This window comes from Podarcis filfolensis, assembly GCF_964270895.1.
Source record: "Podarcis filfolensis genome assembly, chromosome: 5".
NCBI classification, from domain to species: domain Eukaryota; kingdom Metazoa; phylum Chordata; class Lepidosauria; order Squamata; family Lacertidae; genus Podarcis; species Podarcis filfolensis.
The window spans coordinates 48,532,039-48,592,986 of record NC_139608.1 but is presented as its reverse complement, the minus strand read 5'-3'; the positions used below and the strand labels follow the sequence as shown (position 1 = coordinate 48,592,986).

General features: G+C 42.1%; 1 protein-coding gene and 1 long non-coding RNA gene across 5 annotated transcripts in view; both read right to left on the bottom strand.

The window, feature by feature from the left end:
• Positions 1–483: 483 nt before the first annotated feature.
• On the bottom strand, positions 484–48,577 carry LOC310763847. The gene is made up of 4 exons (XR_014548843.1): positions 48,557–48,577; positions 38,447–38,502; positions 33,347–33,481; positions 484–698 (listed from the first exon to the last, which is right to left on the bottom strand). It is a non-coding gene; the product is annotated as an uncharacterized lncRNA (long non-coding RNA).
• A 6,354-nt stretch (positions 48,578–54,931) lies between these two features.
• VTI1A (vesicle transport through interaction with t-SNAREs 1A) overlaps positions 54,932–60,948 on the bottom strand; it is a 239,628-nt gene continuing 233,611 nt past the window's right edge. For 3 of the 4 annotated variants that reach the window (XR_014548536.1, XR_014548537.1, XR_014548538.1), the window contains 2 exons: positions 56,891–58,429; positions 54,932–56,579 (listed from right to left, as the gene is read on the bottom strand). Coding sequence is in view for 1 of the 4 variants with exons in the window: in XM_083615033.1 (XP_083471159.1) it covers positions 58,336–58,429 (94 nt within the window). In the remaining 3 variants the exon portion in view is untranslated. Of the gene's footprint in view, positions 56,580–56,890; positions 58,430–60,948 lie in introns of those variants that run through there. The other variant, XM_083615033.1, reaches the window with a different exon arrangement.

Here is a 60,948-nt window from a genome sequence, read left to right as displayed (position 1 = left end):
TGGAAAAGTATGGTATTTATTTCCTAGTGTCACATGTACATGTGGTTGCATGCGAGTTGATTGCTTAAAGGGGGAGGGGTGCCTGTACATAAAATTGCCACAGTCCATAGGTATCTTGAAGTTTCTTGATAAAGATGGCTGTTTGATGCATTTCTGCTCAAAGCATCTTCTATCCAGATTGCAAATGTAAACCATGGTTAAACTGAGGCATGTACACTTGAGACTGCCGTTGCGCATGCACAGGTTGACAGCTTCACTGAATAGGAAGAGCGCCGTCTGAGTATTGGCGTTTCATTAACTTGACTCGCAAAGCTCTCATAAGAGCTTTGTGCTCTGTTGCCACTAGCCATGCCTGCTTTTAATGTCTTGTTCAACTACGCAGGGGCTAGACCAGTGCCTGGAGGCAATCGTAGGCTGGGTGCAGTGGCAATGCATGTAACAGGCTGGTGCTGGCAGCGCTACAGCTTACCTGGACAGGGCTAGGGCAGCGGCAAGGTCAGCATTCTATGGTCTTCCAGTAGTGGTGCTGGGCTGGTAGCTGGGTGGCACAGCAAGTCAGGCCCACCGCAGTAACTGTTATTGGCTGAATAAACTGGATAAACTGAAGTTGAATCCTGAAAAGATGGAGGCTTTGTGGGTTGCTGGTTCTCGAGTCAAGTTGCTGGGTTGACAACCTATCCTGGATGGTTGCTATTCTCCTAAAAAAGAAGGTATGTAATCTAAACCAGTGGTGATGGTGCATACAATTAGAGTTTTTCAATCACTGGACTACAGTCTTTTTGAATAAAACACAGAGTTGTGAAATACTGGGAAGTATAAAAATGAGGACGACCTCACAGACCCAAATTATATCTCAAGTTAGGTCTCTATTATTTTACTTGAATCAGTATGCCATATGATAACATTTCCCCTCCTAATCTAGCAATGGTAATTGAATTGTGAACTGCATATTTAAACGGGCGCTGCACATGTGATGTTGATTCACAAGTAGATGTGCAGACTCACTTCATGCTATCAGCTCTTAATAGCTGGTAGGGCTAATGAAGAATAAATATTCCCCAGTGCAGTGCTCATTGCTAACCTAAATTGATTTAAATTAAATAAGCATGTCTAAGCTTGATGACATTGAGTTGTTTAATATATATTTTAATATATTTTACAAAAACTCAGGATCATGAACGTGGTCACGGAGATAAATCCTGCCAACATTAGCAAATTGTCTTGATTTGATGTTTGAAAACAGTCCTTTGCAGATTTTGATTTTAATTCCCACTATTCCATGCTTGACTCTGCTTAGCTGTCATTGAATGTCCCAGTTCATTCATACGCTTTCAACCCTTTGCAATGAATTCTGGTAGCCACGGAACAGACCTCATCTGCCTCCTCCCACCTATAGAATGGGGTTCTGTTTGCCTTGCCCTACATTTCAGCAATGTCTGATCAAGCTGTTATATAAAGGACAAAATTGATTCTATGGGGTATATGATACATGGACCATATCTTGGGTCTGATGTGCAACAGCAAAGGAAATCTGAGGCATCTTACTCTTTGGTGAAACTTCACATCCTTGAAGTGTTATTAACACATTGGGTCATATCCCTTAGGTAAATTATTAATAGTAATAATGTTATTTTTGTTAAAATTGACATTTCCTTTCATCTCAGCCCATTTACCTTAGTAGCAACCACCACACACACTCACACAAAGGGAAGTTGCATTTCCCCATTTCCCCTCTCATCACTCCACATGTGCGCTTTGGGGAATGTACAGTAATCTGCAAAAAAGCTTTCATGCTCTCAGACTTACCAAAGCATGCAATATTAATTGGGATTATTAATTGTATTTACTGCGCTGGCAAAGTCTAACCTCGTTAAAGGCCAGTGGAAAGACATGGGATGAGATCTGTCATTTGGAACATCCCGCCTGCTGCCTCCTCTCTTAAATCAAAGAGGGAGAGGGAGAGAAATCCCCTCAATTTCATTAATCAGCCGTTTTCTTACAAGGTTTTGCCTTTTGTTTTGCTGCACTTCACAAGGAGAAGGTGTGTTTTCCGGGCTGCTTTGAGATCTTGGCAGTTAATGGAGCTCTTTTGATTTTTAAATAAGACTTATTCCTCCGAGTGTACAGTATAAACCTAGCAGGCAAGGGATTGCGCCTTTAAGTTCATCACTTTCCCCCCAGTGCTCTAAGTGGAAGGATTGGACTGAAACTTTAAACATTTCTAGCCATACCTAGGATATGTATAATTTATAAGCCACACACCGTTTGCTGTCAAATAGGCGATTGATCTGACTCGGATCTCGTTAATTATCCTCCACATACATTATACGTTAACAGATCTTCAGTATACTGTGTATCAATATTAATAAGATTATAAAACACTATTGATAATTAGGAAGAGAAATAGACCAGGCCTTTGATTCACTCTGTTACTAACGCCCCTGCATCTCTAGATTAAAAAGGGACCACTTTTCATTTAATAATACCAGATCAGTACATCCATCTTCTAAAATGCTTTATTAAGAGAAAGCCAAGATTTGCATCCTTGTGCAAAGGGCTATTTGAAATTGATTACGGAGGTATCATTGATGTGTGAGAAATTTGTTTCTGAGCCTCATCTAAAGGGGGGTCTTAATAGGGTGGGAGGGATTTAAGGTGGAGCACTATACACTTTGATCTTTGATCTGCAAATTTCTACCCCCCCTCCCCCGCTCTCTCTGTCAAGCTGTATTTGGAGAGCCATATTGTCTTGTTTGGGAGGAAATTAAATAGGACATCATCTTCCACACTTTAAAAATAAGGCAACATCTGTTTTATTGCATCTCAAAGGAGGAGAATGGCAAATGAAAAAGCAGAAAGAAATAAAAATATTAATATATGGTATCTACATATTCGGTAGCATTTAATAAGATTTTTTTTCTTACTCCCTGGCCTTTTCTGCATGTCGCCTGGAATCCGTAGTTAATATGACCTGGCATCCCTATTTTCAAAAGACATCAATTTATTAACTTCAAACAGAAATCTTGCCACTAACTAGAACCCTTGGAAATGTTTCGCATATAAATTAAAACATGTGCATGTTGCTATTCCTAAAATTTCATTACGAAGGGGAAAACATACTCTAACAGACTCGGGGGAACTTAAAATTTGGGATTTTAATTTCAGGTTTGTGCAGTCTATATGCAAACAAAATCAGGTATGCAGATAATAAAATCAATACTGATAGACTAATTGTTTAGGAAACAGATGCCACATTTTGAGAGCTAACAGTACTGTGGCTTGGATCATCTTCCTGGCAGTATATTCTAAGGCTCTGAAGAGGTTCTGCCCATCCAGACTACCTATTGGGACCTCCTAGATCAAAACAGCTATGATTGGTTTCCTGTTTGGGCTGGGCCTTTAGTCCTAGCTTGGTCTGTGGCACTGACTCTGTGTCTCCTCACATCCCTGATTCCTGGCACATCTCTGGCACTGCTGTTGATGGGCACCAGACTGCTATGCAGGATTTAAAAACAGCATAGACAGGCACAGCCTTTGCCAATCTCATGCCATCCAGATTCTATGGACAATTACTAGACCATTGGTCCTACTACCTGGAGCTGATGAGAGTTGCTGTGCAAAGCGTATGGAGGGCATCAAACTTGCAAATTCTGGACTAACTGAACCAGTATGAGGAGCAGGCTTGATTCTTGATAGTTGGGGTTACCAGAGGCAGAGGGTCCCCACCCAAATAGGATGTCTGGCTGTCAGTCAGTCCTAAGCAGAAAAGGAAAGTATGGAACTTGGAGATGATTAAGAGATACCAGTGAAGCTTGCTGGACTTGAACCTAGATATGAACAACCTAGATGGCTCTTAATGCTCACCTTAAAGAAAAAGCAAGCATTGGTGATTCCAAACTGCTCCAGAAGAGATTAAAATGTTGCATTTGAAGCGTAAATGAAATAAACACATCCCGATTATTTTTCATGAAGAGAAAACAAAAAGACACTTAAAAAAACGTTATTCCCCAAAGGTTTTCCAGGTTATGGTTGACACGCAAACTCGATCTCACCCTTGATATATGCTGTCCAACGTTGCTCTCTGTAGAATGGCAACTGGCAGAAATTGTAATGGTTAAAAGAGAGACAGTTTGTATCACAACCAGGGCTGTAGCCCTCATTTCCCCAGAGCTTCACTTGCTTTGATCCTCTGGAGAGCATTGTGAAAGAAATTGTGAACCTCCTGTTTCTGCCTGTCTTCTTTTTACACCACACTGGTTTCGCAAGGAAATAGAGGGTTTTAAGATTTTGCCAAGCCTTCACCAGGAATTAAACCTTCTTCATTAATCCAGTCTCCGATAACTGCTGGTTAAAAGCTGCAATAAATATTTCATACTTGATTGTGTTGCGTTCCTTGCTGTGTTTATTAAATGGAGGTTTCTCATAATTCCAGTTATTCATTTTAATAGGTCAGGACTTGGCTGTGATTTAAACAGACCACTGAGGAAATAGCCGTGGTTAAACATTGTAACAATATGGATTATTAATTTAATTGGCCAGCTATTACTTGTTTTGACTCTGTGCTAACATATTTAGCTCAGTCTCTGGTGGCCTATAAACCACAAAGGTCATGACTCCAACATTCACAAGAACGGGAAAAAGAGAATCAGGACTGAGATTATGAGGGAAAATAGAGGAACTGTGTGGGGAAGCAAGAGTGGGAAAGGCTAAGGGCTTGCTGGAGGCAGTGCAGGGCAAAAGGGGATTTATTTAGTAGCTTAGCAATAGAATATCCCTCTAAACCATCGTCCGAACTGGCAGCTGCTTTCAGTCAGTATCTCTCAAAGGTGATTTCAGGCAGGGTTTTTTAAATCTTTAGATATAATGATGTTAACCCCACACATTTAATAACACCTTTTCTTTATTTCTTGCTTTTCTCTCTGATGATGCTAAAAGATACTATACCATGCAAAATATCCCTTAATCAAGTGCATTATTTGTAGGTGAACAAAGAAGTCGGTCCTCATCATTCTATTCCCCACCTCCTTGCAGCACCTTTGTTGAAGCCACTTCGGGATGCTAGTTAGATACAGTGGGGTGAAAAGGGTACCTTCCAAAGGGCATGCTGGTGGAAGCAATCAAAATAAGAGGTACAACATGGAAAATTGTAAGGTTTTTTAAAAATCTCCTGAGCACAACAGAAGCAAGCCAGACGGCTTTGCATGAAAGAAGCCAGGGTTTTGTTGTCAATGCTGCTGCTGTTGCTTTTCTTTAATGCAAAACCCACCCACTGCCACTAGGTGAAATTGCCTCACCAAACAGAAGCAAAATATGACCTTGGCTGTTATGCAGCCACATTTAGATGATGGGAAGAAGAGCCCTGCTGGATCATACCAGGGGCTCATGTAGTTCTGTTTCTCACAACGCCCCACCAGACACTTGTGGGAAGCCCACAACCAGGGCAAGAGCGCTCACTGGTTCACAATCTCCAGCAAACGGTTCTCAGAAGTATGCCATCAAGACTGTGCAATTCAAGTGGGTTTGGTACTCCTGAGCAACAAACCTGCTTCCAGCAAACAAACAAACATACAGGACTTTTTGCAGTTAGTAAAGTAATGGGGAAAGGCAGTGGAAATTGTGGAATAACACTTGCTTGACACAAATCGGGTCAAATACTCAATAACACCACAAACATTTGTGCAAACAAATCAGGTTGTGTCCCCCCCAAAATGGGTCATGTGGAAAAGGCCTCTGTGGAACTTTGCCATCTGAAATGGGGCATGAACACTGGAATCCTTAGACCTGGAGATGAAAACCTCAAACAGTCCCAGTCATAAGCAGTCAACAGCAAAATGAGAATTCCTTGCCTCTTTCTACCTACCAGATTCTCTTCTATAGCCCTGAACTGCTGTCCCTCATAACTGTGCCTTGTGCTAGCACAGAACTCATTCCCCAGACATTAGCTTCTGCTTACCTTTAACTGACCACAGTACTTACATCATCCTTGAATGTCAGAGTTAGGACCAAAACAGATGCTATGTTTGTTGCTGAAAACAAGCCTTCCCTTTGAGGGACAACTATACCAATTTGAGGGACGTGGGTGGCGCTGTGGGTAAAACCTCAGTGCCTAGGGCTTGCTGATTGCATGGTCGGCAGTTCGAATCCCCGCGGCGGGGTGAGCTCCCGTTGTTCGGTCCCAGCTCCTGCCCACCTAGCAGTTCGAAAGCACCCCTAAGTGCAAGTAGATAAATAGGTACCGCTTTATAGCGGGAAGGTAAACGCCGTTTCCGTGTGCTGCACTGGTGCTGGCTCGCCAGAGCAGCTTCGTCACGCTGGCCACGTGACCCGGAAGTGTCTCCGGACAGCACTGGCCCCCGGCCTCTTAAGTGAGATGGGCGCACAACCCTAGAGTCGGACACGACTGGCCCGCACGGGCAGGGGTACCTTTACCTTTACCTTTACCTTTATACTAATTTTATTTAATGAGGTATTTGATAATGTGACCTCAACACTCTCCAACGGTGATCCTACAGCCATGCTTGAAGATGCAAACCTGGAATCTCCTCACTTTCTGAACCAAGCAGTGGTAAATCAGATACGTAATGGATCATAAAAATTCCACACAATCTTCCCTGTTTACAACATTGGAAAGTATAACAGCCGTTATATTACGAGTGTTCAAATTCTCAGTTCACATTCCAGGTAGCTGCAGATGGGTTTGTGAAGACTCTCAATGGGATCCTGATCCACACAATAAGCATTTTCATACAGTATGACATTAAGCAGTAACCAGAAAGCCTGTACCTATGCTCTTCAGTTTGCTGCCTAGAAAATAGGATGGCACATCAGAAGATAACACCACACAATCATTTCCACTAATTAGATTCTCCATTTCGGTATATTCTGCTTATAAGGATTTTGCCTGGTTTGATGCTGCTTCTGGGTGAAACACATTACAGCAAGGTTGAGATTCTACACCCCTTACAATATGCTGCTCGATAGTTGAATGCATCATATTAGGCCTAACCTATATCTATTCAATAATAAAAAACATTACTCTACGGATGTGTTGCAAATCCTGGAAACCCTAACCTAAATCAACATCTGTCTGCACTCAGCCATTTTTTATATATGTAAACAAGCATTTATCCACTTTCCACAATATGAAAAAATATATACAAGCAAATCTTATTCCAAACTCTCCAGTCTCATGAGATGCTTGTTTTAACAATTTAACCAATCCTATTTATAGGCCTCCTATTTTTCCTCTTCTCTGAAGATACAAAATACCAGGGAAAGGACCATGAAATTTCAGTACGTGGAAGAAGATGATAAAAGAAGATAAAAATACAGAATACATGAAGAATGAGTGGGAGAAAATTGAGATCTAGGCATAGATGACCAAGTTTAATTGAACACAGAGAAGTATCTTGCAACTTGGAGGCTGGCAATGATGATCTTAAATCTGGATAAGAACACCTAACAGATGTGCATGGAGGCACTCACTGCTCATTAGTGTGTTGTGAAATCCCATCATAGATCTTATGTAAGTGCTGCTGGGACAGAATCCAGCAGAAGATGACATGATTTACATCATCCACTCCCAGGAAGATTGGCTGTGTTATATGGCTGTGGTGGCCTATTTTGAAAGCCAAGCAGTAAAACAAACACACACACACACACACACACACACACACACACACACACCACTGGGGACAATGTGGGTGATAGGCACTTGTGGAAAGATGTTTCAGTGTACATAAATGTAAGCAGTTCAGTTTAGAAAAGGAGTGGAGAACCTGTGGCCCACTAGAGATGCTGCTGGACTCCTGTTCCCAGCAGACCCTGCCAGCATGGTCAGCAGTCAGGCTGGATGGGAGCTATAGTCCAACAACATGGAGGACCACAAGTCTTCCACCTGCTGATTTAGTACTTCCTTCATTCCTGATAATGTAAACAGTGGGACCTGCTAAAAAACGTTGCAGTGTGGTGTGTTTGTGTTTAGGGTACCCGCAAACCAGCCATACTCTCTTCTAGGACATTCAATTCCATGCTCTTCCCCTATTTTTCCACACACACAACGATCAACTTGTGGCTCTGAGCATGCCCAGTCTTTATTGTGATATTTATTCTTCTAAAGTTTGTTCTTATGCAAACCTTGGGGCTTCCTCAAGCCTCACAAAATTTCCCTCTTGTGCATATTGGCTACACTTGGAGAACTGAGTTTGCTATTAGTATATGATGATATTGATGAATTCTGTAGCAACAATAGGTACTACAGCTATACAAGTTTGAATACTGGAAATTTAAAAAACAACAACCTGGCATTCCCGTAATTATTTCTGGTAAAATGGTTGACTAGCATGAAAAATATGTATTGGTGCTGGTATGCTGAAAATCAGTTATACTTCAGAGTTATTACCTCGTTTAAATCTCAGTAATCTTTCCTGTTCTACATTTTCTACAAATCTGTTAATAAAATACTAGTTTCTTTGTTGCTCTCAAGTTTTTAAAATTGATTTCTGGAAATTCTTCTTGGACTGCATATAGTCAATAATTAAACACACACACAATATATACTCCAGTGCAAAAGATGTTATCCATATTCACACTCATAAGTCACTCTTACCTGCCTTTCATTTCTGAGGCTACATTTAACATTCACAGTCTTTTATATTACTAAGTGAAATCAGAACAAAATATGGTAATTAATCCATTGTGCATTCAAGGATTCAGGTTTGAGCAGCAGATGGGAAAAGTTGTGGATCATAACCCCATGCAATATTTGACAGAATATCAGTCAAATATAGTTCACACATCTTCATGTTTCTGTCAGTCCCTCTTATCTAAAGTTAATTTAAAGTGACAAGAACTACATTAGCACTTTTCAAAGGGTAATGCAAAACTTTAGAATATTCACTTAGAATCAATACCTATTCAGGCTCACACAGTGGTCAGACTAGTACTATTCTGAGAGTAATTTATCCCCAACCCGCTTCATGCTAAATTCCTTGTATACTCAAATAATTCAAAGCTCAGATTAAAACAACATCATCATCAAATCAGGTGTAGTCTAAATGAGAATGTGCAAATTTACTTTTCAGATTATTTACACAAACACAAATAAAGAGGAAAGGCGAAACTTTTCAAAGGCATAGTCAGCATTATGATGGAAGTAAAAATAGCACCATTAGAGTGTCCTGAGGTTCCTTGGCAACTTCAGAATATATTATTTGATGACAGAAGCTAAGGGCCAGTTGGAGGCAACCAGAGCCTGCTTTCCAGGTTTAGATCGGTGTTGGCTGCCTGAGTAATTGGACTGCATGTATTTCTTTGGTCTGTTGTTCTTTTTAAAGCTTGAAACTGATCATTATCATAAAAAAAGCCTGCTGGGTCAGACCAAAGGCCTATCTAGTCCAGGATATTGTTCTCATTGTGGCCCACTGGAAGCCCCTGAGAAGCTCATGTTCCCCAACTACTGGTATTCAGAAACATACTGTCTGCAATGCTGGAAGCATAACCTAGTATGTACCCTGCCACAGTTGTGGTGACAATCCTTGTCAGGATGAGAGAAATCACTATGTTCAGCCATTTGGATGTATGTGCTTGGGTGAGGAACCAATGAGATGAAATTACCACCTGGATAATCATTGGCATTGCCACCCACAGTGATTCTGTAAAGGGGATTTCAAAATCCCCATGTGTGGGTGTCTATTTGCAAATTGTCCATCCTCTTTTTATATATAATTTTTTATTAGTTTTTCAACATATCATTTTCAACAATAATTAAACGTACTTTTACATCTTATACAATTTTTTTTACTTCCATCAACGACATCTGAAAATTTTCCAATCTATTCACTTAATTTACATTTCTCATTTTCGCTATTACTTTTAAGTCTCATAACTAATATCTCTTTTCTTTCTCTTCTTTGCAATATTTCATATATTTCTCCTTGCAAAACTTCTTGTAGTCCTACTAGCGTAATTTGTTGATTACAATTGCTCTTCAAATAACAAACTATACATCCTAAGCATTCACGGACAATATATGAACAGATACCCTCCAACATTTCTGTGATAAAAATAGGGATGTCCCATTACATAATGATAATTTTACTATTTATACCCCACACATCTTATTGGGTTGCCCCAGCACTCTGGGCGGCTTCCAACATATATACAAACATAATAAAATATTTAAAAAAAATTTAAAAAAACTTCGTTATACACTGGTTTTCAACCAGTATGCCCTGGCATCCTGAGATGCCTAGAATGATGGTCAGGGGTGCTGCAGGCAACACTGGCCTCTGTCCCTCTTTCCTTCCCTCCCTCCTCTGATGCCCTCTCAAGTCTCTGCTTTCCAAAGGCTTGCACAGCTGTTTGTTGCAGCAGCCTTGCCTACAAGCTCCCCAGGCAAATGGTGCCTCTGGGGCTGGCCAGGGGGTGCTGGTTGCCAGGAACTGAGGTGGCTCAGAGACCAGGTGGGGGGGCTGTGGTGGCTTCCTGGAGGACTCCTAAGGAGAGTTGAAAGGAGAGGAGGCTGAGGAAACACTCTACCAGGGAGGGTGTTTGAAAAAGGGTGAGAGGCTGCCAGCTCAGCAGGCAAGGGGCAACAGAACTGGGCTCCTGAGTCCTACAGGGGTGCCACAGAAAGAATGTACAGTGGTACCTCGGGTTAAGAACTTAATTCGTTCTGGAGGTCTGTTCTTAACCTGAGGTACCACTTTAGCTAATGGGGCACCCCGCTGCCACACGATTTCTGTTTTCATCCTGAAGCAAAGTTCTTAACCCGAGGTACTATTTCTGGGTTAGCGGAGTCTGGAACCTGAAGCGTCTGTAACCCGAGGTACCACTGTAGTTGGTCAAGGGAGCCGTGGACTCAAAAAGGTTGAAAACCTCTGCTATACAGGATTACCTTTATATGGCTCGGAAGTTGGATAACTCCATACCTGCCAACATTTCTCCAATGAAAATAGGGGCATTCTAAGGAAAAAGGGGACATTCCAGGTTCAAATCAGAAATGGGGATGGCTTCTCTAAATCAGGGACGTCCCTGCAAAATAGGGACACTTGGAGGGTCTGGACTCAGCATCATCAGAGACCAAGAATGTTTCTTGGTCAGCAAGAGAGTTCCTTTCTACTACTTGCTACAAGTGGTCTCAAAGAGTGACTATGGCCATGAAACTTTGGTCTGAGGCAAGCTTAAAATAACATATTTTGATATTTCATGGGTGAGGGTATAAAACTTGTTTATTATCATTATCATTATTTGTTTTATCATCATCACCACTGCCATAATCATAATCATGTATTACATTTATATGCCACCCTATACCCCTAGATCTCAGAGTGGTGCACAACATAAGATTACAATTAAAAACACAAAATAAGAAATAAAAATAAGAACAAAAGCAAACCAACGACCACCACAACGTATTTAAAAGAGCATCGGATACCAATCAGCCAAAGGCCTTGTTAAAGAGGAACATCTTTACCTGGCGCCTAAAGGTGTATAATGAAAGCGCCAGCTGAACCTCCCTGATCAAGCCTATCTAACTTGGAAAACCCAGTTCTCCCTTTTCCATTTAACAGCTTGATCCAATGCATCCTCTGGTCCATTTGTTCAGTGGGACTAGCTTCCAACTAAGCGTGCATAAAAATGCAGCCTAAAAAATATTACTAACCTTTACTGATTGAGGATCAAGCTTGTTAAACCACCATTAAAGCTTTCCTAAAATTTCAGCTCTAGTTACCTTTCAGAACTGTCCATAAATTATGCTGCACTTTTAAAGGCCTTTCATTCCCTCCCCTCTCTCCCTGTCACACTCTGTCCCTATTTTTTTTTCAACTTACCACCCCTCCTTTGTCCTAATTTTGTGTAAAAGAACAATTCTCCATACCCTTGATGTGTGACATATTTTATGGAGTACCCCCTGAGAGGAAAGTGAAAAAACGGGGAAGGGGACAAGATCTCTTCATTCTCCCAAGTTTTATCTAGGAATACTGGGGTTCTGCAGAAGTGTTGCAACCACTCTAGACATCGGTATATTCCTGGATCCCAAAACCTGATGGTTTAAGTCACAGGCAAGGCCAAACGTAGCCCGCCAGCTGTTTTGGGACTACAATTCCCATCATCCCTGACCACTGGTTCTGTCAGCTAGGGATGATGGGAACTGTATCCCAAAACAGCTGGAGGATCAAGTTTGGCCATGCCAGGTTTAAGACAAACATACACACAATACTGGCAAACGGGAATCAAGTAGTCCTGTACTGCAGCTGCTGTTGATTTGCATCACAGAAGCCTGTCAATATGCTTGGTACTGGCTGATGCTGGAGTGGGGCCTGAGCCCCTCATTCCCAAGTTTTTGCCTATGACTAAAGCCTCTCCTTGTGCAGGACATGAACTAAATACAGTGGTACCTCAGGTTACAGACGCTTCAGGTTCCAGACTCCGCTAACCCAGAAATAGTACCTCGGGTTAAGAACTTTGCTTCAGGATGAGAACAGAAATCGTGCTCCGGTGGCACGGCAGCAGCGGGAGGCTCCAATAGCTAAAGTGGTGCTTCAGGTTAAGAACAGTTTCAGGTTAAGAACGGACCTCCAGAACGAATTAAGTTCTCAACCCAAGGTACCACTGTAAGGACTAATCAAAGATGTTCTGTAATGCTGTGTCAAATGGGAAGATGAGAGGCATGAGGAAGGGGTAGGCCATCTGCTTGCAGAAGTCCTAGGTTCAATCTCCAGCATCTCCAGCTGCTTGCCTGAAACCCTAGAGAGCCACTGCCAGTCAGCGTAGACAACACTGAGATACATGGACCAATAGGTCTGCCTCCATATAAGGCAGCTCCCTATGTTTCTATAAGCCACATAGAGAAAACTTCTAATTAAAGACACAGGAGCCTTGAAAAGCCTCAACAGTACTTTGCCAGACCACACTTGGCAGGCTGTCACTGTCACTGTGTTTTAAGACATGGAGCACATATAGGCACAAAAAGAAGGGACAACATAGTAAACACTAGCAGAGTATAAAAAAGGTAATTCCAAACTGTGGTTCTAGATTTGACTTGTGTTGTATCTTTTCTGGTTGCTCAACGCAACTTGCATTTTATTCATTGATTCTGTTACTAATTAATTTTATGAAACAGTGCATATGGTAGCAACATTTCAGCAGAAAAAAGAAACCACCCATGTATCAGGATGCAGATTGCCAAAACTACTTAGAGATTCTTTACGTCACTTCTAGACCTTCCTACCGGTGATGCCTTGAAGACTCATCACATGATAGTTCATTATAGCAAGCTACTTTACAGTGTTTCAGGTAATGTTCCATGGAAAGACATAATGTGCAGACTGGCCTTGAGTCTAAAATGAGTTATTTAAAATACTGCATTAGAATGAAATCCTATTTTTCATAATTATGTCATATATTTATATAACTGAAGTACAAAGCCCTTTAAGAAATTACTGCTGCATTACAGTGGAGAGGGGGTAGAGAAGGAAGGAGTCACATTAATTATCAGAAAGAAGGATGAATAGGAACACGCAGGGTTTGTGCTATCTGTGGAGACAAGTTGTGGTATATGAGTAAACTGTAACTGCCCAGTGGAACTTAGTAACCTTATTTCAGAAAAAGTTGCGGAATGAAAGGTAATTTCTGAGAGCCAACAACAAAGCTGCAACAATGTCATAGGTGAAGGAGGCTTCTGAGAGGTCCAAAGAATGGCTGACTGACTGACAGAAGAGAGATGATACATTCCAGGATCTAAGATGGGCATTTCTACGACGTCACTTAATGCTAAACCAAAAATCTTACAGTGTACCTTGTTCAGAGACGTTGCACTGCTGGTGTTTCTGACTAGGCCACATCTGGGCTGTGGGTCCTGGAAGACCTGCTCCCTGCCTTGTGGGCCTTTTCCCACCTGGCCTGGGAGTTTGTGGCCGTCACTGACTCCAACTGCAAAAGCTGAAGCTGATGAACAGACTCTTTGGCTGGGGGGTGTTTTTGTTGTTGGTTTTTTGTATCTTTATTTTAGGGGGGGAAATTGCGATTTATGTGGAAATTGTTCAGTTTGGTTTCATGCTTTTTATGTTTTATTCATTGTTTTCGGCTACTTTTTAATGCTGTAGTTTTGTATTTTTCCCCCCATGTTACAAGCCTCCTTGAGCATGGCTTGAACTGCAGCAGATCCTGTAAGACTCATCCTTTTTAAATATATTCAAGATTCTGACATTGTAGTCATCTTTTATCATTATCCCCCTCCCAGTGTGTGTTAATTTGAATTTCTGAAGGGGCAGAGGAATACACTAATCATGGTCCCTGTGGAACCATCAAGTGACGCTTGATCCACAACCTCTTTTGTAAATTTAAAACCAAAATTATCTACTGTAAAAAAAAAAATTGGGGGTGGGGTGTTAAGAGCTAGGGAAAAAAGTGGTCATTCTGTTTTAAAAAGGTAAGCTTTGTATTATTCCATGTCCAAGGGACAGAGCTCCAAATATAATTCAGGGACTTCCAGCTCTAGCTTCATGTAGTGTATAAGGAAGGATTAATTTTGAACATGTGTTTTCAAAAACATTTACTTGTAATATTTAAAGTTATACTTATATTCTCTTAATTATTTGTTATCATATGCCACTTTAAATGGTTTTTAGATGATGACATAAAAACTTCTCATTTCACCTTTGTATTTGTTTATTAAAAACAACTTTAAAGAAGTAAAAGATCAGAGGATTAAGTAAATTAATGAGCAGGAGATGGAGACATAAAAGGCTTTCAAAGTGTTTTCATCGCAACACTAACATGCAGATCTTTTAGCAACATCTATTCAGAACTCAAATTAGTCCTATCATGTATGTGGAGGCACACACCTCAAAGCTTCATATAAGCAGCCATTTCTACAATATCCATGCCACCACTAGAATACTACCAGCTTTACAGTGCAACTATCATTAGCCATAACAACTATTCTTAAGGTGGACGGAAGGGCACACTCATTGCCAAAGATAGTAGTAGTAGTAGCAGTAGTAGCTGTAGTAGCATTAGCAGCAGCAGCAGCAGCAGCAGCAGCAGCAGCAGTAGTTGTAGTAGCAGTAGTAATAATACTTTGATTTGAACCAAGAGCATTTGCACAATCAAGAAACCCCCAATTCCACTGGTACTATTAGTCTTAAAGCAGAGTGTAGATTTTGTGGATACAAGAAAAGCCTGGTGGAATGGGAAAAACCAGTCACATGGTTATTGCTGCATACAAACTCTACAGCAAGGTCAGGGAAGTCTATACTGGGCGTGGTGTCATTATGTATATTGAGGTAGATATAGGTCCAAGAAGTTAGAAATCACAAAAAGGGCTAACTTGTCCACATGATTTCTGTGAGTATTAATACTAGGCCCCAAAAGTAATTTAGTACTTAGGACATATTATCATCTCCCCATTCAAAATGCCCAGGGTGATCTTGAGCTAGAGAATGCAATCAATGAAACATTCACAGAGAATGGGTGAAAATTGATGAAAAACATTGTTAGGGTTAGAATTACCAAGCACAGAAGAACAAGCCTTGATGAAGCATGTTTTCTGCAATGGCAAATCCTATCTCACCAATCTTTTACAGTTCCTTAAGAGTGTCAACAAACCTATTGATAAGAGTGATCCAGTTTGACAGTGTGTATTTCAAATTTCAAAAGTATTTGATAAGGTCTTTCACCAAAGACTCCTGAGTAAGCTTTAGCAGTCATGGGATAAAAGAGCATGTTCTCTAATAGATCAGCAGCTGGAAGCAAACAGTAGGAATATATGGGCACTTCACTCAATGGAGGGACGTAGAAGGTAGAGCTCTCCAAGGATCATCATTAGGACTTGTCATTTTTAACTTGTCCACTAATGATTTAGAGTTAGGGATGAGTTAGGGAGGTAGTTAAGTTTGCTGGGGATACAAAATTGTTTTGGATGGTTAAAACCAAAAAGGGATTGTGAGGAGCTACGAAAGGATCTCTCCAAACTAGGTAAATGGGCACACCAATGGCAAATGTAAGCAAGTGTAAACTAATGTACAAGGGGAGAGGGATTCAAATTTCACATACACGCTTTTGGGGGCCTGAACTGTCAGAGACTGACCAGGAACAATACACTGAGGTAATAATGGGCAGCTCTGTGATGATGTCGCCCCAGTGTGTGGCAGCTGTGGAAATGGCAAATTCCCTGCTAGGGATCATTAGGAAAGGGATTGAAAACAAAACTGCCAATATAATGTTGCCATTATACAAATCTATGGTGTGACCATATCTGGGGCACTGTGTTCCATTCTGGTTGCATCACCTGAAAAAGGATGTTGCTGAGGTGGAAAAGGTTCAGAAAGGGGCAACCAAAAAGATCAATGGAAAGCTCAACTCTCCTAGGAGGAATGGTTACAGAACTCAAGGGCTTTTGTTGTTTAGAAAACAGGCAAGTGAAGCAGGACACGATAGTCACGTATAAAATTTTCTAGTTGTTTTTCATACAACACATTTAAACTAGGGAATTTGCTCCCATGGGATCTAGTGATGGCCACCAACTAGAACGTCTGTAAAAGAGAATTAGACAAATTCATGGAGGATAAGGCTACCAGCGTCTACTATGTTCTGTCTCCAGTGTTGGGGAGTAACAAGGGGAATGAGTGCTGTTGCACTCAGATCTTGCTTGTGGGCTTCCCAGAGGCATCTGGGGTTGCCTTTGAAGGCCATTCAGAAACTTCAGTTGGTCTGCATTGGTTGACACTTCATTTCTGGGCCCAATTCAAAGTTATGCCTGTTAGTGTTTAAAGCCCCAAACAACTTCGGCCCCAAATATCTGGAAGACCACTTCTTTCCCTACATACCACCTTGGGTGTCAAGTTCAGCAGAGGGAGCCCACTCGGTAGCTCTGTAGCCCTCAGAGAGCTTATTCTCTGTAGCATTCGTTAAACTGTGGAACTATAGTTTTCACTATAGTTTTCTGTGTGTGCCGAAGATGCACCTCTTTACCCTGGCCTAAGATACCCAAGATCTGTTTTTAGGACCCACCCTATTTTTGTGATCGTAATTTGCTTTAAATAGCTTTTTTTTTTTAAAAAAAAAAGATATTTATTAAAGTTTCAAAAAGAATTACAGGGTAAAAAAAAACAAGGAAAAAAAACAAAATACAGAAAAATAAAAAAACAGTTAAAAACATATCAATCTTTTCATATCATATATTTCATTTGCTTGTTTCCCTCACACCTCACACCTCCCTTTTTTGTATTCCAGATCAATTAGTTGGTTCAGCAAATCCTTACACCTCCCTTTTTTTTGTATTCTAATTCAGTCATTGTTTCAGCAAATCCTTTCCAATTTTGCTTTCACTTTTTGTATTCTAGCTTAATTAGTTATTTCACTGACCAATTAATTAGCTCTATACATCCTATCCATCTTTCACCATATTCTGTTATTCAATTTGCCTTACTTTATCTAACCTTATCTTACCATAAAATACCTTAAAACTTAAAAACTTAATGCTTATTTATACATAACTCCTTATATCATTTCTACTAAAGCCAGACAATTTCGTTCCAACATTCTCCCTAATATTTATTAATTTTACACTAATTCCCAAAATAAAAGTTTTTCTTTATAGACTCTTCTAATTTTCATCCAACGTCCCTTCTTCCTGGTCTCGGGTTATGTCAGTCCTTACTATCCATTCCATCTAGTCCATCAACCTGGTAGTCTTATGTCCGAGGCCCTTAAATCTCTTCCATGCCCCTTCTGCAGATCTTCTTCTTCTTGTTTATATTTGCACTTTTCCTTGTCTTTTGTTGGTCTCTTTCTTAGTTTCTTTCCTTTCTCATTGAGGAGTAGGTCTCCGGGGGATTTCCGCCCATACTTATCTCCATCTTCCCTCATCAGACCCACCCATTCCCCACAGTCCCACTCCCCACAGCCATCAATATAATCCAGAAGATCTTTAACAGCATATTTCAAAATCTCTCCAAAGTTAAGAGCCTCCTCAGCTCCAGACTCCCTCTGGCCCATTCCAAGTTCATTCTTCCAAAACAGCGGCTTATGCTCCTGCAGGGTCTCGGGTCTCTCCCTTTGTATTGCTTGAGGTACCACCGTAACTTCTTCCATTATTATCTGCCCTTGCATTTGCCCAGTCGAACCAGTTTCCTGGATTGGTCCCTGTATGATTTCTATATCAGTATTCCCTATTTGTCCACATTCACTGATTACAACAGTCATCAAATCCAACTTCTCGTTCATCAAATCCACCTTCTCATGCAACTGCTCCAACAAAGCACTTGTCTTGCAAAAAGCAAGCACCAGGACTTCTTCCAAACACATTTTTATTCAAGGTCACAGTCTGGTCCCACGATGTTAATCTCGCAGCTGTGAAGTCCCCAAGAAAACTGCAGCAACAATTTGACAAGCTCCCTCTAGAGGATACAATTTCTATTTGTGTCCATCTTTTTAAAGCATGTCCAACAAAGGAAAGTTACTTTCAATTTTCAAATATTTTGTTTCTTTATAATGCAAAAGGCAACATTGGAATCAATTTGTTTCTCTTTTTTTTTTTTTTTTGCTATCTGTCAAAATGTTCCATTCACAGTCAATGGATGTCTCCGATAATTTCTGCCTCTGACACCCCGTTCCCAGGGTTGAGACGATGGAAACTTATTTTCCTTTACTCCCTCTCCTGCAGGCTTGAACAGTTAAATTCCCCCCCCCCCTTTTCTCCTGCTTCCAATGGGGTTTTAGTGGTTATAAATGAAGGAAATTTTGACCTTTATAAAACAACTTTCCAGGCTATTAGCTTACAAGGTTTTTGCTTCAGTCTATTTACAAAAAGCGGAAGGCGGACTTCCTGTTTTGAACCTTCCCGCTTCGGTGCCAAATTAGGATATTTCTTGATCCAATTTTCCGTTTCTACTCATGGGTACTTATTTAGAGTCCAATTGTCGACAGGAAAAAGTCAGCGCTCTCCGGCAATGGCAATGCGGATTCCCTCCGTGAAAATAGCAGTCAGTTCGCAGCACCGCGCCGCTCACCCTACTTCGCTCCGGAGCCCCAAAATGGGGTTCCCCGCGAGTAGGGGAGGCGCTCCTGGTGCTCTGCCGAACCCCACGTTCCCAGGCTTCTTCCACGTGGGATTTCTAGCGGGTCCCCACCTTCGCCGCGGCAGGTAGACCCAGTTTCCACGGAGCCAGTTCCTCCGGTCGGAGGAACTCCACCATTCACCGATGGCGCTAACCCGGAAGTCCTTAAATAGCTTTTTTTGAGTATTTTTAATTGTTGTAACCCACCCTGGGACCTCAGGGTGAAGGTCAGGTAATATTATTATTATTATTATTATTATTATTATTATTATTATTATTATTATTACTATTATTATTATTATTATTGATGTTTGTGGGCTTCCCATAAACAGCTGGGTTGGCCACTGTGAAAATGGATGCTAGACTAGATGATTCAGCAGGGCTCTTAGCCTCTTCTTAACCAACAACTATGGCTTGCCCTTATCCTCCAAGCCTGTACCAAACGTTTGTTTACAGTACTGGCAAGCACAAACCACAGTTTGCCACTCTGGATATAATGATAAACTATGGCTTGCTGAAAACCAGAAAGGAATGGTGATCATAGCAGCATTTGAGGTGAAGAGGGAGACAGCAGAGTGAGCATGTGAGCCAAATTTTCATTTCAGGCATGCTTACAAACCATGGTTATCCACATTATTGAATATGACAAGCAAGAAACAGTAAAGTCAAATGGCCACTATGCTAGAGTACAATTTATACAACTTGAGACCTGGCAAAATCTGATGTCAATTTCCCCCACCCAATGTTAATACCAGATTTTTATAATACTGATATTCTCTTACCCTTCCTGCTGAAGGGTCAATATTAATTTTTTAAGGCATGCTATTGAACTCAGCCTCTGAATCCAAAGTGGTGCTCTACAGGGTTTTAATCTGGTTGAAAAAAAGTGAAGTGAAAGCCAATTTTCAAAAGCAAGTTTAGACACACAGGGCATTGCTATTCGCTGAAACCTTTTAACCAATTTCAAATGAAGTACAAGCATGTATGTCCCCCCATTAATATTACAGGAACAACAACAGCAAAAAAAGAAAGATCTTAACTAAAGCTTGAAAGATATAAAAGACTATAGAACACGTTTGTCTCATTGAAGACATTTGATACTTATTAAAATAATATTGCTTTCAGGCATATTTTGATTTGCTGTCTAAGAGAGTATGGAGAGCCTTGCTACTGAGATAATAACAAAGGAGCGTTAAACATTAAAAAAAATACACGAAAGATAGTATGTTCACCATCAGTACCATTTTCCCAGGGATTACTTCTTTCTAAAAGACAGCAGGTTTGAAAATGAAAGCCTGTTTTGGCAAAAGGAGACCCTGAGAGGTACTTTGAACATTTGCACATTAAATACTGCTGGTATGATGCTTCATTAAGCACTTATCAAATAGGTTGCTTACTTCAAAAATAAAAAGTATTTGCAACTCCAAGATCTCGACAACAGATAATAAAGGAAACTTGCTACATGTACCAAACCACAGTGTTGCACAAAATCTATTAGCCATGCCCTAACAGGGCTTTTAAAATTTGAGGAAGCCACATATTTTCCCCAGCACAGATGAAAGCATTTGGGGGAGCCAGAATGCAATCTTGTGCAATTTTAGAATGATTGAAACCTTTTAGAAACTTGTATATGCATTTGATGCATGCTCCTGCTCTCCCTTTCCTATTCCCTCCACCCTCTTTTAAACATTTGATGTCGTGGTTTTCGTAGGTTTTTTTTTTTTTTTTTGCATTGCTGTTTCTCCTTTCAGTTTACACTCCCCTATTTTATTCATACTGATCTTCCTGCAAGAGAAAGATTGAAACATTACCTTGGGCAGAATTTTTTTTTTAAGAAAAAAAGAAAGAGAAATGGAGGAGAAAACTTTAATCAATAGCACTGTGCGGCTGTAAATTTAAGCTCCTTTTATTTGTCAAACCATTAGTTGAGATGAGTAATTTATTTTTTATTGAAGATAATTAAAGTCCATTTTGAATTGATCTTCTTTGCATGAGATAACACTCTTTAGTCAAGGGAAAAGGAAAACAATTACTGTACATACAATGAATAAGTAGCATGAAAGGAGGAGACAATTGCAGATTTACCGACCTACCTATTGGACTAGACTTTAAAATCATCTTAGCGGCCCCTGGAGAAGGGAGAAGATTATTGAAACATTTATGCACTATTTATTTTCCTCTGGATTGTTTGGCTATACCACACAGGCATCACTTAGGCTTAAAAACATGTTAATTGTTATTCACATATCTAAATGCACCCATCATTGTGGTATTTGGATAGGCAATTATACGCAAAATAAATAATACACTGATTGTGTCCAATGCTGACAATGGACAGAAATTGTTTGACACAATGTTGTGAGGATTTTTTTTTTCTTTTTAATGCTGATCAAGAAAAATTGTGTGGCGACAGATATAATCGCTCATACATTCAGTTATTCCTTTGTTTCACCCAGGACACAAGACATTAGAAAAGAGATACAGCCCTAGGACCAGAGTAACCCAAACCCCATTAAACATGCATGGGGAAGATTTCCCAGCCTGCGGTGCTGGGAGTTACATGCCAAGGCTCTGTTAACAACAGTAATTGTGCATATAATTTCCTTTGTGTCACACAGAAAACTCCCCCACCACACAATTAAGTAACAACATTATTTCACTCACCATCCGTTATTATTTTATCTTAAACCAGGAAAGGAAGATACCAGCGGACCAATCCTGCTTCCTTCCTATCTTAGTTATGTGGAATCATCATTGCAAGGTATTGGCACACCGCAAAGGAAATGGATCAAACCCAAAGGTCATTCAACATTCTGCGGCGAGAGAGGATATAGTGTGATTGACTCTCCTGGCACATGAGCCTTATATCAACTCAAGTATAACAGGCTCACAATCAGGAATCAAGCAGGTACACAAGGCTCTTCTGAGACAAGAAAGCATTGTTGCTGGCAACTAACTTTCTCTGGGCGGGGTGTGCATGACTTTGGGCTCATCCAGACTTCCTTTTGCCCAATGCTTTCCAGGGCAAAAGGCCATGGCCTAAAGCTCCATGTCCATATGCTGTTTGCTCAGATTCAGCAGTAAAACATCGGTTTTCCTGGAGAAAGCACCAGGACAAAAAAACAACAACCTACAAATGCAGGGCAAAAGGAAGCCTGGCTGAGCCTTGAGTTGGATTATCCCATTTACAGTGGTACCTCAGGTTAAGTACTTAATTCGTTCCAGGGGTCTGTTCTTAACCTGAAGCAGCGCTTTAGCGAAGGGGGCCTCCTGCTGCCGCTGCGCCACCGGAGCACAATTTTTGTTCTCATCCTGAAGCAAAGTTCTTAATCCAAGGTACTATTTCTGGGTTAGCGGAGTCTGTAACCTGAAGCGTATGTAACACGAGGTACCACTGTACTCTTAAACTGTTACTAGGTTACTCTAGAGTTTTTAAGTCAAAGTTTTCAAATTGTAAGTTGTCTTGAAAGGTCTTTTTCTGGTCCAAATGAGGACTCTCTTTGTTTTTTTAAAGCTAGTACAAGAGGGTTGTAGTCAACTCAGTCCTACTCAGAGTAGACCAATTAAAATTAATGGTGCTAAGTTAGTCATGTTAATTAACTTCTATGGGTCTACTCTGAGTGGAACTAACATTGACTACCACCCATAGACCTGAATTGTTTCAAATCCAGGATCTGCTTTTAACAACAACCTAGCGTGGTCACTTACCCATCACAAAAAGAGGAACTGCAGCACCTAAGAGAAGGGCAAAATGTTGTTCAAATCTGCACATATGCTAACTTATACCTGTAGGTGCAAATTTAGAACTAATCACCATGAATTTAAATACGATATTTCTCACCATAGTGAGGAAGACTGTGACCAGTTCAACCTGCTTTGCAAATCCTAACTCTTGATGGGTAACTTCAAAGCTCTTGTTCTCTCTTCTTAGGCTATGTACACACAATAACTTTAAACTGTATTTGAAGCACATTCTTCCCCCTCAAAGAATTCTGGGCACTGTCACTTGCAAAGGGTCTGCTGAATATTGTAACCCTGTGAGGTGTAGACTACAGTGCGAAGAATTATGTGAGAAAAAGAAGATCGCATTGATTGCAGTTCAAAGGTATAGTGTGCAAACACCCAAAGGTTTCCTTAACTTTGAAATTGGGATTGGGCCAGACAGCCCTTTAATTAGAGGACTGCCCTCTGCAAAGTAGGTCATATGGCTGCCCTACACCAACCTGCTGCTCAGTGGGAAAACACCTGCTTTGCATGCAGAAGGTCCCAGGTTCAGTACCTTGCATCTCCAGGCAGGACTGGAAGGAACCTGTTTGAAATCCTGGAGAGCCATTCCAAGCCAGTGTAGACAATACAGAGCTAAATGAACCCAAGTTCTGACTTGGTATGAGTCAGTTCCGTATGTTCCTAACCCAGAATACACTTAACTGTTCCCCAATATGCCCCAAATCTTTCTCTCCTCTCTCTGTCTTCATCAGTCTTTTCATCCTCACATTTTCCTTTCTTGTCTTTGTATTTAGAATCATAGAATGGTATTGCTGGAAGGGACCCCCAGAACCAAAGGAAGGAATCTTTTGCCTAATGTGGACCCACAACCCTGGAGATTAAGAGTCTTATGCTGTAGCAAGTCAGCAAACAAATGTGCACAATAGAGGTGGGAAACCTGTGTCCCTCCTGATGCTCTAGGACTCAACCTCCCACCAGCATGGCCAGTGGTCATGGCTGGATGATGTAAGATATAGTCCAACAGCATCTGGAGGGACACAGGCTCCCCAGTCCTGTTACACAATAACAAACAATGGTGGAGAAGGCACTAATGCAACCAGGCTGGGCAGAGAATTGCTGCTGCTTACTGAGAGAGGTGAAGTAGCAGTGAAGTTGTGGCTGGGCAGATCCAGCGGCAGAACACGGCAGATCTTGAACGAGGCAAAGGGCCACCTGATGCCCTGCTGTAAGGTAAGCAGCGTTTCTGTGCTCTCTGGCACTTGTCATGGTGTCCTGTTGCACCAGTAATGGTTTAGTCATGCTGGCCACATTACCTGGAAGCTGTCTGTGGACAAACGCCGGCTCCCTCAGCCTGAAGCGAGGTGAGCACCGCATCCCATAGGCGCCTTTGACTGGACTTAACTGTCCAGGGTCCTTTACCTTTTTACCTTGCAGCACTGAAGCCTAGCAACAATCCTAAGAAGCAGGTTCGGCAGTAGGAGGGCCAGATACAAAATAGGACAGTTTTAATAGCTGAATATTACAGGGTATTTCAGGAGATACAGCCAAGAGAGTGAGTCATCCAAAGCCACCCAGTAAGTTTCATGGCTGAACAGGGATTTGAACCTTTGCTTCCCATCTCCAAACTCAATACTCTAGAACAGGGTTTCCGAAACTTGGGTCTCCACCTGTTTTTGGACTACAGTTCCCATCGTCCCTGACCGCTGGTCCTGCTAGCTAGGGATGATGGGAGTTGTAGTCCATGCTATGGGAAACCCATTCTAGACTAGTCTTCTGCAACCTGACACCCTACAGATGTTGTTGGACTGTGACCCTTGACCACTAGTCCTACTGACTGTGGCAGATGGAGGCCAACAATTTCTGAAAGGCGCCAGGCTGGGGAAAGCTACTCCAGTCCAGCCACTGCATGCTTCTCAGTCTCGGTCACCTGTAGTCCATGGAGCTCCCCAAGTACATTCAGTGTTATAGTGCAAAGACCTTTTTGATCTTTCCCATCTCTGATGTCTCAGGGTAGCTGAAAGTACTTGTATGCGGGGCGGGGGAGAGCCCACCTTCCTCTCCCTGACGACTTACTTCTTAGACACCAGATTTCTAAGCTCATAAAAATATGGTTCACATAAACCAATATAACTTTAAAAAAATGCAAAATAACTCTGCATAAAAGAATAACTGAAGCCTAACAGTCACAGAGGTTTAAGATCTACAGGTATTTGGAAAGAGGCAGGTATGGGAGGGTAACAGTGCAATCAGAAGTAAACCCCATTGACTTCATTGGGACTTACTTCCAGGTAAGTATGATAGGATTTCAGTCTAGGTGGGCCCAGCAGTGACCTAGAATCCCACAATATGGTTTTACTAGTTCCAGAAGAAGAAACCTTAGTCAAATTGGGAATGGCAGAATAAGGAAATAAGGGAAAACAGGAACCACAAGTGACCCACTCTTTCCTCATGCTTCTTTATGACTTTGGAATTGAAGGCATTTTACAACCCCCTCCCCAGCAAAAAAAAATCATGAGATGGACAAGTTCTTGGTGATACACATGTTGTATCCAAGTGTGAGGGAGGAAGAGAATGACACAAAAGCTCATTTTTGGGGGTGCCAAACAAAGAAGCACAAGGCAAAAAAACACACGCACATGCAATTCCTGTCCTCCCTATCCCCAAACACACATCCAAAGCCACTTTGGTTTTCCCATGCGATTGTGTTCTATGTGCATATTTTACCAACAGATGTATGAGCCTCTTTTTGATTTCAAAACTGATACATATCAAATGTACGCATCCCAAATCTCTGTGTGTGTCAAGCACACATCCACCACACACCCTGAATACAGTCACTGTGCTCAGCATTTTATTATATAAAATGCATCAAAAGGATTTCAGTTTCTTGGAAAGGTTTGAGAGGAGGATCACCGAAGAGCTGCATAACAATTTTTTCCCCTTAAAATTCAAAACTAGAACCCACATTCTGGATTCTCCCACTTTGGTGTGGACTTTGAATAAGTGCTGTGCTTTTTTCCTGTGTAGTGCAGCATAAAAATACCGACCCAGTATAATTAGAATTTCAGTCATGGCCTGTGGGATCTAGTGATTTGGACATATTTTATTTAACCAGCTTAGTAAAAGGTAATATTCAGCAGCTGTGATCTATAGCAGAATTACAATTTTCAGGGTCAAGGAGGGATTTTGATATTAGGAGGTTGGGCAGAATTGCTGTAAAATCTCATGAGCTGTCGTTAAAAATAAATGAGAAAATAGGTTATCCAAGAGTCATTGTAAGGGAAAAATCAATAGGCAGTGTCTATTCACTTGGGCTATCAAAATCCTTGAAATTTGAACAAAAGTTTCACGTTTAGTGTGCTGTAGGTTTTGAAATGTAAGTGCTGAATGCTCAGCGGATACAAATTCATTGTGCTCTGCATTCAAACAAGATGGAGCAAACCTTCTGAAGTTTCCACGTTTCCTTCCTCTTGGCACTGGATATTAGCCACCAAATTAGGTATGTAAAATAGTTTCTAGTGAAGCTTCAGAAGCAATTTCAGTTCACAGATAACAATTTTTCTCTTGAAAATATTATTTTCTTTAGATCATCCTTGTCCTCAGGGATCTTCTCACTTGAAGATCTATCTATCTATCTATCATCTATCTATCTATCTATCTATCTCCGTATATATATGGAACTGTCCTGTACACCATATGAAAACAGTAAATTTGTACATTTCCCCCTACTGAGAACCAATGAGACGGAAAGACAGGAAATGAAACACACTGATAAAACTGAGGTTTGGAAAGCAAGTACAACAACACAGATGTACAAAGTAATAACTTTTTTAAAAAATGCAGATGAGTGTAAATGCACCTTCTACAAGTTTTAGCTTTCATAACCTACAAAAAAATAAAGGGAACAGGAATTATTTTTGAAGTGCTTACAGATTACCAATTTTTATGCATTGCAAAACAGCATATAATGGCCTGGTTTGCATGATGTGCTAAATCCAACTGTGGTTTACCACGACTGTGGAGGTTTCCAGAGCAGAGCTCACAGCTCCTTTGCTCCTCCCCCTGCCTTTTTACTGCCATGCCATGCTGAACTAAACCAAAGTTTGGTTTAGCATGCTGTTTGAATGGGATTAATGTTAATCTCTTTCCTCACAGTTTGTACTAGGTTACAGTGCAAACTGTACTGGTTTGATGGTTACCAAAGGAAGAGCTTAATCATGAGTCACATGGCATGACACACTAAACCAGACCTTGCCTTAGCTCAGTGTGGTATGGAAGTAAAAAGAACTAGTAACTGCAAGCTACTCTTCCAGAACCTGAACTGTCTCAAAGTCTTGGTAATCCATAGTTTAGATCCCTGGATCTGGTTACATGAAATGCCTTGGTATCTAGGGTCACACCCACACCATACACTGGAAATGCTCTTACACCACTTTAAGGAGGATTTAAATGTATGGGGTTGATGTGACTTGAGTTCTGTGAGCCAGTTCTCACATTCTCATCCTGTCCCCCTTTAAAGCAGAGTTTGGACTTTTGTTGGTCAATGAACATTGAGGTTTTGCAAGCAACTTTCAATGGCCCCATAAAGAAGGGCCGGGACCACATCTGGAGAAGCAGAGCTCTGCTCATTGAGTAGTCCGCATCTGCAGTCTATGATGGATCAGGAAATAGGAATGCCTGAAGACACGGACTGTAACATTTACATACCTGCCAACGTTGCTAGATGTGGGAAAACCTGGTTCTTAGGTCCACCACTCCACTAAAAATTCTGTGTAGGCATTAGGGCATGCATAAGCAAACTCAGCCCTCCAGATGTTTTGGGACTACAACTCCCATGATCCCTAGCTAACAGGACCAGTGGTCAGGGGTGATGGGAATTGTAGTCCCAAAACATCTGGAGGGCCAAGTTTGCCTATGCCCACATTAGGGAGCTGCGGTGAGGTGGGGCAGGAGACGCCTCTGTGCACATTCTGTGCACACCAGGGCACTTCTCTAGCAACTGGCCATATGAAAACGTTTTTTAAATGCCCCAGGGACATTTGCATAAGTAATAATATACTACCCAGTTTTCAATAAAACACATTTTATACAGATAAATAAAAATGAAAGGCAGTAGTTTATTTGATCCACTTAAAACAAAAAAACCCACAGCCTCTCTATCAATCCCATTTATTTCAAAGAGACTTCTAAAATTCATCACCTGTAGACATGGTATGAACAAGCAGATGTACATTATAATCTGACATTTGAAAAGAAATTCCTCTACCTGAGCGAAGCAGCAAAGCCTAGCAAGGAAACCCATGGTGGCAACAGGATAAATTATGTAACCAATGGACACCCAGTTCTCCCAACTTCTCGCTCTTAGGTAAGTTCTGTCTCAGTTTCTTCTTTTTCTTTTATTCCATCTCAATTTAATCTTGTTACTGTTTGCTTTGTAAGTTTTTATTGTTTTAGACAACCAACGTGGTGCCTTTCAGAGTTTTCTGGACTCCAGCTCCTATCAAGCCCCAGCCAAAATTGCCAATGGTCAGGGATGGTGCTAGGTTAGGGGGCCACAGCTCAGTGTACTGTCTCAACGTGCAGGGAAGTCGCAGGTGCAATGCCCAGCATTTCCTTGTAGAGCTGGGAGGAAGCTCTGCCTGAAGCCCTGGAGGGCCACTGCCAGTCAGTGTGAAAACCAAACTGAAGTAAATGAACCGATGGTCTGCTTTGGTACAAGGCAGCTTCCTATGTTCCCATGAACTGTAGTCCAAAAACATTTGGAGGACGCCGTGATGGCTCTCCTTGTCTGTGTGCACGTGGCTGTTTTTGCCCACACGGTTACTGGACAATAGTGTAGTAGTTATGCTCATTATTGCAAGCAGCAAAGCCGCACACAATGCAGTTTTCATTTATCATCATTTCTGTTATTTTTTACACCCACCTCTCCTTTTATTAAATCCAGTGTGTACTGTGCTGCATCTTGACTAGTCTGTTGTAACTTTAATCAGTCTCAAGTGATTTGTTTTACTTATCATTCCTGGTATTCAGTCTCTCTATTATTATTTCCTTTTGTCTGTCTTTGCATGTATGTGGTTGTTTCACACACAAACTGGGGAAATTGTGTTATCATCGTATGGCATTAAGGCCGGGAAGATTTTAAATGGTGTCTAAATGCCTTTGACTATTACTTAGAACACCCTCCCCCTTCTGTCCCTGCATTTATCCAGATAAATGTAATCTGCCCATCATTAGAAACCATGAAATTATAATTCCTTTGGGATGGATATTTATCTCTCTCTTACATACGGAAAGGTGATTAATTAGTAGCTTTTTCAGCAGTTAAAATTACTGCATACGAGAGCTGATTAAAATCTAACCGCCGCACAGTTGATTTAGATCAGCCAGTAATCCAAAGAAAGTGTAACTGGGGCCAAAAGAAGCAACTCCAAGGAAATCTATTGCTAAGTGGATTGTTTTATTTGCTGTGAACACAGGTTTGCTCCAACCTTCCATTCCAACACCCAAATTATTAGAATAACAGCTTTACGAGAACTGTGAGCAAAAGGAATTTTGGGAGAAACTCCAATCAAATACATTGTGGTTGATTATGAGGCCAGTGAAGGCAAGATTTCATCAATTATCAGTATCTTCTGCAAGATATTTTAATAGGGTTCGGGGTGCAACTGGGTGTCCCAAAGATTGTTGTACACACACTCATGACAACACCTGCACACTTCCTGGTCAAATTCCTAACTAATTGTGGAATTATACTGGGAATGTTAATCCAGCAGCCTTTGCATGCATAGATGTATAGTTTACAATATGATTAATTCAAAACTTGAGCCTAGGGTCCCACCAGGGGGAAAAGGCGGGGTATAAATAAATATATAACAACAACAGCAATAGTAACCATAATTATTGTGCTGAATGTGGAATTTGTATTTTTTATATAATATATATTGATTTCTGTTCAGATGTAACCCCTTTGCAATTTCTTGAATTACAAATGCACAATAACTAAATAATGCACGAATCATGTAATTTGCTCCTTTGGTTTCAAAGGAACCTGCAAGTGCAGGGCTCCTTGTTCAGTGCTGTATCAGAGGCAAGTTCACTTTCTGCATTAGGGAGGAATTCACAGAGCTATGCAGAAGTGTCCTTGTATACATTAGAGCTCTTGCATCTGCATTAGGCTTGATCCAGAGTCTAATGCTTCAAGCAAACATTTAAATAAAAAATAAAAAATAATCTGCCTAATTATTATTGCAGCTTCCACAAAAGATACAAAGTAATTTGATTTGATTATGATCATGGAGCATCTCTCTCTCTGTCTGTCTTATTAATAAAACCTTTGTTGAATATTAGATTGGATTTAGCTAATTGTCAAGCAAATAAATAATATGAATGTTGCAGTTAAATGTGTGTATATGAAGAAAAGCAATGGCAATGCAATAGAGATTCGGAACAATGGGCTATCATTTAATCAATCAACTCTTTTAACTCTCAAGTAAGTTGTATAATTCCCTCCCTACAGAGGTGCATATGGTAACTCCATTACGTTGCTTTCATTGATTGCTGAAAAAATGCCTCTTTATGCTGCCATTTGACACCCAACACCACACTTTAGGACCCTGCGTATTTTCTTGTTTTTAATCCGTTTGGAACCGGGTAAGAAATGGGGTAATAAAAGTAACAGCAACGGTAATAATACCTAACCAAATACTTAGAGAAGTGCTACTTTAGCCAACTAACAAATTTACAAATTGATGTTGGATTAGCCAAAGTTGAATCCAATGTAAAGACTGGACCAACTAATCTCTCTATATTTGCCGCAAACAAGCAAACAATGTGGGGTTTATTCCACCACTTAGATTCTACAGATGCAATGCATTTTGGGGGGAATGACGGTTTAGGACAGAGGTGTGAAATCTATGCCCCTCCCCAACCCATACAAAATGTTCCTGGATTGCAATACCCATTAGCTGCAGCCAGCATGGCCAACAGTCAGAGATAATGGGAGTCCTGGTCAAGTAGCAGCTGGTAGGCCACAAGATCGGATCTGTACTTTAGGGTCACCGAAAGCAGCAGTCAGATTCTTGCAGCACCATCCTACGCATGCCGACTCAGAAGGTGTGCTCAGTACAGCTTAAGCCCAAGTAAATTGTTATAGGACAGGAGCCTTAAAGTAACGCATATGAAAATGGAGTACAGTTTCTTTATAGTTTTCCAAACCAAGATTTTTCTCCAACTGATCATACCAAGAATCCAACTTGAGACTTTGCCCAGCTCCAAAAAGTAACTCCGACCCTTGCAGTAATCTCTGCTTTCAAGGGGGTCAATTTTCTTCCCTATGCAAATCCCTCAGAAAGAAAACATAAGAATGAATTAAAAGTGAAGTTCTGCCAAAACCTGGTAATGTCAGAACAGCTGGCTAACTGATCAAGCAGATATAATTTTGGGGAGCTTCCCATCCATCATGGCAGATATTTTAATCCAGCAGTGGACATATTTATTTAACGAGATTTCAGAACAGATCTTGGGCAGCCACTCTACAGCGCTATACAAAATAGAGCGACAAAACATCTTCAGGCTGCTGCCTAAAATTAATATAAAAACTAAAACAATGGAAAAGAAGAGCAAACGATGCAAACTGAGGAGCGGAAAAGCAGGAAGTCACATAAGCAGGACTCATTCCCAGAAGCAGAATCCTCCACAACAGAGAAGCCAAAGCGACAGCTCACAGAAAAGACTTCCAGACTTTTATGTATACCCCACAACTGCAGTCTCAAAAGAGACTGTCTAAGCAGCTGACATCAATTGAAAAAATAATTAATCTGATAATTTAAAAATTAAGTGTGTGTGGGGAGAGCCATACAGGTGCAGCAGGTACAACTCCAATACACTTGGAGAGCATAGAAACAGGGAGGCAAACTCTCATTCTGAGGAATGCCAGGAATTCCATTCACAGGTTGTCTCCAAATTGATCTCAACAGGTTATTTTGATTCCATTCAGTGGCATCAATTTACTACAGCTGAAGAAATCTTCACCTCACATCAGATTTGTGGAAAGATTAAGAAATCATAGGTCACCACACATTTAAAGCACTCATATCATTTTAACAGTCACATACCCCACTCCCTGCAAAAAGAACCTGGAAACTGTAGTATGTTAAGGCTGCTGAATGTCATTAGGAGACCCCTCAAAGAGCTCCTGGCATCCTGAATAAACTACAGTTCCTAGAATTCGGGGGGCGGGCATGAGTGTTTTAAATATATGGTGTGGATGTAAACTTAATAACAGGGAATCTTTGGCCACTCACTATAAAGTCTAAGTTTGTGAATTAGACAGACTCCAGTTAATGTGCATAATACTCCAAATTTTGCTGGTGCCTTTTAGTTATTTCCTTTTATCTTTCTTTGTTTTTTATACGACTGTTCCACCCAAGCAGGTACCCAAAGAGATGTGTAACATAACCAACATAAAATAAATAACTAAACTAGCAACATACAATTAAAGTTACAACAGCAACCCAGTTAATTCATAACACCATTTAAAATCGAGAAACAACCTACTAGTGCTGCAATTCCACCGAACGTCAGATGCACTTGCAGTGCTTCACAGCACAAAGGGGAAGGAGAAGCTTAATGCTGGATGGATGGAGAACAGCAGAAGTGGGGCAACATAGGCAGTGTGCAGGAAGCAGGAAGCGTGTGGGGGGGGGATAGACAGAAAGGATAATGAAGGCAGGAACACGCAAGAGCTAGCAAGAAAATAGAACTAGAACAGAATCAGAAGGGAAAACTGGCTGAAAGGAAGTGGGAAGGCAAAGGGAGAAACAGCTGGGGAATGGGTTCATTTATTCCATGAAGCCACAAGGCTCAGCTAATTCCACTTAATTGGGCAACGGACCTGCTTAAACCACACTTGTGAAATGGTGTTGCTTATTTCACAGTAAAGAAACCAGACACAGTGCTAGTGTCTGGTATCTTTGGGAAGCTGCCAGAACTGCAACACTAGTAACCAGTATCCCTTAAAAAAATGTTCTCTCAGTCACAGTGGGACGTTCAATCTACCTGCCATTTTCAATCCACTGTGGGAATGTCAACGGTTGCCTCCCTAGTCATGAGCTGCTACCTGCTGCCTCTGCTAGGCAAGGCCACCAGGGTTGACCTGACAGTGCTTTGCCCAGCCCCCATATTACCCCCCGCCAGCCGAAAGTCATACTTTGCCTGTTTCATAAACCAACAAACTGCAGATGCAGCCCACAAAAGGTTACGTATGTTTTCTATAACGAACCTCCAACTTTCAAGAAAACCTTGCAAGGGGGTGGGCTTTTTTTTTTTGTAGGGGTGGGGGTTGCTGCAAAAGCAAGATGAATGTTTAACCACAGACTCTGGGCCCCTGTTCAGCAAATGTTTCAGACAGATTCCTCCTCAACTATTTAGGAGGCATAAGCTACTCTGAGCAGGTTGCATGTGTGTGTTTGTGTGTGTTTAGGCCAAGTAGCTATTGCACTAGACTAGGGAACCTTAAAACTAAATAATAAAGACAGAGCGAGAAAAAGGCTGCTTACCTGCTTTTCTAATTTGAAAACAACTCATTGATTTTTAATCCTTTCTAGAGATGTATTGTGTATATGCTGCTCTCTTCTGGCTGCCTCTACAATCTTTAGTATGCAAAGTCTTGTTTTAAAAGGTGGAAATACAAGCTGTGTGAAATAAAGAAGAGACTCTAAAAAAACCCTTCGCAATATAGCAAGTCCATCTCTTGCGGTCACAATGCCCAGAAGTGGACTTTGCTCTAGAGTTCTGCATCTCATTCTTGTATTTCAGCTGACATTTCAGGATGTTATGGAAGATGAAGTAGAGAAAATTGCTTTTTGGGGGGAGACTATTTTTATGCACAAAACTCTCATCCCAACATTTGAAGCAAAGAAAAGGGCTCTTTATATAACATTTAACCAGAGATAACCAGATAAGCAAAGCGGGGAAGCAAGCACAAGGCATCCCATTGGATCTGGGGGAGTGTACAACTGCCTCTTTTGAGCTTTTGCTGTCTTGTCTCTGGCGTGCTCCCAAAGAATGTATTTAGGGATGGCCACAAAACATCTCCAGGGATGTTCCATAATCGTAGCATGGAAATGCTTGTGAAGGAAGAAAGGGGTGCATTTACCTGGGATCATAAAAGCCATGTTGGGTCAGTTTAAAAATCCACCAAGTCTCAGGGAGCTCAGAGGCAGAGTAGGAAGCAGACAAACCTGCCATATTGTTTCACCCCTCCCTTGCTCCCCAAGTAACTGGTGTTCAGTAACTATATCTACTGTAGCTAGCATGTCTAATATCCACTGAATGAATCGTTCTCTGTGAATTTGTCTTATCCCCTTTTAAAGCCATCTGAGCTAGTGTCTGTAACTACATCTTTTGGCTTTGAATTCCATACGCTTATTATATGTCAAGGCGTACTTGCTTTTGCCCTTTCTGCTTCCAGTGAATCCATTTTTTATTGGGTGCAGATTGGTCTACTAACAGCTTAAACACAGGCATTCCTTAACTTGCTCAAAGTTTAAGCTTCTCTTTTCTCCCAATAAGGTTGGACTTCCAAAGGGCTCACTACTGAACCAAAGCAGTGGGAGAATCTCTGCACTTGTACTCCCCTGGCCAAGTGGCCTTGGCCAGTGCTCCTTGTGTCATATCTATATAGTGGCTTCGATATCAAATATCAATACACCAAGTAGTCAGTTGTGCCGGTTGGTCTTAGGAAACACATATATGCGGGGGGGGGGGGCGGTGGCATTTAACATGACCTTCCCATTAAGTCCAGCAGCGCTCACACATTGTATGGCTATGAACAGAAATCAACTAATGCACTTTTCTTAAGGTGACCTGGCACACTTGAAATGTCCTCAGATTCACCTCATCTTTATTGAAGCTGGAATGGAGATGCATCCCCCTGTCATGTGGAGCCTATTGGCCAACTGGGTTGGTGGCAGTGCTCAGCTATATAAGGCTGCCCTACTCAGCCTCTGTGGAGCTTCATACAGCCAGGTGACCTGTCCTGCATTTACAGTTTAGGGTTAGCTTTAGTTGCTATGTTTATTTGGCTAATTGGGCTTGTTTGGTTTGGCAGCAAGTTCTGGCAGGAATTATGAATCATGGATGCCCCTGGCAAACATCTAGAGGCACCTTGTATGGTGAAGTCTACAGCCTTCCCTTCATTGCCAACTGGCTCGAGGGGATGGCAGGAAGGTATGGTTCTTAGGGGACTATAAGCTCCCCCCCCATGAGTACTGACCAATGCTGGAGGGATTGGAGCATGTTGGCATGTTTTACCTCATGCAGGTGATGACAGGCATGAATCAAATGTATGTCAGAGCCAGGAGCAAGGGTAGATTTGTCTATTAACATGGTTGTTTGCACTTACTGTAATTCCAATTGGTGTTGCTCACTGTTTGTTGCAGAGTGTTATAATTTAGTACTGGATTAAAGCTAACTTTATTATGCTGGTGTGTGTGTGAGGGGGTGTGTGTCTTCCTCACATTAAACTATTGATTCTGTTTGCAAAAGTTAGGTTGAGATATGAACATAGGTCTGAGTTTTCAACAGCATGGTGGTGGTGTTTTAGGACAAGCCAACCCTGGAGGTGTAGAAAAGGCGAGTTAAAGAAATAACATGAAGAAAATCTGCACCCCAATATTACATATGTAGCACAATTAAGTTGACAACAATCCAGGATTCAAGAAACTTTCAAACATGCTTGCTTCCAATTAGAGCAGTAGCAAAATAAAGGGAAATTTAAACCATTGGTCAAACAGGAGTCGTCTATGAGTGTCCTTGGTAATTTCCAAGGTTGTTGATTTCAGTGAGAATTGTGCTTGGATAACACTAAAAAAGGACTCCTGGATTTGAGCTTGTGAAAATAGGAGCCATCTAGTGACATTTTCTTTGTAGCGGGGTCTCTTTTTATGTAGAAATAAAATTAATTCTATGTGCAGAGAAGCAGCCTTAACAACATACTCTCAGTGTACCTATTTCGTAGGCATGGTACCTATTTTTAAGTGGTGTTTACAAATTGCTGATATATACTGAATTTGTACCTAAGATTGTTGGTTTACCTGCCAGATGCACCTATTTTGACTGGCACAATGCTGACATGTTTGAGAACAGAATGTCACAACTTGCTAATCGGAACTGATTTTTGAAATTCACAAAACCTATTTGAGAGCAAAATGTGTTGTGACAATTAAAATGCTCTAATGTCATATCTAAATGTGAGAATGAGTCTTATTTATTATATTTATACCTTGTTTTTCAACCAAAATTGGCTCCCAAGGCACTTTCGAAAGATTTGAAAACAGATTTAAACAGAACACTAAAACTTCAATAAAAAACAGACTATCTGCAGCAACTGAACAAGTGAAACACAAACCAGTTCCAATAGGTGCCATCATCAGCAGTGCCAAATTATCACCAAAAGCCTTTTTAGAGGAGTTTTTGAAGCCTCCTCCTAAAACCTTGGAGCTAGGCAGGTTCCTAGGATCAGAGCTTCAGAGGAGCTCTGAAATACTCACTTGCCAAATTTCAGATGCCGGGGACTTGTGGTAGGGCCACTCCTGATGATCTCATGGTGTGGAGGCACATTTCATAAGATGATGATGATAATAATTAATAATTATTAATAATATTAATAATAATAATAATAATTTATTTATACCCCGCCCATCTGGCTGGGTTTCCCCAGCCACTCTGGACAGCTTCCAACAGAATATTAAAATACAATAGTCTATTAAACATTCCCTAAACAGAGCTGCCTTCAGATGTCTTCTAAAAGATGTAGTCTCACACACATTTGAAACCCACAGCATTTAGTCCTTGAGCCCGGAGATAACCTATGCAACTGGATGGCAGTTGGTGTTGCATGGGCCCTGAGGCCAAGGCCTGTCAACAAACCTAGCTGCTATATTCTGCACAAAATGCAATTTCTGCATGCTCTTCAGAGGCAGTCCTTACATAAATGCATTACTAGTCCAGCCTAGAGGTTCCCAAAGCAAGTATCACCATGGCACAGAAGCTCATATGTCAACATTTATGTAGGTTGAACAACCAGATACTAAAGAGGTGGTTCACCAAGCTGTTTTCCTTACTATCACATTGTGATTAACCTAGGTCATTAACCAAGAATAAGTGTGATTATTTTCCTATTTCAAATAGTGGTTATTTACTGTTGAATCCCTATGTTGAAGCATTTAAAAGTGATGCAGGTTACATTTTATTCTAGCCAAAGTGTGAGAGTCCACAGTGTTTTTTGATGTTGCTTATCAGTTCAATGGGGTTAAGCCAGACTCCCACTAGGACCATGTATCTAAAAGAACACCCTGAACGCAATATTTTTGGGTCAAGAAATAGGGTGCTGTTTATCTACAAGTTTTCCAGAACTAAAATAAAATAAAACACCCGTGTTGGCTTTTCTGTAAATATATAGGATTGTGAGAAGGTCTTGTTCATATGGCAATACTAGGCTTCATGTCTGGTTTTTAACGCTGTGTTACCTTGCTACCAAACCACATTGCCTCCTCAGTCATCTTTCAGCATGTGGGGATAAGGGCTGTTTCATCCATGGTCATTTCTCTTGCAACATTGCCAGCTGGTGACAGCTCTCTTTGCTGAAAGGTACTGCCTCCACCCCTTACCAAACACACCCATAATTTATTCAGCTAAACAATTGTGCTAGCTAGAATTAGAGCTAACAGAATGGGACTTCCCTCCTCTCCTCCTGTTCTGTCCCCAAATCTGCTCCAGAGGGTTGGGGGAAATTCCAGAATAGGTGCTCCAACAAGAATTTATTGATTTCACTAAGTTAAGTTAAGCTAAGCAGATATATAAGATTGAATGTTTAATTATTAAGATACAAAATTACAATCTCAATAATAAAGTTACAAAATAATAATAAGGAAGTCACGCAGGGGTGGAGGGAAGACACAGGGCAAGAAATAAGAAATGGATAAATGTTGCTACATAAAGAAATGTGAAAATGTGAATTTACTAATATAATGTATATGTATCATTATGTAAAGATTTCATATATGTATTGCAACATTAAATAAATAAATGAAGGAGGGGGAAAAATATATCCCAGAATAGATTTAGGGGGCATGCAGGGGGAGGAGAGGGAAATAGCATGCTATCATGCAAGGAGAAATCGTTGTGCTAATGGAATGGCTTGCTTCACGCTATGCTCAATTTAGACAGTCTACATATATTACACATACATTAATACCCAAATAAACCACTCCATGTATTCTCTCTCCATGCGTGCACTAGATTAAACATATCAAATCAAAATAGACATGATATGGGAGATTCAAGAAGAAAGAAGAAGACGGAATGTCCAGGTTCAAAGGTCGTATGTCACTGAATACCAGTTGCTGAGGAGGAAGGAAGGAGAATTATTACCCTCACGTTTTGCTTCTGGGCTTTTCCAGAGGCATCTGGTTGGCTGCTGCGGGAGACAGGTTGCTAGACTAGATAGGCCTGTGGTCAGATCCAGCAGAGCTCTTCTTAGATTTGTAATCTCCCATGGTTTGTTTTTAAAGTTCAAAGTAGCTATGGTGTGGCCTTTGGATTAGGAATGCTAAATTACTCTTTGCCCTGTGGGCACAAAACACACAGATACTCACATTTACCAGCTCTTCCTTCTCTTTCTTTTGCTTCTTCCTCTTCTTCTCCCTTGGCACTAAAAATTTGTGGAAATGGATGGTCACAGAACATGGCTGAGGCAAGGTATCCAGAGGATATGCCTGTATACCTTGGGTTACCTGTTAAAGAATAGATATGGGGCATGACAAATAACACAGGATCAACACAATTTATTATTTATCAAGCACCTAATATGCACTAGGTGCTGTCCAGAAATAAAAAGCAAGTCCCTGCCCACAGGCTCACAATCTGAAAAGAACAAAACCCAATACCGCTGCTCTTAAGGGTTGGACTCAAAGTTCACAGTTGAATGGGCACAGGGAGTACCTGAATCGAAGTGGCAAAATCAATTGGGGAGGCTTTCCCATTGCCCACTTTAAACAGCTCTGTTCCCATTTGATGGCCCCACACTTATGCTGCCATTTACGTCTCGATACTTCTATGGATTTTAAGTTTAAAATTTGAAGTGTGAATCGGCCTTTAGTAATAGAAAGAGAGAAACATAGGGAGAAAGTTTGCTTGTTTGTGTTTGTTTTTTTTGTGTGTGTGTGTAAGTGAGACTGAACAGTACAGATTGAGAGCAGACTGCCCTCTCTGGATTGGCTTCCTATTAAATTCATTTGGGATGAGCTAGAGATAGAAGCAGCAGATCCCTCTCGTGCTCAGCTGTTACAGCCATACCTCAGGAAAAGTCCAAAGAACTATCAATGGACTTTCTTGAGCAACAGATCAATACTGTGCTTCATATCAGCCAAGCTGTTATTCACGCCAAAGGCAGTTGTTTGGATGAAGGGAATGACTGAGTGCACAAGTTCACTGTATCATAGTCTACAGGTTTTTTAACTCCTCTAGATGCCTTCATTATTTATATGCAACAAATACAACAGCTTCAGCTGCTGTAGTGGTTTTCTCTCAACATTCACGGTAAGAGATATACTTTGCTTAGCTCTGTAGGGCCTGGACACATTTAATGTGCTTGTACCTGTAAGTTAATGTGTCATATATGTGTACAGAAATTACTTAACAAAAACATCAGTCAATTTAATCAGTCAGCATACAATACAGTTTTATTATTTCTAGAGCTCTGAGAAGTGTGTGTATGTTTGCATGTACAGAGTGCATATGTGAATTCAACTTGGCAACACATGAATACAGATATCGCTTAGAAGAGACAGCTAACAGGGATATTAATGAGTGTTATATTTATTTGTTCATTTATTTACATAATAATACAATCCCTTCATCCAAAATTCCCAGGGTGGGTTAAATAAAAATTATATATAACTTTGTAACCACAATGTTAACAAAAAGCACAGTGGGATTTCAAAGCAGCAGATACAACTAAGTCATCATCTCACCTGACCCTTCCAAAAATCTGGAGGAATAGATGCATCTTGACCAGCTGATGAAAGCAGTATAATGTCAGTACAATAGACACCTTGGAGGGGTGTTTGAAAGGCTCGGGGCTACCATCGAAAAGGCCCTCCCACAGTGCAAAACATCCCCACTGCTGATCAAGAACAATAGTTGCGCAGTGACCACATCCTGCTTGACTGTGAGCCTTCCATTCATAAGAGAGCAGAACTGACAAGGTCATGATCCACATTAGCAAGAAATACAAATGAGTGCATGAGAGAAATTGGCTGGGGGTGTGTGCAGGAAAGCTATCTTTCTCCATATTCTGGTGCTCATCCTTTCGGCATGGCCACTACCAACTTCCATGGGTGTGTCTGCAGGAAGACCAATGGTGACAGTTGCACCCCGGGATGACCCCCAGATTCCCAGTGTGTTCATTTTCAGAAAGCCCATTTTTAGCATTTGTAGAACCCGAGATATGAGGCAAAACATGCAGTTAAGTAGTGCATGACAACTTTTGAGCCCAATGTAATCTAGTGTAGTGGCCTGTTGGCGAGGGTGTTTTAGGGAACTGCAATATGGGAACTGTGAAGTTGTTTGCAGTATCAGTGCAATTAATTAAAGATTGCAGGGGGTCAAGGGAGACACAGACAGAACTGAGGGTTTCAGCAGCAGCAGAGGGTTTCCCCAGTCACTCTGGGCGGCTCCCAACAGAATATTAAAAACACATCAAACATTAAAAACTTCCCTAAACAGGGCTGCCTTCAGATGTCTTCTAAAAGTCAGATATTTGTTTATTTCCTTGACATCTGATGGGAGGGCGTTCCACAGGGCAGGCACCACTACCGAGAAGACCCTCTGTCTGGTTCCCTGTAACCTCACTTCTCACAGTGAGGGAACCACCAGAAGGCCCTTGGCGCTGGACCTCAGTGTCCGGGCAGAATGATGGGGGTGGAGATGCTCCTTCAGGTATACTGGCTAAGGCTGTTTAGGGCTTTAGTGAGTGGAAAGACATGGTCTTGATACCAGACCACGGGCAGCATGTGGGCAGCAGTCCTTGCCATTGAGAAACTATGAAGGCATAAGACTTGGAACACAACTTTCTCAGAAGATCTGCCTAGTGTTCTGAACCCCAGCATACCTGGCAGCAAGTCTCCACTGGTGCATACGGTCCCAAAAAGGAACAGTCCCATACAGCTCCTGAAGCAGTCAAGTTGAGGCCTTGCATGTTGATTGCAGCTTCTGGGCTTGATGAGGCAGTAACCCTCACCAGCTGTGAGCCTACTGGAGCTGAGGAATCACACGCCTCTTCCCAGAGCTAATGAGCCACAGCTGGTCATCTAGGTTGTGGGCCCTTGCCTGCCTCCTAAAGCACTCCTCCCACTGCTCCCCACGCATCAGAGCTTGCCATGTTCAAGTACAGGCTTCCTCAACCTCAGCCCTCCAGATGTTTTTGGCCTGCAACTCCCATGGGAAGGACCAGTGAACAGGGATGATGGGAACTGTAGTCTCAAAACATCTGGAGGCTGAGGTTGAGGAAGCCTGTTCAAGTAGATGGAGGCCCCTCTGGCTCTGGGTCCTGCTCCTCTGCTCCTGTGCACTGACACCCATCCTCTCGCTGTCCTCTGTCACCCCACGAGTACTTTCTATGCTCCCAACCTCCCCTTCTCCATCACCAGTTTCCCTTGGCGTGTACCAGCTGTGGCTACACCCCTCACTGGGATCCTCTTCCTCTTCCCCATTGTCCTGCTAGTTCATAACACCTAGATCTGCTACGATTCAGTCATGAGATCAACCAGAGTGTAGTCCTGTCTTCCAATGCCAGGTATGTTTGTTTATTTGGAAAGCCTCTTTCTCCTAGACTATTTTATTTATTGCAGGGGCCCACCTCTCCTCCTGCCTCAATGTGTAGTGAAACAAAATGTGTGATACAACATATTTGTATCCTGCCCCAATCCACATAGCAGGCATCCCATTAAATGAAGGATGTGACATGCTGAGCATACGGACGCCCTGTCATTTATTTATTACTTGTTATTAAGGAAAGAGGAGAAAAAAGTTATTTTCCATGACACCCATGTATCTCCAGCAAAGTCTGTTTCCAGCCTGAAAGTTCACCAGTGTAGAGGACAGATATGGCCTGGCCACTGTTATCAATGCACTGTCAACCTCTAGGCCAGGGGTATGACCTCATCGATAACTTTCTAGGGGCTGCGTGATGGGCAGGACCAAGGGGAAAGTGGGTGGAGCAACATTTGCAACTCACCTTTATACAGTTGGTGGAAGTCAGAGGTAGTTCTGTGCTGGGATGCTGGATGCAACAATCCTATACACGACTGTGACATGTTTGGGAAAGTCTTGCTCTTAAGTTTCGCTCCTGCACACAATACTGCACAAACAGTACTAAGACATTCACTCACCAGTTCAGCTCACATTGAGTTCAGGAAAACATTTTACCTGACTTGTTCTTAATGCATAGTTGACCACATCTACGGATGAATGCTATATCAATCACTAGTAAAAGTTTAATTAGGAGGTCTTCATGCCTGTGTGATTCTGTGTTCCCTTTCCCACCCTGTAATCCATTGGTGATTAATGTAATCTTTGCTTTGTACTTGTGTTGACCAATCAGCAATAAGCACATATGTGGCAATGCTGTAATATTCAATAAAAGGGACTCCCCGAGACTTGCTCGGGAGATGCCTCCCAGATGACACTCACTACCTGTCTGTCGTTATTTCAACCCAACATCTGGTGACCCCGACGTGCCAGATCCCTCACGCAGCCAAACCCCTGTACTTCACTCGACTGGAAAAGTCTCAGCGCGCTACTTCGTGAGTATGGGGGGGGAATTGACTAAATTCCAAAAAGAGCATGCCAAGGAGCTACTCTATCTCGTTAGACAGCGGGTGGCGGGTGTTCATATTTCTTTAAAAGAAATTGAACAATTGCTATGTGAGATTGCTTGCCAATGCCCTTCTTATCCAGAGACTGGTTCTTTGGAAGTAGAAACTTGGCAAAAGATCGGAAAAATTCTTTTCGCAGAACCGAGGGCTCCGATTCATTGTCTGCTTACTTGGCAGAAGTGTGCAGACGCCGTCGCTAGATTAGGACCTCAGGCATCTCCGACGGCACCTGCTCTTTTGTCAGTTGCAGACAATCCCCCACCTTACCCCAAGATTTTACCTCCATTGCAACCTTGCCAGCCCCTCCCTTCGTCTCAGCCCACATCCTCCCTCCCTCCTTCCACCCCTCCTTCGCCTGCTTCAGCCCCTGCTTGCTCCACAGGAGCTGTGCGTGCCGCGCTTTCCTTAGCTAGGCAGAAAGGGCTCCTGTCCTTGGAGGAAGAGTCTGAATGGGCTGGGGAAATGCCATCTGCTTTCCCTATCTCCTATACCAACCAAGGAACTGCTCAACAACAGGTGTTGTACGAGACACTTCCTTATTCTGTTATGAGGGAACTAAGGAGAGCCATTACTGATTCTGGTTTAAAATCCTCCTATGTGATAGGAATGCTGGAGGGGATAGCAAGCGGTTACACAATGCTACCCCAAGATTGGAAAGATTTGATGCGCATGCTTTTATCTCCAGCGCAATATGTAGTTTTTGAAAGTGAATTTAAGCATAATGCAGCAGCTCTGGCTGATCCACAGCATACAGCCAATCAACTCTTTGGCGCTGGTCCGTATGATAATATAACAGCCCAGGCGACACTAACACCTTTGCATTTTAGTCGCACCGCGACCTGCGTGCAACGCGCCTTTCGGAAAGTCCCTGTCTCAGGGCAACCACTGAGCTCCTTTGTTAATATTAAGCAACAACATTCGGAACCCTACCATCAATTTATAGATAGGTTGAAAGAATCAGTCACTAGGCAGGTTGATAACACTACAGCCCAAAATGAATTGATGAAAAAATTGGCTTTTGAAAATGCAAACACCGACTGCAAAAAGGCATTGCAGTCAGTTATACATCGCCCTAAATATGACCTGGCCGATATGATTCAAACTTGTGCAGAAATTGGAAGCCAGAGTCATGCGATGTCCTTGCTTGCCGATGCCATCCAAGCTGGCAATAAGCCAACAGGCAATTGCTTCAACTGCAAGCGCCCAGGTCATTTTGCCAAAGAATGCAGAGCCCCTGGTGGAGGAGCAAATAGGAATGGTGATGGCAATAAGGCTAAACCTTCCAAAAAATGCCCAAAATGTGGTAAAGGCTATCATTGGGCAAATCAGTGCCGGAGTTCGGGAAACTCCATGGTGGCCCCACTCTCGGGCCAGGACAAATAGAGAGGACAACAGAAATAGAGAGCCCTTTGCTGTCAGTTTCTGCTATTGAAAATTTTCCTAAGGAAACACCTTCTGATTTCACCATTGATTTAATTAATCAGGAAACCAAAGACGCTGTTTTACCTGGTGAAATCGTGCTCATGCCCACCCAATTGGCAGGCCCACTACCTCCTAAGGTCGCAGGCTTGATTTTACCCAAATTCTCTGCAGCCAAAGAAGGAATCATGGTTATTCCGGGAGTCCTAGATCCTGCCTATGTGGGCACAATCATGGTTCAACTTTGGAGCCATCTGCCCATGCAGTTAAAAAAGGGTGAGTCTTGGGCACATTTGGTAGTGCTCCCTTCTCATCCTACTGCTTCTATTATGGATAGTAATTTGCACCAGCAATTTGCACCTCTTTCTCCACAGCTATTAGCTGTAATCCAGAGGATCGGTGAACAGAAACTTCTTCGTAAGTATAAAATCAATGGCAAAGTTCTGGAAGGCTTGATTGACACAGGCGCAGACATTTCTGTCATATCTAGTACTTGCTGGGACCCCACGTGGCCCCTTGAGTCTGCCTCTGCAGTTTGGGGTGTGGGTGGACCTCAAACCTCTTCTAAAAGCGTACAGTGGCTGCCTGTTTCCCTGCCTGATAGCTCTGAAACCATTGCATACATCCAGCCCTGTGTGCTGAAAATCCACCTCAATCTGTGGGGCAGAGATTTGCTACAACAATTGCAAGCTACCATTCAAATTAATGAGTAAGCTTGCACTCCCCCATACTATGTGAATCAAGCCCTCCAGCCTTTCCGTCTTCAGTGGCCAAATAAAATCACTCACCTCAAGCTGAACAGTTTAGAAAGGAACAGCAGCTGGAAGCAAGCCCTGATAATTTGCTTCTGTTTGATTTGTTGACCCCATACGTGGCCTCTTTTAATATCACTTGCGCCCGTATGGTCAATTGCACAAAGCCCAACTGTGTGACAATGGGCAAGGATAATTTCAACTGCTCTGATTATGTAAATATTTCCTATGTATATAAATATACAGAGCTGCCTGAAGGCTGGTTCTGGTCGTGTCCAGGCTACACATTCAATTATATTCCAGCAAATATTAGCCATGGCACACCTTGCTGTTTAAGCCGTTTGTCTATCATATTACCCAAAAAGCATCATTTATCTCACTCTCGATATCGACGTTCTGTGGAATTGACTAATGATTGTGATGATTCTGTTTCTCTCCCTAGCAGATCTGAATATATTTCTCTAGCTGTCTCTCTTTTAGGAGTCCCTGGATTGGCTGCACGGAATAGCAGGAATATTAACTCTTTAGCTTGCTCCGCAGCAAAAGCCTTGAATTCTACTTCACAAGCTCTTCACCTTCTGAGTAAAGAACAGAGTGAATTGCGTCATGGACTCTTACAGAATCGCGCTGCAATAGATTATTTGCTAATGCTTCATCATTATGGTTGTGAACAAGTGAATGATATGTGCTGTTTTAATATTACGGACAATTCCAAGGCTATTCAAAAGCAAATTTCTCATTTGCAAAATCTCACACATCACATCAAACAGGACGTTGGACTTTCTGGCCTCTGGGATTCGTTTACCCAGTGGCTCACCGGCTGGTTACCAAATATGAATTGGCTTCGCAATCTTTTTCAATATGCTATTATCATAATATGTATATTAATTTTGCTATGTTGTTTCATCCAGTGCATCCCTGGTCTCATACGCCTTTGGTTTCAGTGTTTTTCTCCTCCTCAGCCACCCAATAAAATTATTGCTGCCTACTTTACGAAATGGCAGCACCAACAGTAAACATTAGGGGAGATGTGGGCAGAATTATCTCGGGCATGCGCTGGCAAACCACGTATCCCGAGGTATTTTTTGTCCCATTCACCCTGAATTCAGTAACAACATCGGTGGGCAGAATTATTTTGGGCATGCGCTGGCAAACCACGTATCCCGAAGTACTTTTGTCCCACTCACCATTAAATAAATAAAGAAAGGGGGAGATGCTGGGATGCTGGATGCAACAATCCTATACACGACTGTGACATGTTTGGGAAAGTCTTGCTCTTAAGTTTCGCTCCTGCACACAATACTGCACAAACAGTACTAAGACATTCACTCACCAGTTCAGCTCACATTGAGTTCAGGAAAACATTTTACCTGACTTGTTCTTAATGCATAGTTGACCACATCTACGGATGAATGCTATATCAATCACTAGTAAAAGTTTAATTAGGAGGTCTTCATGCCTGTGTGATTCTGTGTTCCCTTTCCCACCCTGTAATCCATTGGTGATTAATGTAATCTTTGCTTTGTACTTGTGTTGACCAATCAGCAATAAGCACATATGTGGCAATGCTGTAATATTCAATAAAAGGGACTCCCCGAGACTTGCTCGGGAGATGCCTCCCAGATGACACTCACTACCTGTCTGTCGTTATTTCAACCCAACAGTTCTGCATGCACACCTCTTCCTACAGGCAAGTAAGAGGTAGTTTTGTGGTTCAAGAATACATTTCAGGAAGGCAAAAGCACTTGAGGATGGTGTGGAGTGAGGCTGGTAAGGTATGGGGAGAGTACCAATGTCCAGACCAAGAAACCAGAAGCATTTGGGCCCCAGGCCTGAGGTTCCCCACTAACACTGTAGGTAAAACTACTGCAATGTGTTGCATGTGCCATTGCCTCTGGAGACTTCTTGGAAACGAACCTGTACAACATAGTTTGTCAGTTCTCTGTTTCATAAATTTCTTTGGGGCCTAAGTTACTAAACGATAGCTGCTTGGCACATGAGCCTGCTTGGACATTGAATTCATTATTTGAGATCTTAATCTGGGTCTCACAAGGAGGCCAGGGAAAGACCCCTTTTTGTTCCGGTACCCCATGCTCCCCTAACTGCAATGCCATCCCAGCACTTGGCAAAGGCATTTTTGAAATTCACTCAGGCATAATGCAGCCTTGAGTGCTTTGTGTCACTTGAATTGCCACAAGAGACTTACTGAAGGCTGGCACCCAGAGTTTTAAAAAATAAATAAATCCCGAAGTGGCAAGTATACATTTTGGCCCATAGAGCTGTGAAAAGCCACCATGACTTTGGGTCACTACAGTGGTACCTCAGGTTAAGTACTTAATTCATTCCGGAGGTCCGTACTTAACTAGAAACTGTTCTTAACCTGAAGCACCACTTTAGCTAATGGGGCCTCCTGCTGCTGCCGCGCAGCCAGAGCACGATTCTGTTCTCATCCTGAAGCAAAGTTCTTAACCTGAAGCACTATTTCTGGGTTAGCGGAGTCTGTAACCTGAAGCGTATGTAACCTGAAGCATATGTAACCCGAGGTACCACTGTACAAGAGTGAACCCCCTCTCCTTATGCTCCTTATGGCTGAACAGAGGGATATGTGCCGCTGTCCCAGGTGGAGGTGGGGGGAGATGTGGGACAGTTTGGGATTGGAAGGCGGACCACTTCTCTGCTACAGCGTAGGATTTGGTGGCTGATGACTAGGGTGAAAGGTTAATACCTTGGCCATAGATGGCCATCGATGAGGTTTTTATTGGGGTTGATGGAGCCTAGATTACATTTGGTCTCAGCCTCAGATTGCCGGTGTTGTAGTATATGGACCAAGAGAATTTTGGAGACTGGTAATTCTTGTGAGTGTGCATGTATATAAGGGTAGCGGAATGTGTGTGGATGTAGGTTGATTGAGGGACATGTGTGTTGGTGGGTAGGCATTTTTGTGGGTATCGAGTGTGTGGAACTCTTAGGGATTTTGATTTCTTTATCTCTTTTATGTATGTTATTTAATTCTTAATGCTTTATATATCGTATGTAACTCCACTGGTTTTATTCTGTAAACAGCTTTGAATTTTTTTCTGATGAAAAGTAGTACATAGCTAACCAAATAAATTCATCCAAATTTGTTCTCTTGTCTCTATTGGGCACCTTTCCTTTTTAATTCCTATGACTTTTAAAAAGCCATGGGTGGAGGGGGGAGGTCTGGTGTAAGATGCATCTTAAGGGAAAAGAACCATGTGCCCCCACTGTCCTATGCTAGAAGAATCCTGGCAAACACAGAAACTACTCTGAAAGCATGTAATCAGTTAAAGCTTGTAAGCATTTAAACACCATTTGAGGGCTGGGCAAGGAGAGTGATGAAAGAGAAGCCTTCATAGAAAGAAAAGGGTATGCACGATGCATAGCCTCATGGATTGCATCTCCCAGCCAGCTCTAAAAAGCCGTTCAATTGGCTGTACGTGTCCAGGATGTTTTGGACTAGACTTTCAGGAAGCACAACCTCCAAAGCTGCAAGGACAAACACTTTTAAAATTCCACTGGGCAAGCAAGCCTCAAGTCGCTTGTTCGATTGTGGCCCCTAACTCCAAATATACTTTGAACTGAAATGCATTTCCAAAGAGAATAGCCAAATTATTATGCATGGAAAGACTGTTTTTACCATTAAACAGCTGAGTGGGACTCACCACCGCCACAGCTTAAGAGGCCTCATGAGGCACTGGGACACCACTGCTGCTGCTGCACCGTGGGGGTTGAGGTAGGCCGCTCCCTCCTGTAGGCCCATTCCACCAGGCCTAGGGGGCGAGGCCCACACTCGCCACCGCTACAGTTTTAAGGACACTGGTGTTGCTGCAGCAAATGTTAAAAATGTTTTTATATATTTTAAAGTGTTTTAAAGGGGTTTTTACTTTTTACTTTGTTGTACCACCGTGGTCTGTATACATGTATTTTTATTTTGTTCCGTTTTATGTTGGTTTGGGGTTGGATAGTGAGTGGGGTGGGGATTTGTTTTGTTGGTACAATTGTTTTTGGTTTGATTTGTTTTTCTATTTTGTAAATGGAGGTTGGTTTGAGGCTTGGGATTGCTACTGTAGTGGGGTGAGGGAGGTATGGCGGTGGGGGCAGATGTCATAGGCGAAGGGGATCGAGATACGGATATGCTCGTACCCCTTCCAATCTGTGCCCCATCCCGAGGGACGAAGGTAGGGTGAGCAAGGATTACTCACCTCCGTCACTGGTGTTGTGCAATGCCAGGTCTATAGGCAACAAAACCGCCACCCTGCGAGACTTCCTTACCTCGCAGGGGGTTGACCTGGCTTGTGTGACGGAGACCTGGGTGCGCGAAGGGGAAACTGTTACCTTACGACAGATGGTGCCCCCGGGTTTCTCCGTCCTCCACCAGTCACGGACTGTGGGCCGGGGGGGAGGGGTGGCATTATTAATCCGGGAAGATTGTTCTTTCAGGGGTCTACCATTGCCATCGATCCCCGGCATTGAATGTGTTGGCCTAGTGTGGGGCTCCGAGGTGAGCTTGGCTGTCTGGCTGGTGTACCAGCCACCTAGCGCACCAGCAGCCACCCTGTCAGGCCTGCTGGAGGCGGTGGCCGGCTGGGCCTTGGAGTTCCCTAACCTATTGGTATTGGGGGACTTCAACATCCATGCTGATGCCATTCCCTCCTCACAGGCTCTGGACCTGGTGTCTTCCAAGGCGACACTAGGGCTCTCCCAGTTTGTTTCGGGCCCCACACATCAAGCAGGCCACACGCTGGATTTGATCTTTGGCGCCGGTATAGATGTGATCATGTCTCCTTCGATGAAGCTGCCATGGTCTGATCATTACGCTCTGAAAGCCAGGATTGATTTTCCACCCCCACCCTGCTTAGGTGGCGAGCCAATTTGGGCTCGCCCGCAGAGGCTGATGGACCCTGATAGATTCCGTCAGGCCTTGCGGGACCTTGCTCCCCCTGGCGACTCATTGACTGAGCTTGTTGATGGCTGGAATATCCAGCTCCTAGCAGCCATCGATGAGATCGCACCTAGGCACCCTCTGCGACCCCGCAGAAACCGGGCTCCCTGGTTTACCGAGGAGCTTTGGAAAATGAAGCGGGACCTCAGACGGCTAGAGCGAGTATGGCGGGGTGCCCGTGACGGAGCCTCAAGAACATCTTATAGGGTTTTTATGAAAACCTACGAGATGGCAGTGAAGGCCGCTAAGAAGTCCTACTTCTCGGCCTCCATTGCCTCCGCTAGCTCTCGCCCGGCGCAATTATTTAGTATAATTAGGTCTTTAACGTCCCTTGAAGGACAGCCAAATTTAAATAACAATTTGACACACAGCTGTGAGGCATTTGCGAGCTTTTTTGCGGAGAAGGTCCTGTTGCTCCGCCATGACCTCCCTGCCAATTTGGATACAATAAAGGAACTGGAGGCCCCTCGACTGTCCTCGGGTCCAGTATTGGACCACTTTGACCGGATATCCCCAGCCGATGTGGACAGACTCCTCCGAGCTGGAAAGCCCACCACCTGTCCTCTTGACCCGTGCCCGTCTTGGCTGATTAGAGCGTGTCCAGACGAGGTGCGGGCCCCCCTGGGTGATATCATCAATTTGTCGCTTGGCACCGGGATATTCCCAGGGGAACTGAAGGAGGCAGTGGTGCGTCCGCTCTTAAAGAAAACATCATTAGATCCCTTAGATCTATCCAATTACCGCCCGGTTTCGAATCTTCCATTCCTGGGTAAGGTGATTGAGAGAGCGGTTGCTGAACAGCTTGGTAGGTTTCTGGATGAAACATCGGCTCTCAATCCATTCCAGTCTGGCTTCCGCGCTGGTCATGGGACCGAGACGGCTCTGGTCGCCCTAACAGATGATCTCCGCAGGCAGCTGGATCGAGGCGGGTCGGGGCTGTTGATTCTTTTAGACCTGTCAGCAGCCTTCGACATGGTCGATCACGAACTCCTAGACCACTGCCTTGCCGACGTGGGGATCCAGGGCACAGTCCTCCAATGGCTGCGCTCGTTTCTCTCTGGTCGGGGACAGAGGGTGGCACTTGGGGGGGGGAATTGTCATCACGCCACTCCAGACTGGATTATTGTAATTCGCTCTACATGGGGCTGCCCTTGAGACTGACCCAGAAACTCCAGCGGGTGCAGAATGCCACGGCGAGACTCCTTATGGGGTCTTCGCTGCGAGATCATATTCATCCGGTACTATACCAGCTGCACTGGCTCCCGGTGGAGTACAGGGTCAGGTTTAAGGGGCTGGTTTTAACCTTTAAAGCCCTATACGGCCTAGGACCCTCGTACCTATGGGACCCCCTCTCCTGGTATGTCCCACAGAGAAATTTACGGTCTGCAAATAAAATCATCCTGAAGATCCCAGGCCACAGAGAGGTTAGGCTGGCCTCAACTAGAGCCAGGGCTTTCTCGGCCGCGGCTCCAATCTGGTGGAACGCTCTGTCACAAGAGACTAGGGCCCTGCGGGACCTGACATCTTTCCGCAGGGCCTGCAAGACAGAGCTATTCCACCAGGCCTTTGGTCAGGGCGCAGCCTGACCCCCTCCTCTGGCAATCTGCACAGAATTTTGCTTAATGGTTGCCATCAATTTGATTTTAATTTGATTTTAATTAATTTTATAATGAATGTTTTTAGAATGTTGGATTATTTTGATTGTTGTTAGCCGCCCTGAGCCCAGCTTCGGCTGGGGAGGGCGGGATATAAATAAAATTTATTATTATTATTATTATTATTTTGCCCCTTGCTCTCCCCTCATCACTGCGTTCCCTTCACCACAGCATCCTCTTTTCCCAAATGCTTTCTACCAAAGCCTTGAAAAAGCTGTCTCAAACAGGGACGATATTCACAGTTCTAGAGCATCTCAGCCGCCAATGAAGAGCTGTGGAACTGGTGTGGTTGAAGAGCTGGAGGGTACACGGGGAAAAAAACAGCAGTGTGTCTCCATACAAGGTCATGAGGTACACATGACATATTTGCTGATTCCAGAAGGATGAAGGCTGATAATTATGAGTGATTCCCATGTCACTCACTGGTATATCTGCTGAAAGAACTGGGATTGGACCACTGGCACGTTCTACTGAAGTTTGGGAGACTTAGGCCACGGAGAGCAATCTGTACAATGTCCTTCCTTCTCAAAGAATGTGAACAGAATTTTAGCCAGACCTGTCAAATCATCCTGCTTAGATTGTTGTATCAAAATCGGATTAGAGTTCTACCATCAGCAGGCAATGCAAGAAGATACACAATTAAAAATAAATGTTTCCCTGCAACCCCCCCCCAAAAAGAGGCACTTATTTGCAGCTGCTTGAAACAAAACTCTCCTTGTTCAAAAACACATGCCGAGCAGTTAACAGGCTGTCGTGAATAACAGGATTTTATTACCGCAGCCACAAAGTTCTCAGGGATTCACATGTAACTCTTTCCATCACCAGAGTGCTCTCCAGATTTTTACTGGGAGGGTTTAAAAGAAAAGGGGGGGAAAGACAAAGTAGTTTATATTTCGGACGTGGTCCAAAGTGGGTAATTCAAGGGTATGGACAAAAAGGTATAAATATTTATACTTCAAATTTTTTATTATAAAAAAAAATTCTTTAATTTTTTTTGCTTAAGTCTAGGATGAATGCCTACTGTACAGGTTGCAAATTAAGTACAATTATTTTTCTCTTCTGCACTTGAATATAACTCACAGCTAAAGTCATTTAAAGGGGTTAACATCAACCTTAATTAAATATTAAAGTGTGCCTGTACCTGCTGCTATTGTTGCCCTTAGAATAAGATATAACCTATTTTTGACAAGTTTTCATCTTTCTCTGTGGAAGACGCTACATGAAACCAAATCAGTGGCAAAGAGGAGGGTAATGAATAATCTATTTCATATTCCAACAGTACCCAGAGCTCTGAGTGGAAAAATATTCAGTCAGATGATAGCGTGAAGCTGCTGAGGTACCACATGACGCAGCTAATGTTTAAATAATAATAATAATAATAAAAACCGCGATAAACAAATCATTAGCCCTTAACATTTGTTTAATGCAATTTGTTAATGAACGTAATGGTGGGGACTAATAATGAAAGAAAATAAAAACGTCTAAACAGGCGCCAAGCTGCCAGTGATGCTCAATTATTTCCTTGTCAAGTTTTTATGATTTAATGAGCTCCTCTGGGACTGACGGCTGTCAGTCAGTCGTGACTTTTTGACACCATTACAACTTCAAATACAGCAGCAGGCAGGCTGTTTTCCTCGGATTTGAAATACTGAAATGATCTGACAGGTTTAAAGAAAAGATGTGCAAAAGGGGGGGGAGAGAAAGAGAGGGGAGACACACACAGTTGCTTTTTTTTTGTGGGGCAGACAATCTCGGGATGCTGTTTGGTAATGAAAACCCAATCATTGAGGTCATTATCTGATGAGGTTTTTTTTTTTTTAGGAACTGGCAGGGGTTTTTTTTTCTTTATTTCTTTACTTAATGATAACCCTCAATGGGTTTGCCCCGCATGGGATGGTCAGAGCCGCACAATTTTGTTCACCATTAATTTCAGCCTTTGAAGCTCTGTGCTCTGAAGCAGCAGCAAAGAAAACCCCCCACCAAGCTGGCTGCAAAATAAGACAATCCAGCCTGCCTTAAACAGAATACCAAATGGCCTTCTATCCCAGAGATGGGAACTGACGTCAGTCAGGCTACATTTTTCTGATATTTTTTCCCAAAACGTAGAGCATTTAAAAACTCTTTAAAACTTAAGCGTCTTTAATTAAACTGTGTTTGATTCTGCATCAGTGCAGAATTAGTCTGGTGCTTCTGCATAGTGGAACTGTTTAGCAAATATGAATTTTACACACTGTAGAAGAGCATGTTAATGTGCGTGCCTTTAATTCGTCGTCATTCAATAAAGGCTTCGCAGTGTTAGAACATTTTGTTTTTTGATGGTTACATTTGGATGCATTTGATTCATTCACCGACTTGCTACAGATGTGACAAATGAGTTCAGTGGGAGTCAGAACCTGTGTTGTGATGGGGATGGCAGGGGTAATTCGCCTACCTGTAGGCATCTAATTGTTCAGGTACTGAACTGTTGATTTGGCTGGTGTAAGCCTCACGCTATGACTAAGAATTCCTTTGGGGTGGGTGGGGGAATGAGCAGCATTCCATGTCAACAAATGGAAAACTACCATAGCTACCACGTGGTCATCTCAGGACCACAAGTCAACTAAACTGAGGCTTATTCTGAACATTGGAGTTCTTTTCCTGCCGCAAGATGGTTCCTATGGTTATTACATGTCAAAGCGGCTGAATTCAGTGTCTAGCCAAACTATCTGCTATCTAATAGTAAATACATAGAAGGCAACTTAGGAGCTGGTCCCTTCATGACTATATAGGTGGCCACTAGGCTCGCCTCTGGCAGCTAGAGATAGGTCATGCATATGAAGACACCCTGATGGCAGTGAGAATTTCTAAATGGACACTATGGTGGGAAAATAGATACCCATGTATACACCAGTCCATCATCTATAAACCAGATTGTGTGAACCACTGCCTGCATACATACTTGGTCACGTTACAAGCCTGGTAGAAACCCTACGTATTCTTCAGAACTGTTCCTGGGGTTGCTGTTTGTAAGAACTTCAGGAAAAGGACAGAGCATCGACTAAGTATTCTAAAGCATATGCAAAATACAGCAGCCCTATGAAGCTACACGCTGGATCATCAGATCATCAAAGTATGTGGATGTCATTGTGACAGACCCCTTTTATGTAGCCAGAAAGAAGAAACTGCAGTGTAGGAAAGAATGTGATATGGAAATCATTGTGAATTTTAGAATTAAGGCATACAGTGGTTCATTTGGCATCTTTCAGCGGGGCTTGCTGAGGTGAGACATTGTATTTCATAGTTGGATTTTTGGAATATTGGGGAAGAGAATCTCAGTATTATGGTGGCTAGGGAGGCTGGAACAGGAGGCAAGTCGGCATTATGCAGATTTTTACCACTGGCATTAACGGCAAATAAATGAAAAACAACAACAAAGAACCAGTAAACTAACAGAATTTAATTAATTTTTCCTTTGAGGTTTATATTTACAGTAGTTGTTAGAAGAAACAAAGTATTTATGAAAATGCACATCTTCTGACCTGCTTTGATACATACTTTTAACACTGGCAGGCTTCTCCCTCATCCCCATTTGCCCAGCTCCCATGAACTCAGTCTCTCCGTATTATTAAGATGGTAAAGGCTATAGTTCTGTTTACACAACTTAAATGATTTATCTGAAGACATGCATGCCCTAACCTTTTTCAATAAACAGCATTTCTCTTGTGAATCTCCTCATCATGAATTTCTTTACTACGCTATACAGGTCTGATTTGAGTCGGCTACATCAGCTTAGATTGCATGCAGTTCTTTGTGTCTGGACAGTAAACAGGTTTAGGGCCAAATTCCATCCCTGGGTGTTTGAACAGGGATACCATGGAAGTCAATAAAGATTCAGTGTTCCTTAGAATACCAGCCAGGATAAAGCTACAAAATTCTTACAACCTTCAAGAGATTGCCTGTGTCCCTCAACTATTTTATGGTTTAGTCTGTTCCCTAAGGGTTCATAATTTCTGGTTTCATAATCTGTGCAAGTGACTCCAATTAATGCACTTCAAAAGGTCTTATGAAAATCTTTTGCTCTCATCTCCGGGCAAATGGATGATAAAATTGTAATAATTGTTATTATTAAGCAACTGCATCCTCCTCCTTTTGCATACACAGGTAATAGAAGGAGCATGTTAGACACAATGTTTTTACAGCTAAAAGTGGCTATGCTGTGGTTTCTAAGTGGCAAGCATTTAGTTATCTGTCTAGTGAAAGGGAATACCAGAAAATGGAATGGCATGGACATCAGATTTTCTGGGCTACCTCCAGATGCATTTAAGAATGGACCCAGACACCTCCAAGTCCAGGATTAGCTCCACAACCGAAGTCCAGCCTTCCTCATCTCCCCACCCTTTCCTTTCTTTACCTAGATGTAATGGTGCAGAGATAGCTCACAGTGTGCTGCAGTATGGTCCTAGGAGATTCTGCAAGCACATGGGTAGTTTTTAAGGGATTATAGGAACTATGGGAAATGTAATTTACAAGTTTCTCAAATTTGAGGGACATTGGCAGGGCTCCCCCCCCCCCAGCCAGAGCTCAGCTCCAGCACCTCTCAGGTGGGCACCATTGCCATTCTAAGACAAGGGAGAAGCTCATGGTGAGTCCCAGCACCTATTTTTCTAGAAAACTAGCACTGGACATTGGGAACCATAATTCCTGTTGACTCTGGATGCTGCAGTACAGCAGTTAGGGCCTAAGGGATGCTTTATTGCAGCTGAGACGGTTTCAGGGTGACAGGACGGGTGCAGCAGCACTGGGCGCCACTCTGCAGGAGGCGCCACAACAATGCTGCAGAAGGGAACATGAGGGGCAGGGCGGCACCAAATTTTAGCATCACACAGGGCACCTATGAAATTTGAGAGCCCAAAGCCTGCCACTGACTACAGAGCCCACTTTAAGTCCTGGCACAGTCTACACGTCCAGGTAAAAAGGGACAGTGGTGGGAAAGTATTCGTGTTGGGTCCCACAATAAGGGTCAAACATACACTGGATCCAATTTGGGGCCCATATTATTTTGCCAAATAAAGGTAAAGGGACCCCTGACCATTAGGTCCAGTCGTGACCGACTCTGGGGATGCGGCGCTCATCTCACTTTATTGGCCGAGGGAGCTGGCGAACCAGAGCAGCACACGGAAACGCCGTTTACCTTCCTGCCAGAGTGGTACCTATTTATCTACTTGCACTTTGACGTGCTTTCAAACTGCTAGGTTGGCAGGAGCAGGGACCGAGCAATGGGAGCTCACCCCGTTGCGGGGATTCAAACCACTGACCTTCTGATCGGCAAGTCCTAGGCTCTGTGGTTTAACCCACAGCACCACCTGCATCCCCTTTTTGCCAAATAGGTGGAGACAATTCCATTTGCGTCCAGTATGGACACGTGTCTACTCATCATGGAAGACTGCATCATAAATGACATTTTGAAGGGATAACCATAAAAACCTTTCACGTAACGACACAGGAATGTGGGAATTGAAAGAAATACGTGTTTTCAAGTAATCGTCTTAATACACATCCCAGGGGACCAAAATTGGGTATAACTTTCTACAACCTGTTTACTATGCCATCACCCTCTATTTGTTGCACAAAGGGTGTAAGGAAGAGGGTAGAAGGGATGACAAGAACTTGATTCATGGTGTCTAAATATATTATTATTACTATTATTATTATTATTAATGTGTGGTAAGCTGGGCCAGAGAAGGGAGAGCACAAGCAATAGCTGCTTAAACAATGTCAAACTGAAGTGCATCATCCTTCTCTTGGACATACAGAAAAAGGTCAACTGGCTATTTTCTTGCCACCCCTATGTGAGTAGATATACTCCTGTTTGAGCATTTCAGCTAAGTCCGTATTTGTTTAAATGAAATGGAAGTATGTATGCAATTCATTCTAGATATTTCTTGCACACAGAATTCATTCAAAATATTACTTGCACACAATCTCACCATATTTATTCTTGCATGATACTTCAGATTTTAAATCTCATTATTATGTTGAATCTAAATCCAGAAAACTGAGAAGTGACTCAGAAAGGATCTCTGTGTAACTGCTAGCCAGTCTTTTCTTGCTTTGGAATCTGCATTCATTAAAAGCACAATATTGGAAAGCAACATTATCAGCATGACAACAACACAGTCATAGGGCAACACTGCAAAATAAATTCATCTGACAATCCAGGACTTAGTGGAAATGAATATATATACATGGTCTGTAAATAAAGTTTGAAAGAAATAAGAAAAACTATCACATTTGAATACTAGGTTCACAGTGGACATTAAGCCATCCTGTCAAAAAGACAATATGTTTATTAGAAGCAATGACTCCTCTGGCTTTGCTGGGTTACATTTGTGATTGTTATTCAAGCCTGAGTATGTCACACTATGTTTTTTTTAAAATTCTGTTTGCTCCTATTCCAAGATCCTAAGAGGGAATTTCTTGCCAGAGATCTAATACCAACTCAAGCCAAGTCGAGTGTTTAAATGCTTGCAAGTATCAGCATTAAAAATCTGGCATGGAATTTAATAAGTTGCTTACACATGAGGTCTTGTATACTAACAATATGTTCATTGCATATGCTAATATAGGAAAACCGAAACAGTCATACTATGACATAAAACAAAGAAAAATATCAAATGCACATGCAGCCAGTAAGACAAAATATGCTTATGCTACTTGCACCAGAGTTGAACCGCAGGCTTTGAGAGGGAGAACCTTTCAGTGCAAGAGAATGATTCATGTGACCACTTTGTCTTAATTACTCTGAAGCAGTTTGTTGCTGGTCAGTGAAGAACAAAGATATCAGTGTCCCCTGACAGAAAAATAAATAATCATCAGGACTGCAAAGATGACGATGATCCCCAAGATAACTAACAAAATCCGGTTTTGAATGATCCTAAGGGAATAAAAAGAAAAGAAAGTGGTGAAAGAGAATAAGACAATAAAAGCGCAATGTAAAGCACCTAACTTTTCTTTTCCATGTGAGTAACCCATGGAATACAGCTATCTAGATTCTAAAACTATTGTCTGTACTGATCTTGATTGTTATTTGTGTCACTGAGAGCCAAACTAGATGTGACTTTAGCATTGTGTGGCTGTTTTTTTTTAAGGTAAGTATGGGGGAAGCTTTAACCCTCTCACAGTCCAAATCTGAGATGTCCATATCTGCTTTTTTTTTCAAGCTATGCAATGGCTGAACACATGTAATGATGTAATGTTTAGTTTGTCCCTCACTTCCTGTAGCTAAAAGCATTTGCTAAGGGGCTGGGCCTTCTAACATTTATGTGTACATTAAATTAATATCTGAATGTTTGTTTTTATTTTATAATTTAACTAAATGTCTAAAACCTGCTAAACGGAACATTTAAAACAAGCCTGATGGCAATTCATACTGGAAAGGAGCTTGCCACATAAAGTTTTATCCAACTAAGTCATACTCAGAGTAGACTCCCTGGAATGAATGGATTTCATTTTCATTGCATCTACCCTGAGAATATTTAAGTGGATACAACCCACAATAACCCAAGCAAGCCATTATGGAGGTTTTCAAATAATTTTATTTTGGTTTCTTAATTCCAGAGAGAAAGCAGTCCCTAATTTGTGCATTAAAGTGAAAGATTTCAAGGGTAGGGAACTTGTTGGCAAGGTACTCACTTGAACCAAATACCAAGGGAGAAGTATAAAAGATAGTGATGAAGAAAAAGGATGCTACATAGAAGGACATGTCAAACTATGACTCTTATGTTCTAAAACCTTTCTTTGCCTCACTTGCATAGATTCACTTATGGTAATCAGGCAAATGCTACATTCCTGTGTACTGAACAGATAGAAATGAGTAATGGTAACACACCACTTGTGGAAATGAACCTCTTGTTTCATCAGCATACAAACTATCAGTCGTCAGAGTCTGAATGACACCTATCTGTACAGAACTATTAAAAATGAGTATTATTTTTTTTTTTTAAGAAAAGGCCTGAGCTTCATTCCAGGGAAACATTTATCCGGGCTCTTGCGGAATATTGACCTTTACATGGCAGGAACATATTTGCAGTATAGCATCGTTAAAAACAGATTGACAGCCCCCTCTCCACCAAAAAACAACAACAACGCCACCCCAAAAAGCCAACTGAAATTTCAATCTTGTTTGTAAAAAGATGGAAAATAAAACCATATACACTATTCAAACAAAGAAACAATGGATGGTGGAAGGAAAAACAATAGGCTGAGCTCATAGTAAGGTGGGATGTTTGTTCGCCATACATTACAAACAGGCATCTTTGTACATATGAGAATTTCATGGTTAAATAAATAATATCATACTAGTTGTGTCTGGTTGCATAGGCAAGTGTAAGTGCGGAAGGATGCAGTTTTGAACCAACTTCAGATCCCTCCCTCCTTTTTCACAATGCCAGCCACTGCTACAACATTCACCTTTAAAAAAAAGAAAAGTAAATGGATGGATGAAAACTGTCACATCAGACAAACACACTCCCCTGTGACACTTTAAAAGGACTAGCTCTCTATCCTCCTGACAGGTTACAAAATGATCACATTTGCTGACACGTCTTCCGCAAAACTGCTTTAGTGCTTGTGTCCACTTTGCTAGCAGGAGATGAATGGCCTGCTTTGTCCTCATTTATCACTTAAAGCTGAACTAAGATCTGTCTCGTTTATTTTTCCCTTCCTCACTAGAAAGGATAAAGCGCAGCATTAATTCTCCCACGATGACAGCTAATTCAAACTTAACAGGCAATATTTACTCTGCCAAAGGGAGCGGACTATTCTGTCTCTCTTGGAGAGGAAAAATGTTTAATGGTCTAACAAACTAAAGCTAATTAAAGAGGCTTCTGCTTCTTATTAGTTTGCAGTGCAGATTAACACCTGAACTTTCAACCACTCTCTCTTTCTTTCTTTCCCTCTTCTTTTGGGGCATTTTCTAGCAAAACAACACCTGATAGCAAACTGTTTGCCCAAATGAATGCATGAAAAGCAGAGTGCATATTTACTCAGTCACCCTCAGTGATCCTGAAAAGAAACTCAGGAAAATTGAAATTCAGCAGAGAAACAGATTAAAAAGCATGAAAACTCTTTAAAAATTCAGCCTTAAGTAACATACAGTAATATTCCTCTAATATGACTGTGCTGACAACCATTTTATTTGTGGGATGAAGGCCCCAAGGCATCCATGATGCTAATTTACAAAGGATTAACTGTGGATGGAACTTGCTCAGTCGAACACATAGTTAGGCAAATGCATACATCTAACACACTGAATCGTTAAGCCATCGCCTCATATCTGACCTAGTTAGTGTCTCATCACACCCAAATTACAGTGAGAAAAAAAGAATAAATAAAATGAGTCCTCCAAATGTTTCATTTCTAATTCTCTGGCTGCACACTTGATTGGAAGATTAC